General features: G+C 39.3%; 2 protein-coding genes across 9 annotated transcripts; one reads left to right on the top strand and one right to left on the bottom strand.

Annotated features, from left to right (window-relative positions):
- The first annotated feature begins 21,600 nt into the window (after positions 1 to 21,600).
- Positions 21,601 to 51,423, top strand: Echdc1 (ethylmalonyl-CoA decarboxylase 1). 6 transcript variants are annotated; one of them, XM_028868324.2, is made up of 6 exons: positions 21,601 to 21,679; positions 26,316 to 26,531; positions 28,768 to 28,910; positions 34,799 to 34,851; positions 36,832 to 36,912; positions 50,441 to 51,423. In XM_028868324.2, exons 2-6 carry the CDS (start codon positions 26,318 to 26,320, stop codon positions 50,847 to 50,849), a joined length of 900 nt encoding a protein of 299 aa, XP_028724157.1. In that variant the 5' UTR covers positions 21,601 to 21,679; positions 26,316 to 26,317; the 3' UTR covers positions 50,850 to 51,423. The 6 variants fall into 6 exon arrangements, with proteins under 6 accessions (XP_028724157.1, XP_028724160.1, XP_028724155.1 ...); XM_028868327.2 differs by lacking the exon at positions 21,601 to 21,679 and adding an exon at positions 21,728 to 21,748; XM_028868322.2 differs by lacking the exon at positions 21,601 to 21,679 and adding an exon at positions 21,902 to 22,096.
- A 708-nt stretch (positions 51,424 to 52,131) lies between these two features.
- On the bottom strand, positions 52,132 to 70,859 carry Rnf146 (ring finger protein 146). 3 transcript variants are annotated; one of them, XM_028868320.2, is made up of 4 exons: positions 70,753 to 70,841; positions 69,037 to 69,198; positions 60,514 to 60,623; positions 52,132 to 54,053 (listed from the first exon to the last, which is right to left on the bottom strand). In XM_028868320.2, coding segments are annotated over exons 3-4 (1,077 nt in total). In that variant the 5' UTR covers positions 60,516 to 60,623; positions 69,037 to 69,198; positions 70,753 to 70,841; the 3' UTR covers positions 52,132 to 52,978. The 3 variants fall into 3 exon arrangements, with proteins under 3 accessions (XP_028724153.1, XP_028724152.1, XP_028724154.1); XM_028868319.2 differs by lacking the exon at positions 69,037 to 69,198 and having other exon boundaries at positions 70,753 to 70,859; XM_028868321.2 differs by lacking the exons at positions 69,037 to 69,198; positions 70,753 to 70,841 and adding an exon at positions 70,004 to 70,091.
- Between the last annotated feature and the right edge of the window lie 1,230 nt (positions 70,860 to 72,089).

The following is a 72,089-nucleotide window of genomic DNA, read 5'->3' as shown; positions in this document are numbered from 1 at the left end:
TAATTTCAAAAGGTTTGAGGAGTGTTAGATGTTTTGGATGTGGAAATCAAGGACATTTGAAAAGGGACTGTAGACAGGTCATTCATAGAAACAATGTTTCTTCAAGGAACAATGGCAACAGAATGCCCCTTCCTTCTGGAGTATGCAGAAGGTGTGGTAAGGGAAAACACTGGACCAACGAATGTAGATCAACAAAGGACAGACAGGGTAATCCTTTGCCTCAGTCTTCGGGAAACTCCCAGAGGGGCCTCATGAAGGCCCCGGTTGCAAATCCAGTTCAAACCTTTCCTGCAGTCATAGAGGAAATCCCTGCTCTGGAGAGCGATTAAATAACCAAATGCCTATTGGAATAAATCATGCTGGTCAGGTTGATGAAACAGAGATAATAGAAAATTCAAGAGAAAACATAAAGAAAATTTTTTGGCAAACTTCTATTAATGAAAAAAAGACTAAAATTAACGAAAAAAATAAATGGTGTTTTGTTGTCTGGTCTGGTAGACACAGGTGCAGACGTTACCATAATTGCACCAGAATTTTGGCATCCAACTTGGCCTCTTCAGGAGGTAAACGTTCAACTGTTAGGAATTGGGACATTATCTCAGGTGAAACAGAGTGCAAGATGGCTCGAATGTATAGGTCCATAAGGACAGAGAGGAAAATTAAAACCATATGTGGCTAACATAACTATGAACCTGTGGGGTCCAGACTTGTTGCAACAATGGAATACTCAGATTAACATCCCTCCAATCTCAGAAACAAATCATAAACTAACACATGTTACTGAGAGAAATATTAGAAGATATTGTTCTAATGAGTGGTCAGCAGCCATCCATATTATACAAGAACAGGGCACAATAACTGATGATCTTCCAAAGACACCAACAGCTCTACCTTTAAAATGGTTAACAGACAAGCCTGTATGGGTCCAACAATGGCCTTTAACAACAGAGAAACTCCAGGCTTTAGAAGAGCTGGTAGAAGAACAGTTAAATGCTCAGCATATTGAAGAATCAACCAGCCCTTGGAATTCTCCTGTATTTGTTATTAAAAAGAAATCTGGTAAATGGAGAATGGTAACAGACCTTAGAGCAGTTAACAAAGTAATTCAGCCAATGGGCTCTCTACAATCTGGGATGCCTTTGCCTACTCTATTACCCAAAGGATGGCCTCTCATAGTTATTGATTTAAAAGACTGTTTCTTTTCAATACCCTTACAAGAAAAAGACAGAGAAAGATTTGCTTTTACAGTGCCTACTTATAATAATTCTCAACAGGTTAAAAGATTTCAATGGAGGGTCCTCCTCAGGGAATGTTGAATAGCCCAACTCTGTGCCAATATTTTGTACAACAGCCATTGGAAGTGATACGTAAAAAATTTCCTAAATCTATAATTTATCATTATATGGACGATATTTTACTAGCTGACTCAAATGCAGATACTTTAGAAATAATGTTTGAAGAAGTAAAGAAAATTTTACCTTGCTGGGGATTACAAATTGCTCCTGAAAAGATACAAAGAGGAGATTCTATTAATTATTTAGGATATAAAATAAAGCTACAAAAAATTAGACCCCAAAAGGTGCAAATTCGGAGAGATAGACTACAGACTCTTAATGACTTTCAAAGATTATTTGGAGATATTTCTCATCTACGAACTATTGTTGGGGTAAAAAATGATGAACTGACTAATTTGTTCAAAACCTTAGAAGATGACAAGGACTTAAATAGTCCAAGAGAATTATCACCTGAAGCTGAGAAAGAATTGGCCTTGGTAGAAAAGAAAGTGCATGAAGGACACGTGGATCTTATTGATCCAAAGCTGGATTGCATTTTGGTTATTTTACCTTCTAGGCGTTCTCCTACTGGAATAATAATGCAAAGGGAATATATTATATTGGAATGGATATTTTTACCAAATAAACCAAATAAAAAATTAAAAACTTATGTGGAAAAAATCTCTGACTTGATTTACAAAGGAAAATTGAGACTTCGTCAATTAGCAGGAATAGACCCAGCAGAAATTGTCGTACCATTAACTAAGGAGGACATTGAAAAATTATGGACAGAAAGTGAACCTTAGCAAAGAGCTTGCAGTAATTTTTTGGGAGAAATTAACAGCAAATATCCCAAAAGCAATATAGTTGATCTTATAAAGAGAGCTGATTGGATCTTGCCTCGAATTGTATGGCAAAAACCCATATCTGGAGTTCGTACATTTTATACAGATGCCAACAAAGAAGGAAAGGCAGGTTACAAATCAGAAAATTTAAGTAAAGTGGTTCAAAGTCCGTATAATTCAGTTCAAAAATCAGAATTGTATGCTATTCTGTTGGTATTAATGGATTTTTCAGAACCTCTCAACATAGTAACTGACTCTCAGTATGCTGAAAGAGTGGTGTTACATATTGAGACTGCAGAATTTATCCCTGATGCTTCAGAATTAACTTCACTATTTATTCAATTACAAGATACAATCAGGAAAAGGAATCATCCTTTATATATAACTCACATTCGATCCCATACTGGTCTGCCAGGCCCTCTAGCACAAGGCAATGATGAGATTGATAAATTATTGATAGGAAATGTGCTGGAGGCCTCAGAATTTCATAAAAAACATCACGTTAATAGTAAAGGTTTGAAAAAGGATTTTTCCATAAGCTGGCAACAAGCCAAAGAAATAGTAAAGAAATGTCCTACTTGTTCCTTCTACAACCAAACGCCATTACCAGCAGGATGTAACCCAAAGGGTACTCAGAGAAATGAAATCTGGCAGATGGACGTGTTTCACTTTGCAGAATTTGGAAAATTGAAATATGTACACCACACTATCGATACTTATTCAGGATTTCAATGGGCAACTCCTTTGAGTTCTGAAAAAGCTGATTCTGTAATCACTCATTTGCTAGAAGTTATGGCCATCATGGGTATACCTGCACAAATCAAAACTGACAATGCTCCATCATATGTCTCTGTTAAAATGAAACAGTTTTTTGCTTATTACAATATAAAGCATATTACAGGCATACCACATAATCCTACAGGTCAAGCAGTTATAGAAAGATCAAACAGAACTCTAAAGGATATGCTAAATAAACAGAAATGGGTAACAAAACCCCCCAGAAATAGACTGCATAATGCTCTTCTAAGTTTGAATTTTACTGAATGCCAATGAGAAAGGAACAACAGCTGCAGAGAGACATTGGATAATAGAAAAAACTACAGAATTAAATCAGCCTATATACTTTAAGGATGTGCTGACCTCAGAATGGAAACCAGGGTATGTATTACATTGGGGACGAGGTTTTGCTTTTGTTTCTACAGGAGAAGATAAGCTGTGGGTACCATCAAAATTGATAAAGGTTCGATTTGAACAAGAGAGACCTCTTAATTGAGGAGGTGATAGTTCATCAACCAGCATGAACATCCAATTTAAACTAACTTGTACCAGTAACACATGCCTTTTCATTTAATCAGATAATAACTTGCCAAAAATGAACATCCCCAAAATTAGTCTTGGGGAAAGGTTTTTGTTTTTGTCTTTTAGGAGAATGAAGGTTAAGGAATCTGAAGAACACTGGACAAATGAGACAACTGAAGAAAAGGGACAAATCATCTATCCCAAGAAACAGAATGAAACGGTGTATGGGTATATATTATCTAAAAAACTTTATGTCTTCCTAAATGTTTGTTTCTGCTTTTCTCTAAAGATTTAACACTATTGGTTTTCTAATAGTCCCAGTTCAATTAAAATTTAAAGCTGACTTTGGAGTTGGAGAATGGCTCTCTCCTTCTTTAAAATCAAGCATGTTGTTAAAAGGAAAATGCAAACTCCATGTATCATGCCAGAATAAAAGTGCTATCTTGTGCTATGGTACAGGACAAAAGCAAAATTAATTAAGGGACTATTCTATTACTAATCTCAACTCTTTGATTCTATTCTGATTATTTAAACTTTTCTCAAAGTATAAATTTTATATCAAAATTTACAAGATTAATATATATATATACATATATACATTTTAAACTTTGTTAAGATATGAATGGTCATATAGAGTACTAACTAATTCTAGAAAAAAGGCTAGCTGCATATATATGTTTTTGTGTCCGAGTCTCTTATCAGTTTTCTGCAGGAAATCATGGCCAGGCCTAACATCAACTGAAGTCTCCAGAAAGAAGATGGGGCCCCACAACAACAACAATTCCACGTGGACAATAATAATATCATTAAGCTGACAAACATCATCCACAGATCAGCTTTGAACTACAAGGTGCTCAGAGCAATTTTGAGATGACTAGCTGAGATGATCCAGTCTCAAAGACTACTTGAATAAGGACTTGAGATAAACCCTGAACTTTGGCATTATACACAGACTGGATAATGAAGGATATAGTTACATCTCCTAGAATTTGACAATTAACCTAAAATTTTTCTTTCAGGATAAAGAAAACTTCGCCCATACCCAGCAGGAAGCAATTTTAAGAATACGACGTCCACATTCCCAAAGAGGTGGTGTGGGGCGGGTGGTTTTTTGGTCTTTTTAATGGGTTTTGGGTCTGGGATATTTTTCAGTATTTAGGGAGGTTGGTTACAAGTTATTGTCAAGGGTTAAGAAAAAGGCTAAGCAAAGGAGATTAGATTTAAGGTTCTTGTTAAAAAAAAGAAAAGAAAAGAAAAAAAAGATAGAAAGAAAGAAAGAAAAGAAAAAGACAATTACTAATACTTTACATTGGATTGAATTGTTTTATATTGTATACAAATTTGAAACTGATATTGTTAGAAAATGCTATATGTATATTTCTAATTGTATTTATACCATTCATTTGACAATGTAATGCAAATTTCTGATCCTTGAATGTTATTATTACCAACTATTAGGATATAAAGAAATGAAAGTTAGTAGTTAGACATTACAATAGAACTTGTAGTCATTTTAGATATGTTTTAAAAATTGAGCAGAGATGTTTTAGACAGGTCATCTTCAAACCCTTCAGAGATCTACAGAATATGGCATTTAAAATGTTTTAATAACTTAGAAAATTTTTCTTTTTTGAGACATGTCGGCTCCTGGCAGTACTAATCTACTTCAGAGAAAATATGGGCATTGAAGAAACTGCATATGGAGTCAACTTTCATTGTGGCAAAAGTTAGCCACTGGACAACAAAGTATCCTCGTATCAACAGGACAAAATGGACAGACAGATCACGAAACAAAGGACTACTGATTCTTGCCAAAACAAGTGTGGCTATGGCTTTATCAAAAGGCATCTTCTGAGGCCAGTACAATCTGGCCCCATCCCTGAAGTGACCTTCGCAATCCGGAAAAGGTACAGTGCCCTTTTCTTTGAAGGTAGCTTAACAGGCAGAGGGCCGATGGCTTCTGTTGTGCAATGGAACAGCAGCTGAAAGCTCACACCTCTCGATAGTAGACTGGCATTTAATAGAGGGATGTGGAGAAGAAGGGGATGCTGAGATGAAGCCACATATACACAGCCAAGAAAAATGGACAGCTGAATTTAAAAACTGTCAACAATTTACAGAATTTAAAATCCTGAATCATGACAGGACACTAGTGGAATTCAGGTGTTTCTGGTACGTGGACTGCTCTCACCCAATGTGAGGTTGAACTGTTGACCTTGTGTACATCCTACTTCACAAATGAGTCTGTCAGATACACTAAGCCTATAGGCTGAAGATGATGCCCCAACACTGCGGAGAAACCTCAGGTGACTGCCCAGGCAGCTGGCTGTTTCTGTCAACTCACAAATTTTTTGGAAGTTGCTTGCATGCATTTCCTGTTTTTATTTTTGTTAGCTAATATTATTCCCTTCTTGGGTCTCTGAGGGAGTTGAAGATTAGTTAGTTATGGTTGAAGATTAGTTAGTTATAGTTGAAAATTAATTAGGATAGAAAGTACATTAGATACATCTTGGAATTACCAAAATAGGATAGATAATGGAATTATTTTCTCTGATTTGTCAAATACCTGTTTAGGTATTTATTACTTGTATATATTGTATATAGTTATTGTACTTTTGTATATAGTTTTTCTTTTGTTAGTTATAACCTTTTGCTTTTTTTCTTTTTATTAAAATAGAAAAGGGGAAATGTGGTGGTAATCTAATTGTACTGAAATGTGATTTTGATTGTATGTTAATAAATAAAGTTGTCCGGGGGTCAGAGCTATTAGAGCCATAGACAGAGTGTGGCGGTGGTGGCACATGCCTTTAATCCCATAGATCTCTATGTGTTCAGGGATACAGCCAGCATTGGAGACATATGCCTTTAAGACCTAGGGGGCTGTACATTCAGACAGTGATGAGGCAGTCATGTGTTTGGGTTTACAACCAATGAGAAGGCAGAATGACTGGAAAATCGACTTACAGACGGGAAGTAGCTCTCTTTCGGGAAGCTGGGACACTGCAGGCGGAAGGGTGAGATTTTAGCTCTGAGCTCTGACCTCTCGGCTTTCTCTTTTACATTGTTTCTGTGTTTCTTATTTAATAAGACGGTGTGTGTGTGTATGTGTTACTTCTATAGTCTGCCTATAATCTTCAAAAAAAATCCCCTGGTTTTATGTAGTATAGTCAGAGTTTATTCTCAAAGAACTGCTCTGGAAAGGAATGCATGTTCTTAAACTTGAGGTTATCTTAAAAGTGTTACATTCCTAGGTGGTTACATAGCGGGGATGGTACGCTCCTGGTGGCTAGCAGAACCACTGATTGTGTACTGATCTATCAGAATATTTGTTTTACTCTTGGATCTCTCCCTACATTATAGGCTTCATGAAGAAGAAAAAAAAAAGGCAACATTTGCCATGCAGCACAAAGCCTGGAACTTAGGAAGTTTATCAGTTGTGATGGTTACTCTCAACTGTCTAATTGATGGGATGTAGAACTGTCTGTGGGAGGTGCCTCTAGGCATCTCTTTGAGGTTATGGCCATTAATGGAAGTGGAACAGCCACGCACCGCAGGTTGCAATGAACATGCACTGGGTTGGGATTGTAGGCTATGCATAGAAAGGAGAGTGAGCTGCGCAGCAAACGTTTATTGTTCTCCACTTCCTGATGACAGGTGCAACTTGACCTAAATTCCTGTCGCCAGGACTTCCTTAGGAGAAAAATGAACTTGAGCCCAAATAAAACCTTTTATTTTATTATTTCGTTGTTTTTTGTTTTGTTTTGTTTTATTATTTTGTTGTTGTTATTTTGTTTTTCAAAACAGAGTTTCTCCAGGTTGCCCTAGCTATCCTGGAACTCACTCTGTAGACCGGGCTGGTCTTGAACTGAGGGATCTGCCTGGTTTTGCCTCCAGAGTACTGGGATTAAAGGCGTGCACCACCACAGTTGGTAACCCTTTTGTTCTTCAAATTGCTTTTGCCAAAGAATTTTATTACAGGCACAGGAAAAGTAACTAGGACACTGTAAGGGAGGGCACAGTGAAACAAACCATGGACTGCTCCATAGTTTGAAAGCAAAAGTTTACTATAAATATGAAAGTGCCATGAGGCTCTCTCTAGGGTGGACTTTCAGGTAGTCAGGGACAGTGGTGGTGACCCAAGATAGGATTATCTAACAATAATCTTTAAGTAGGGTAACCTCAGCTGAAGGAGCTAAGTTTTTAAGCTTTGATTTGGGCATTCTGTTGAGGGAAAAGACAAGACTATAACCATATACACTGATAGTCAATATGCTTTCACCATGGCCCATGTCCAAGGGGGCTCTATATAGGGACAGAGTATTGCTAACTCAAGCAGGAAAAGAGATTTAAAAAAAAATAGAGAGGAAATCTTAGCCTTACTGAAAGCTATCTGGTTACTCAAGAGGGTGCCAACTGTCCAACACAAAATGCAGCAAGAGGGGGGATTCCTCAGAAGCCAGAGCCAACAGAGTGGCTGACTTTACTGCCCAGGAAGTGGTCCCAGAACCAGGGGAGCCTCTTCAAGTCTCAGTAGCTCCACTGGGCCCCTGCTTAATGGCCTACCTTGAATACAGGCCGGGTGAGATTGACTGGCCAGAGTGAAAACTGGTCACAGGGGACAAACAGGGCTATGGATGTTCCCAGATGGCAGACCAGCAAGTCTGAGAAGGTGACTGGTTTTGGATCCCCGACAAGCCACCCACCCAGGGGGCCACAAAAACTGCTGAATTTCTCAGACCTAGGTATTTTCTTTCAAATTTAGAAAGCCTGATTAAAGACACCACTTTTAGATGTGCTGCCTGTGCTCAGGTAAACAATAAAGATGTGCTCAGGTAAACAATAAGGAAGATCCCATAAGGGATTTTTCTTCACAGCTTTCTTTATAAGAGTTAGAATTAGCTCTCCAGTAAAGGTAGAGATAAATTACATCATATCTACACTACAAAATATCATGGATTCAATAACTGGGTCACCAAGACTTTCATGATTTACATATTTATGATTATTTATAGATCAATCCAGGCAACAAATATGAAGACTACATAGATAAAGAAATGAGGATAAAATAAGAAAACATGCATAGGCCTACAGTGTGTCTGTAAGGGAGGTGTGGTATGTATGTGTATGTTGTGTGTGTATATATGTGTGTGGGCATGGTATGTGTATGTGAATGTATATGTGTGTGTGTAGTACGTGTGTGATATGTGTGTGTGTATATATGTGTGTGTGTGGTATGTGTGCGTATCTGTGTGTGTGTGTGTGTGGTGTATGTGTTTGTGTGTATGTGTGGTGTAGTACATGTGTGATATGTGTGTGTATATATGTGTGTGAGGTATGTGTGCGTATATATGTGTGTGTGGTATGTGTGCGTATTTGTGTATGTGTGTGTGTGTGTGGTGTATGTATGTGTGTGATGTGTGTGTATGTGTGTGGTGTGTGTGTGTGTGTGTGTGTGTGTGTATGTGTGTGTGTGTGTGTGTGTGTGGTACATGTGTAAGAAACCAGGTGTTCCTGCAGTGTGCCCTCAGAGACTCAGCAGCTATGTAAACAAAAGTTACCAACCCTTTAAAAGGTCCCTGCTATCACTGATCACTCTCTTGCTTTCTTGTTTTTTTCTTTTTGGTTTTTTGAGACAGGGTTTCTCTGTGTACCTTTGCGCCTTTCCTGGAACTCATTTGGTAGCCCAGGCTGGCCTCGAACTCACAGAGATCCTCCTGCTTCTGCCTCCTGAGTGCTGGGATTAAAGGTGTGTGCCACCACCGGCGCGCTCTCTTGGTTTTTTTTTTTTTTTCTATCTTCTGGTCTATCTGTCTGACTCTCTCTCTCTTTCTCTATCTATCTATCTATCTATCTATCTATCTATCTATCTATCTATCTATCTATCTAACTATCTATCTATATCTCTATCTCTCATGTCCTCACTCCTCCTCCCCAATAATCCTCTTATGAGAGATCTGCTGTGTGGTGTGATCTCTTCGAGGCATACCTTGGCCCCAACCTGCCACTGCTAAAGCCTAACAATGCATGTGTGTGTAACATGTGTTTTGGTTGAATAGCATGTGTCGGAAGAACTCCAGTTTATGAAAAGTAGGAAGGAGATGAGGGAAGGAGAGAGGGAAAGATGAGGGGGAGGGACAGAGAGAGGAAAGAAGGAGGAAGAGAGAACAAACCAGGGGCAAGATTCCCTCAAAGACCTGTGACTTTCTTCCTCCTATGTCCTATCTCTACAAGTTCCAAAATTATCCTCAAATAGTGTCAGCAGCTGAAGAGCAAACCAATCTGGAAGGGGCATCTCACATTCAAATCACAGTAGTTTCAGCCGAGCATATGCCTGTAATCTCAGAACTTGGAAGGTAGAGGTGTTCAGGGGTTCAAAACCAGATTGGCTGTCTTGTGAGTTTGAGGCCAGCTAAGGCTGTATGCGACCTTATGTCAAGAAAACAAAACCAAGGGCTGTAGTTTTAAAGATGTCAGCCATAAGAGCATCTGGAAATTACAAAACATCAAGAATTAAACCTAATAAAACGAATGCATGGTGCTAGTTCAGAAAATAAAAATGTTAAAATATATTAAAGGAATCATCAAATACATGAGATGACAGTCATATATAACGATGCCTATTAAAATACCTTCACACACGTACATGTATTTACAATTTGAATTTTTTCAGAATCCTAGTTAAGCTCATTATGAACCTGAAAAACTGGTTTGTAAATGCTTAGGTAGTCAAGAAAAGCCAAGAAGAATTTGAATAAGATAGGAGAGGTTGCCTAATTATGTAGCAATGCTTATTGCAAACCAGTCATAGCTGAAATATTGTATTGTATTAGAGCAAATAAAAACCACAGCAACCCAGTAGCAAGCCTATAAATAATTACATAAATGCAACTTCATATATAATTAGTGACCTAGGCAAACAGTATAAAAAAGATGATCATTTCAATAACAGGTGCTAATTATTTATATGTATAAAAAGTATCCATATGTCATAGCATACTCGAAAGTCATCATTTTAGATTGAACTCATAAATATAATAAATTGCAAAATTCAGAAAATGATGAGATGCTGCTTTGTTACTTTGAGCAATAAAGAATGCATAAGCTTTTTGTTTGTTTTTTTTCTTATTTTTGAGATTAATATAATTATATCCTTTCTTCCTTTCCTTCCCTCCCTCCAGACCCTCCCATAAATTACTCCTTGTACTCTTTCAAATTCGTGGCTTCTTTTCTTATTAATGGTTGTTAAATGCATGTACATATATTCATATATATTCCTAAATATAACTTGCTCAGTCTGTATAATGGTTACTTGTGTGTATGTTTTCAGGGCTGTCCAATGGTTGTGCTCTTCTTTGGGGGAGACTGTATTTTCCACTCTCAGTATTTCTTAGTTGCCCTAGTTCTTTGTGTAGTTGAGGTCTCACAGGCTTTCTCCCATCCACTTAGGCATGTTTATTGTTGAAGACTCTATGCACTTTAGACACAGGGCTCAGGGGCCCTCTAGTTGGAACAGACCTGAATGCCTCCTCCCTGAGGACCAGCTTTAATGGTGCCAGAAGGCATCACATAAGCTTACAAAGGATGGAAGCAACTAATAGTCCTACCCAGATATTCTGCCTATGAACTATAACAATGGCCAGCATGGTACAAAAACCTTAACGGTGCAGTAGTGTGCACATACCTTGGTGGTAACCAACAGCTCTCTACTGAGATTTAAGACCTGCTCAACAAGGGGAACCTGTGCCTGGTACAGGAAACCTTGTGGATTAATGAAGTCATGGATTTTGGAGGAGAATCTACAGTCACCACTTTACTAAACCAACATAATCATAACTATATTCTAAGCATTTGTCCTTATACCCACAGATAAATGTAATCCTCACCCCTCATCAAGGAAATGTCTCTTTCCAATAGACAGGGACCATTACAGCAAATCACAACCAATCAAAGTACAAGAGTTGTGGAGCGCAGTCTCAATGGATACATGTATAATACATTTCCTGCAGCTAAGGCACAGGGATCACTGCAGAAAAGGGAGAAGAAAGAGTGTAAGAGCCAGAGGATCAGGGAGTTTGCTGTGAGATTATGTCTCCCTGAAATGTCAGAAGCTACACCCATAAAGTCTCACCAACATGACTGTCTAAACATGAGCTGCACAAGAATGCGTAAGGTTTTAGCCTATTTCAGGGGCTTACAAGATGGGTCAGTAGTTAAGAACACCTGCCACTCTTGCCAAGGACAAGTTTTGGTTTCTAGCCCTCACGTTGCAGCTCACGACTACATGTCATTTCTGTTCCAGGAGATCTGACACCCTCTCCTGACTTCCGCAGACACTATGTACTCTTGTGCATAGATACATGGAGGCAGAGGACTCATACCCAAAGGGTTTAACCTATTTAAGCAGTTGAAAATAAACCACATGCCAGGAGAAGACATTTGGAGTAGGTATGAAGAGTTCAGCTTCTGGTGTCTAACAGATTTAGTGTCAAATATTAATATTAGTACAGAATTTGTTTTCTCATCATAGGGATTTAAAGATATTCATGATTCTGTGAATCACCGGATAATAATTTATTTCTATTTCCAATTAAGAAACACACAAGTTGTAGACTATTTGTGTTTAAAATACACACTATGTGTTGGAGGCTTGAGGATCAGAGCCTTACTTCCTGGGTTCCCAATACCTGAGTGCTGGGTACTGTTGCTCTATCTCCAGGCTTGGGACTTCCAGCTCCTCTGAATTTCCTTGAACTCTGCACATATACTGTTTGTATAGCAGCTCCAAGACTTGCTGCACAGTCAAGACTACATGAAAGGCATGTGCATCATTAAAATAAAGCCAAATGTCTCCCCTCCGTATTTGCTTGCAAGCCAGCCAAAGATGCCAAAGTGAACTCAAGCCATGCCAGCTACCTTCTCCAGAAGCAGATCAAGTCACAGGTTTCATGAAATGGAAATTAACATTTGCTATAGTCAGGAGTACATTAAAAAAATACTGTCTAAGTAATTTCAGATAAAAGTTTGAAAAGTCTCCCCTGGCCTGACTAAAACGCTTGCTCACTCTATCCCTTTTATTGTGTACCTTCAGGCACTGCTATATAAACCTGCCAGCATTATTAATGCATCTCAGGATGATTCCATGGTGTTACTAAATATGGAAAAGCCGAGGAGCAGGGCCTTAAAAGAAGAAAAGAGTATTGCTGTTGAGGGAGGAACAGTACTGCCCCCTTCCCTTCTTTGTACTTTGGACCTTCACATAGGAGCCTGCAAAGGGAAAATTAAAAACAGCTAGCTCAGTTGAATAACACACACACACACACACACACACACACACACACACACACACACACACTGGAGAAAAATGCACTTTACTTAAATCTTATGATATATTCTTTTCTCTAGAAAGAATGCACAGATTTCGTGTTGATGGTAGTGTAAAATTTTCAGTGTGTAATTGTATTACTTTGTCATAAGTTGGTTCCTACCGATAGTTTAGGATTTGGCTTCTTTCCTCACATCATTTTCTTCCTGGTCTGTGTGATGGTTAACATGTCTTAAGTCTTAAGTGTAAATTACTGTGCTTAAGAGATCAACAATATGATAGATGGAACAAAAAATGCCTCTAATCTGCAAGGGCTACTTGCCCAAGGACAGATAACTTCCTGGAATGCTGAGGACTGCTGTTCATGTAAAATAACATGCATGTGTGTTTATGCTTCTATAAACAAGCTTGGTTGCCCTGAGTGTGTGTGTGCTTGATTACATGTAGGCAGGGAGTATATAGCCTTTAGAGTTTTGCCCTTTTTCTCTTCATGGAACTGGGAGACAGAAAATGAGGGAAAGTAAACTTTAAGATCTCTTTGGAAGAAATAAGAAACAATTTAAAATGTTGAAACTGAACTAACTGAATGAAGGCAGAAAGTATGTAGCCTTGTAAATTGTTTGCCTTTATAAGCTCAATACTAATGTAATTCTGAGCTATAATCTGAGCATGAGTCTTAGTATGCACCTAGTCAGTATCTACAGTCCTGGCCAATGTTTTAAAAAGCCTCTTATTTATTAAAATTTATTCATTGTCATGCTGGTGAATCTCTAAGCGACCCCAGACCCATGACAGTCTGAAAGCCATAAACAAGCTGGAAATTGTAAATGTAGGTAGACTCAGAGGTTTTCTATATGTCAGGGTTACCCACAATAACACCTTACTATACAGACCAAAGTGCTATTCCTGCTTGATCTTCAATGCTAATGTCAGAAATTTCTTTTCATTTTGTTATCAGCTAGTGTCAGAAATTTCTTTTCATTTTGTTATCGGCTAATGTCAGAAATTTCTTTTCATTTTGCCACATGTCTTATCAGCATTTTATAAGCTCCTTATCTTCAAAACCTTTGGTTTCTATTTCATCTCAACCTGACTGCTCTATGCTACTCAATTTAAGCAATGACTTCCAAGTCTCTATCAGCACCTAATTTCATTCTTCCTGCTCCTTTTATCCCTTTAGGTCACTTCTCAACCCTTATGTGCACTTGGGCTTCCTTAATCTAACCACCAGTGTAACACATTAGCCCTTCCTTAACTTAGTTTACTCTTCAGCCTAGCCCTGGGTACACCTGCTTCCATTGGTGCCAAGCTCACAGTCTTTGTTTTTCCTCAAAATGCCCAGTGTTTACTGTATGGAGCAAGATAGTCCTGATTAGATCATGCAAGATTCTTGTAATTTTTGCTTCAATTTCAACGTTTTGTTTCTTGTTTTTTCCAAAGAGATCTCGAAGTTTACTTTTCCCTTGTCTTCGTATTTTCTAGTTCCATGGTAGCCTGTTTTAGGTTAAGGAGAAACTGTTTCTTCATTCAACTTCTATGGTCCAAAGTTTATCATCAGAACACTTTCCTGAAGCATGTGGGTCTATTCCTTCTTCTTTTTTTTTTTTTTATTTAAGAAATTTTTTATTCATTTTACATATGAATTACAGATCCCCTTCTTCTCTCCTCCAGTCTTTTCCCAACCCATCCCCCATTTCCTCCTACAAAATGGTAATGCCTCCCATGGGGAGTCAGTTCCCATGGGGAATCTGTTCAAGGTGTCCCTCCATAGGTAGTGGGCTCCAAAAAGCCAGCTCATGCACCAGGGATGGGATCCTGATCCTACTGCCAGGAGGGCCCCTTAAGCAGATCAAGTTACATAACTGTCTTGATTATGCAGTGGGCCTAGTCCAGTTCTGTGGAGGCTCCTCAGGTGTTGGTCTAAATTTCATGAGTTCCCACTAGTTTGGTTTGGTTGTCTCTGTAGGTTTCCCCATCATGATCTTGATGTCCCTTGCTCATATAATCCTTCTCTCTCTTTGACTGGACTCCTGGTTTGGCTGTGGATCTCTTGAATGTGGCATTCAATTGTTCCAGCATTATTTATTGAAAACACTGCTATTGTAAACGGTCCCATTAAAACTGGATGTGGCAGCATACCCCTGTTATCCCAGCACACAAGAATCAGAGGCAGCCATTTTCATGGCTGTCTTAGTCAGGGTTTACTACTGCTGTGAAGAAACACCAGGGCCACAGCAGTTCTTATAAAGAAAACATTTAATTGAGGGTGGCTCGCTTACAATTTCAGAAGTTCAGTCCATTATGATGATGAAGGGGAGCATGGCAGTGTGGTGCTGGAGCCCAGGGTGCTACATCTTGCAGCCAACAGGAAATTGACTGTCTCACTGAGGGAAGCTTTTGAAAAAGAGACCTCGAAGCCCACCCCTCACAGTGACACAGTGACACAGTGACACACTTCCTCCAATAAGGCCTCCTAATAGTGTCATTCCCTTTGGGGGCCATTTTCTTTCAGACAACCACAATGGCCAGCCTAAATTACATAACAAAATCCAGTATTAAGATCATACATTAAAATTATAGTAATTTTTCCTTAGGTATTGATCCTGCATTAGACATTCAGACTGATTCTATATCTTAGCTATTTTAAAATTAGTGTTTCAGTGAAATAAACAGACACCTTTCAACATACTCATTTCCTTTTGTATATCTACAAGAGATTTTGTTTAAACCCAGAAGTATAAGTCATGTGTAGTATGGTAGATTATTTTTAATATCTTAGTGTACTTTTATGCCATTTTCCAAACAGCCATACTAATTTAATTCTCACAAACATTCCTCAGGGGCTTTTTTTCACTTTCTCATCAATACCTGTTGTCTTTGTCTTTTGGTAATAGCAATTTGAACAATGTGAAGTGATAGCTTAGTAGTGTTTTAGTTAGCCTTCTCCTGGGAATTAGTGGAGCTGACTTTTTTTTTTATCTACCTTTTGGCTATTTGTATTTGTTCATTTTGCTTGTGGGCTTTGTTGTTTTCTTTCTTTTCTTTTGAGGTAGTCTCATGGTGTAGTACATGCTGGCCTGAAACTTGATTGGTGACCATTTTGCCTTCACATCCTGAGTACTAGGGTTAGTCATTGACCCTGTGCCGAACTATATACATTTTTGAAAATGTATATTCAAACATAATCTGTTTATTTCTTGAAAAATAAGTACAGTTGTTTCTAGTGCTATTAAGTTGAGTTCCATATGGATTTTGGGTATTTGAGTATTGTTCACAAATATCTTCTCTCATTTCTTCCATTAATTCATTGTTATAAACTTTTCAGTTCCATGTAATTCTATCTGTCTACGTTTCTTCTTGAGTTGCCAATACTTCGGGGATCAAAATAAAAATTATTAGATTAATGTCAAGAACCTGTTTGTGTTCTTATTTTCTAGTAGTCTTAGTATTTTGTGCCTTATATTTTTACCCATATTGAATGAATTTGCATTGTTGGTCTAAGAAGATTCTAATTTCTTTTCTTTTTCATGCTGGGAAAATCTGATGCTTAGGAACTATGTCAAGTTTTCCAAGCTTTCTTTCTATTTGGTCAACAATATCCAGCCTCCTCTTCTCCTGTGGGGACTGATCTCTGATCTCCCAAGATTCTTTTTCTGGAATTGGTGCTAGGGTTGACAGTCAAGTCAGGCACTTTACTAGTATTTTTGAATATGCCTAATAAGAGCCATCTGAATCTTCTGAGTTTATTCATAGGACATCTGGAAAGACTCTTAGGTCAAGGTTGGATTACATGTTTACAATGGACTGTTGGTAGGTTTGTTGAACTCTCCTGAAGTTACTCCAAGGCCTCCTGAAAAAAAAAAAATCTCTCTCAAAGATCCTGAAAATCCCAAGCTTGCCTGTGATTCCAGAAGTTGGGTAGTGGAAGTAGCAGTATCAGGAATTTCAGGCCAGCCTTAGCTTCAGGGTGGATTCTTGATAGTCTGGACTACATGCCACACTGTTGCAAAAGACCAAAAAGTTAAGAAAAAATAGTAACAAAATAAATACCCAAGCTCCCACAAATGATGGTGTGTTGCACGAATTGTTAGAAGGTCTTAATAAAAACAAACCTGAAGCCAGGTATTGGGGTGAACGCTGGAAGATCAGAGAAGCAGAACAAGCCACAGCTTCCTCACTTTGCCAACTCCTCAGCTGATCTCATTTCCTCAGACTGGAAGCCTCTGAGTCCTCATTCAAATGGATCTCAGCTGAACTGTGCTGCTAAAAGCCTAAAAGCTTAACCAAGCTCTAGTTCCTGGTCCTCACACCTTAAATACCTTTCTGCTTTCTGCCATCACTTCCTGGGATTAAAGGCATGTGTCACCCACCATGCCTGGCTGTTTCCAGTGTGGCTTTGAACTCACAGAGATCTGGATTGATCTCTGCCTCCAGAAGGCTAGGATTAAGGGTGTGTGTGCCACCATTTTCTGGCCTCTATGTCTATCTAGCGGCTGTTCTGTTCTCTGACCCCAGATAAGCTTATTAGGGTGCACAATATTTTGGGGAACACAGTATCACCACAATGGCGAAATTAACCACCTAGTGAACATTTTTATGCACAATATTTGAGTGAACTTCCATTTCCGTTTGATGTACAAACTCCCTACAATGTCATTAAAATTTAACAATTACCTGCTTTTGCCACATTGCTGGCCCAAGCAACTTGGCCAGTTTAGACTCACCAGCGGTAGAGCTTCTGGGCTCCTTACTAACCCTGGCCATTGCACATTTTAAAACAAAGTCTTCCTTGTCTCCCTAGTAGCCATTGTCCCGGAGAGGGCTCCCAAGTTCACATAACAATGTCTCCCTAGTAGCCATCGTCCCGGAGAGGGCTCCCAAGTTCACATAACAATGTCTCCCTAGTGGCCATTGTACCGGAGAGGGCTCCCAAGTTCACATAACAATGTCAAGATGTCTGAGAAGCCCACTTCTTCTGTTTCCAGTTACGTCAATATCCCCCCCACTCAAGACGAAGCACGAGAGAGTATAATTTCAGTTTCTCTTCTTAGCCTTTCAGCTGACACAGAGCCCAGCAAAGCCTTCATTATTGTCATAGCAGTTCTGGTGTTTCAGCCCATAATTGCTTGGCTCCATGTTTCTGGGCCTGTAGTAGGGCAAAACATCATGGTGGAAGAGCCTGGTGAAGCAGCCTGAGCACCCAATGGCAGAAAGGTGGCAAAGAGACCAATACAGATTTTTACATAGGTGTGTAGATTGCTATGGGTAGAGTATATCAAACTACATTAAAAATACACAAGCATATGGCTACTGAGGCATTAGGAATGCCACCACTCATTCTTAACCCTCCTTCTAATGCCCCTTTTGGTTGCATGTCCTTTTATCTCCTAGCAAATAAGAAAGAAAATGTGGTGTTTTTACTCTTCTGTGGTGTGTGTGGACTATTTTACTTTGTATGATGATCTCTAGTTCTGTTTTTTATTCAGATGACATAATTGCATTATTCATTAGAGCTAAACAAAACTTCATTATGTATTTATACATTTTTTTTTATCTGCTGAAAAACATTTTGGTGAATTCTATAATTTAGCTATTGTGACTAGCACCACATTATTATTTTAAATAGAAAAAAAATTAAAGCAGCAGAGAATCATAAGCTTTTTATAATAGTTAAAGAGACTACCAAAGGCCCTTTATTTCTCTAGAAAGGGATGGTAAAAATGAAAGATAAGTTAAGGGTTTAGGAGAGGCACAAAAAGGCAGAAAAGTGTAAACAGACATTCCTGTCCTGACTGCCAAATAACTGACTTAGAGGCTGAATAGACCTGTTCCCTGTCCCAGCAGTTGCTTCCAAGTTATTACACAGAGACTTCATACTATTTATAAATACTTGGCCAATAGCTCAAGCTTGTTACTAGCTAACTCTTACATTTAAATTAACTCATTTTTATTAATCCATGTATTGCCACATGGCTCATGGTTTTACCTGTCCTCTAGTATGTCTTGCCTCCTGGGAGGCTGGCTGGCATCTCTCCTGACTCCACCCTCCTTCTTCCCATCATTCTCAGTTTGGCTTTATACCTAACTTCCTGCCCAGCTATGGGACTGTCAGCTTTTTATTAACCAATGAGAGTAATATATATTCATAGTGTAGAAAAGGAATGTTCCACAGCAGTAAATCTCATAATAATAAATTTTGTGCCTCATGATTCAGGGCTATTTTGAGTCATTTTCTTAAAAAGACTAGATATTGAAAAACTCTGAGTATATGGTTGGGAGTGTACTTACATGATACAGTACTTGTCTAGCATGTGTGAAACCCCAGGATGAAATCCAAATTCTTAAAAAAAAAAAATAAAATAAAAACTTCTGACTACAAAAGAGTGTGTAGGTGAGAGGGGGAGAAAAAAAGTTTAACAGTGGATCAAGAGTTATAATGAGATCTGTATTTATGAACACTAAAACAACTTATTTGCCAATTGAATCAAGTGTTAACATGTGAACAGCTACTGACTTGATAATAAAATAGCTCATTAACAATGAAAGTGTGCTTTTAAATTCTTTTTATGCATGTGTGTATGCATGTTCAAGTATGCAAATGCTGTGTTCAAGCCCTCAAGCGTCATCCTCAGGAACACCATTCACTTTCTTTGAAACAGTCTCTCAGTGGCCTAGAGTTCATGTTAAGCTAGACTGGCCAGCAAATCTCTGTTTTTCCAGTGATAAGATTACAAGCACACAACACCATGCCCAGTGTTTTTATGTGAGTCCTGGGGATCAAACCCAGGCCATCATGGTTGTGAGGTAAGCACTTTGACTAAATGAACTCTCCCCCAGGCCCTAGCATTTGTTTGTTTAGCAAAAAGTTACTAGAAGCTGTCTTCACTCTAAGATATATACCTACAGTGATACGCCATACATAGTGATAAGTAGGCTACCCTTTGAGGGGGGAAGCAAAGAAGAAGAGTAGTAGCAAGCTTCCTGGCTTTCTACAAGGTTATAGAGAGTACAAACTAGGTATTCAGGCTCAACCTTCTCATTTCTCACCTTCCTGTTTTCTCAAGGCACTTACAACCTCATTTTACATGGTTTGGTCTCAAAGTTTATTCCAATTTATTCAAAATAATGATTAAGTCATACATATGGATACAGAGGGGACTGTATGTGAAATATAAGCAATGACTTCATTACTTTAGTTCACTAACACCAAGTGTTCAGTTTTTTTCTCTACCCGAATTCCTAAGACGCATTTAAACTCTACTTTTTATCTCCCTTTTACCCACTCCATCTCAAGTTGCTAGTAAATTTTTTGAGAACTGGCAACTCATGAAACACTTGGAAAATTGACAAAGGATGGGATAGTATCATATCCAAATGACACAGGTTTCTACTTAATAAAGATAGTATCAGAGGGTTACACACAAAAAAATAACAAAGACTATCAATCTTGGAAGGGACACAGTGACCACAACGAGTCAAGGTGCAAAGTGACAAATGAGTTCTGTCAAGTCCCTATTGTCAAGAGGTTTTTCTGTTCAACAGTAGAACAGTTTACCACATGAGGAATTGGAGACTAGGCTGGCCAAAAGAAAAAGTGAAACTAAAGGACAGTCAATTGTTTAAATACTCCTAATGTAAAATCATTCCTAGAACACAAGTAACTACATACAGGAGAAAAACATACAGTCAGTCTATCTAAGAACCATTTGATCTGTTTCCCTCATCTGCTCTCTTTACTTTGTTAGGCCACTGTCTTAATTTTAGGCGTGTTGCTCCCATTATATGTCATGTTACGAAAATACAGAGGAAATGATAAATCAGATCCAAATCTCAATGGCCAGAATTTGAAGCAGCCCAGGCTGGCCCTCAACTCTACATAGCTGGAGGTGCCCTTGAACTCTTGATCCTCCTGCATCCACTTCCCCAAATACTGAGATTACAGGTGTGCAACATTAAGCTTGGGTTACACTTCCCTATCTTAACAGAGTTACTAGAAACAACAACAACAAAACCAACTTTACAGTTGTAAATCACCCCCCCACACACACACACACACATACAATTCTAGACACTTTCATGGACCCGAGAAGCACACCTTAGAAGGAAGGCAGAGCCTTTTGTCTCCTCAGCTCCTGTATTAGGTCTCGTGGGAAACACAAACTCACAAATGCTGCTGGACGAACCCCCTCTACACTTAGCAACAGGCTGAACTTGCCAGTTCTCTGACTATTGAGCTGCGACAGCCCTCTTAACACATCCCAATTGCATCTGCTCAACAAGGAACAGACATCCCCATTACCGTTCGAAGTCACTGATGAAAAAGTTTCAACCGCTTTCATCTGTCTCTGATATCCCCTACCCAAGACTTGATCTGAGTTCTTTCTCTGCGATAAAACGACAAATAATAAAATGTGGAGTTCAAGGGCCCCTCCTTTTGGCTGTCTTCCAAAGTACTTCCTTACAGTCGGTGCCATAAAACCAGAAGTCTGTACAGATGTTTTGAGCTTGGTGGCTTTAAAGAGCACATGCCGTAGCCATGCCACAAGCATGTGCTGAATATTTAATTTTTGACAGATGACATAAAATCCTGCCCACAGTAACTCTTCAACCTCAAATGGCTCGGTGTCCTCTACCTTTCTCTCCCCCTTGTCTTGTTTCCAGGTTAGCAGCCAAGCAGGGCAGGAAGGGTTTAGGGAGTCTCCTTTCCCTAGCCTGAACCCTACACCCACCACCTGTCACCCGCAGAAGCAGCCCAGCCCCTCCCTCCGGCTCGCCACACTTTGGGGAGAAAGTCCCTGAAAGGGAGAGTCTGCGGACAAGGGGGGTGGGACTTCCGGGGCGGTGGGCGTTCCTTCGGAGCGCCCGGCGAGAGGAAACAAGCCGGTGTGGGAGCGGAAGCGGGTCGCGCGCAGCGGGAAGCGGGCCGCGCGCCGCGGAGGGTGAGGTCCCCCGGAGCGGAAGAGAGTCTTAAGAAAGCGGAAGGGGAAGTCAGCGCCGGGGGGAGGACGGTAGGGATGTCTGCGTGAGAGAGCGGCGGCCGGCATGCGCCCGGTCCGTCCCGGGAGAACCCCCGGAACCCGGTGTGGCGTGATGGGGGAGGAGCGCCTTTGCCGGTGAACCCCGCGCGCGGCCAGGCTCCGCGCAGGCGCACTGCCCTCTGCCGGCTCTTGCAGGCAGTGCAGGCGTCCGCGCCCGTGGGTCTCCTGGGGTGCTGCAAGGTCCCGGGGCCGATGCCTGACCTGCTGCAGGGGAGCGTGGGAAAACCGCGACGTTAGCGATTTCAGAGGACCGGGGAGATAGGAGTTCGGCTCTCTGCGTGGATTTCTGAGTGCTTTGGAGACCCCGTGAGAACTTAGGTGATGGCCCGTTGGATCTCTGTAATGCCTACATAGGAACTCGATTTGTCTTGCTTACGTTAAGCATTTCCTCCGTATTTGTTTCGTGAAGCCAGCCTTTTAACAACAAAAGAAAAGCCACCCAACTTTGGCGGGTGTAACTACAGGCATCAACCCCCTCCCCACTTTTGTCCAAAGTCCCGAGGAGTTAGACTTTCTGAAGGACGTCAAAGTCAGACTTCTCATTTTCCCTACTTTCACGTCCGATTCTATAACGTGCGACCGTCTCTTGCTCTGGGTGATACAGGTTTAGAGATACGAGCAAGACTAATGGAAGACAGTAAGGAGAAATAGCATTCTTCCTTGGGGGCAGGGACAGGTAGAATTGTGAAATCTCAGGAGTGGAGGAAGAAGGAACATGGTAACAAACGGGTTTGTTTTGTTTTTGGACACCTTATTGGACTATGACTAGACAGCTGATTAGCACATGATTAGCTGGTGTGCACAGAGCAATGACCATCATTGCAGAAAGGCAAACTTGCTTGTGGAGAGACGAAGTTGCAGCAGGGTGAGTTAGAATAACGAAGCGGATAGATGGTGAGTTAGCTCTGTGGTCAGGTCCTTAAGCCTACGAATTTGTTTTAAGAAAATTATTGGAAATTACTGTTTGCCAGGAACTATTCTCAGCACGACAGATGCCCTCTTGGCAACTAAGTTTAGTAGCACAGTTTGTCAAAAGAAGTAGTTATGGTAGTGTTTGATGCGGTCACAGATGTTGGTGGTGGAGATGGGATTTTATGCAGACTGGGGAGTTAGAGAGGATGACTTGGAATTACTGCCTGAAATGCAAAAGACTGTAACATCACACGTGCTGAAATTTGAGACGACAGAAAACGAGATTTGAGGACATGAAAGTTACTTTCTTGTGTTGTGTGTGTTTAGGGAGAGACATGGGTGGCATGTAGTGGAACCTGAGAGAATTAAGGAGTATAAAATTGAAAACCAGAGAAACAGGTTATGTATTTCAGTCTAAAATGCTTCATTGTTCACTTACTTCCTTACTATGAAATTATGTTAATTTTCTAGCACAATTCAATGTTTCCAGCATGGTGTTAAATAGAAAAGGACTTTTAATGGAGGAACTAGTATATAAGAATTAGAGAGGAGAACCTTTGGTCCCAGATGGCCAGAGGGGTATTCTTTTCAGCTTTCCAGTGGTTTGATGGTTAGCTTTCTCAGCTGGAACAATCTGTTCCCTGGTAGGATGACAGCAAGGTACCCCACATGACACAGTTTGGATAGTTCTTTTGCACTGAAGAAAGTTTTATAAAATTGTTAACTGCCCCAGAACCTTTTCATTGCTTTGTGTGCCCAGGAGTAAAGCAAATAGAGGTTGTTTATATGTGTCTAGTCCGTGGCAGCCCCTGAATTTCAAATTCTTTACTTGTATTTTCAGATACTACACTAATTCACTAATGTCTGATATCTTATCGTCTTAGCACTACAGCCATTGTGCGTCCTTAAAAATGATTTAGTTTTAATAATGTGTATGGGGGAGTGGCCAGGTTATGTGCACATGAGTGCGAGGTGAGAAGAGGACTGTGTCCTGGAGCAGGAGTTACCAGTTGGGAACCAAACTCAGGTTCTCTGGAAGAAGGGTAAACAATTTTAACCATTGAGCCATCTCTCCAGCCCAGACCATTGTGTATTTTAGCTTGTAAATTTAGAATTGGGGTGAAAGTATGCACAACATACTATTATCAAATTGTTAGAACTGAAATCCCAAAGTTTGGGTCAGTGAGTCTAGCGGGCTTAAGCTGTGCTTTGAATTACTCGGGTACAGACAAGGAATCTCAAAGGAATACAGAAAACAAGGGTCAGTATTAGGAAAGGCACAGAATAAAGGAAGAAGAGAAAAATATGGAATTAGTAGAATGGGTACATGTCTTAATAGAAGCCTTTTCTTGGGAAAATGTCCATTTACAAATTGAGGTTTTCTAACAAAGCAATGCAATGCATTTGAAGGTAAAGAGGCATGATCTGATAGCAATAATACTAATCATGCTAGAGTTGCCAGATGTTGGAGAATGAGACAATATATTTAAAGTAGGCAGACCCCTTACCAAACAGACAAACAAAAAATTCTGATTCTACTAACCTATAATAACAATTAAAATGCCAATGGTTTTTAATCCTCTACTCTATGCTTTATATATTAATTTCATGTTCTTTTCCTAAACAAAGCATTATGAAAATGCAGACAAAATAGTATTCTTTAAGTAGCCATCTAAATCCTAATCAGGCTTTCTTAGCATTTTCATTTGGAGTTATGACTAGTGTGGGGAAGATCAGAACTTTTGCTCCAAATTAGTTTCTTATCTCTTCACACTGGATCACACTCAGGAGCAAACCAAAACTTCACAGAGCACACACAGCCCATTTAAAAATGATAAACTCATTAGGTTTCCTTCTGACTGTGTAGGCTACCCAACTTCTGAATTGAGTTTGTATATGATCTTGAGAGCTTATCTTTTGTTTTTTCTATAGCAGAAGCAGATCCAGCAGAACCGTGATAACCTGCTCTGTGTGGCCTTCTTACTGTGAGAGAGTAAAGGTAGCTCCAGGTGTCTTCCCCAAATATGAAGGATATTGTGGGGAAGAAGACTGGCCAGTGGAGAGGAAATGAGAGAAAATCCAAGTCAAAATAGCAGTACCAACAGAGGCAGGCACACTTGGTTGTCTCCTACAGAGAGACAGTCAGTCTTTCTGTGATAATGGAAATGAGTAGGCTCACATAGGTCTTGCCTCTGTTCCCTCAATTAAGTTTGCTAATCATTTTTTGCCGTTTACTGGTAAATCACCTCTAAATCTAAAAGAGAATATTAGTCCTAACCCATAACATCCGTTTGCCTTGTGAGAGGAAATGAAAATTACTGATATGTGTAACATGTTAATATGGGATAATAATAATCACATTCAGGGAAAACTTAGGGATTCTGTTTTTGAAGTACCAGGTCAAAAAAAAAAAAAAAAAAAAAAAAAAGAAAGAAAGAAAAAGAAAAAATTATTTAAGGGAGGAAATAATATAGCATGTTACGTTTGTGAGACTGGTTATTTGGGTCCATGTATGTATGTATGTATGTATGTGTTGTGTGAGGGGTGGTCATGAGAGAAGAGATAAAAGTTTTAAGTAAAGGATCAAATCACAGAAAGCTTTGGATACAATTCTTTTATTAGTAAAGTGGCATTAAAAAAAATCTCAATTTCAGAATATCCCAATTGAATTATAGGGACATCCAGTAAATGAGTCCTGAATCAGAGCTAGGAATGTGAGATTTGTTACCTTACAGACTTTAGGAAAGCTGTGGGCAGTAGAATGAAAGATCTGTAACAGTCAATAAAAAAAATGCACACACAGGAAGTGCTGTAATACACTGTTCCTGGGGGAGATATAAAGCAAGTATCTGTTCCGTCCAAACTGAGAACCAATGACAGACCAACATCACAGTCCACACAATTCCACCTTGGTGAACTAGTGCCTTTATTCGTTTACTTCTAGGAAGAAGTAGGTACATCACTGAAAGCCCACCCCAAAGTGGGCAAACCCTGGAACCTGCTGTGGATATCTGTATGCTGTGAATGTGTTGCTCTGATTGGTTAATAAATAAAGTGATTGGCCAGTAGCCAGGTAGGAAGTATAGGTAGGACAAAGAGAGAGGAGAATTCTGGGAAATGGAAGGCTGAGTCAGGAGATGCTGCCAGCCGCAGTCACCATGAGAAGTAAGATGTAAAGTACCAGTAAGCCACAAGCCACATGGCAACTTATAGATGAAAAGAAATGGGTTATTTTAAGATATAAGAACTAGGTAGCAAGAAGCCTGAGCCATTAGGCCAAACAGTTTAAATAATATAAGTGTCTGTGTGTTTATTTGGGTCTGAGTGGCTGTGGGCCCAGGCGGGACTGGAGATAACTTCTACTACAGGAACCTTGAAGGAAAATGAGTTGTAGGCTACCCAGGTCTACTTAACCAGATTGTGTCTTAATCTTTTTCTTTTTCTTTCTTTCTTTCTTCTTTTTTATTTTTGGTTTTTTTTTTTTTTTTATTTTTTATGGAGCTTATCTTCATTGGAGAGGTTTTCACAATTCAAGAGAAAGGCTTATTATATCCAGACATAACAGTAGAAAAATAAAAATTAGTCTCTTTTTATTGGGGCAACTGCATACTTTTTTCTTTTCTAGAAATGGCAAAAAGCCTTTTGACTACATCTCTGTCTGCAAGGACGAAACTGTTACAAACGGGTGTGTCACTTTATAATACATCTCATGGCTTCCATGAGGAGGAAGTGAAAAAGATACTGGAGCAGTTTCCTGGTGGATCCATTGACCTTCAGAAGAAACAGAATGGCATTGGCATTCTCACTCTGAACAACCCCAATAAAATGAATGCCTTTTCAGGTATGAGAGGTCTGCCTTCTCTAGATGAAGAATGACATTAAGTCATAGCCTGCCATCAGAGTTTTTCTTGCCTTGTCCTGGTGGAAGAATTCTTGAGAGTCTTGGTATTCCTTATAGAATATATGTACACAGAAACAATTTCCTATAAAGTGAACCAGAAATATTTTTGTGATTGTGCATATGTTGATTTTTTAAAATCACGAGTATAAATCTTGATAAAAATGAGATTCATGTGTAGTGTTAAATATTCTAAGCGGTCACTATTTAAAAATCAAAATCAAATAGAGCTGCCTTCCCATTCCTGATGCCATGCCTTCCTCATCATGGAATGCACCCTTGTTCTGATGTCATACCTTCCTTGCCATGAGGACATGTACTCTTTTAAAGTGTGAGCTAGAATAAAGCCTTTCTTTAATTTGTTTCTTGTCGGGACTTTTGACATTGCAGTGAGAAAAGTAACTTTCACAGATTGCATACGGTCACTCTGGATTTCTGTAAAGTACTTTTTAATGTCATAAATGAAGAAAAATTTCCCCAACAAGAAATCCTTGTGGCATTAGATTTATTTTGTTGTATGTTATTTGGCTAGTTGAGAAACTAAGTTTTGATTAGGCAGTCTAACATTTTGATTCTCTGTATATCAAACATAAATGTTTCAAAATATTTTCACTAAAAATAACTCCTATAAGAAGTTACATGTGAGATTTTTTTTCTTTTTATTTTTACAGTATGTTTTGGAAATTTGTTATTACATTTAGTGTATATCTCAGTTGACTACCCACATTTCAAGTGTTCAAAATTTGTATGTAATTAATGGCAATAGCTCCATATATTCAATTATGTAGAAGAATATTAGTTTGATGCAGAACATGCAAAACAAATAAAAGCAGAATGTTTTAAGTCTTGGTGTTTTGTTAACTTAGATGGGGAGATGAGTGAACTCCCTGCCATGCCTTTTCTTAAAAGTAGTCAAGCAGATACTCTGCGGCCCGTTAGGGTGTAAGTCTCCTCCAACTCTTCAGGTTTAGTGCACTATTATTGTTTTGGTACTTAAATGCCGTGCATGATTGAAGATGTATATTTGTCTGCTTTGATTTATTTTTACATTAAGTGTGTGGATTTTGGTTTCTCCCAAACTATAAATAATTGTCATGTAATAATATTTTTCAGGCACTCAGGATATTCTTGAGAAGTTTCCATTTTCAGTAGATCATACTTAGAAAGGATGCTTTCATTAGTTATGTGTGAGTTTATAACATTGATCTAACATTTGCTGTAGAACATCATCACCACTGGTTACTTTAAAAATGGCAGAGTAGTGACTATTCACCTTGTGGGATTTTTTTTTGTTTTTCCCAAAAATAAGTCTGTATATTTTAATGGGATCTGGGTAGTAAGGCTTGGAAACAGTAGATTCTCTGGAAGTTACAACCTTCAGTTATGATCTTTACTTTGGCTTCTAATTCCTTTTACCTAGGAAAGTAAAATTAAGCATATTGAGGACATGACCTTGGAAGATAACCAAAGATGTGTATAGATACAGATTATTCATTAGAACTTCACATAACATTCTCTGCTGTTTTCGATTTTAAATTTATTGTTAAAGGATGCTTGCATAGGATTTTGTAATCATATCACCATAACTGTCTAATATATAAATCATTGATTTGACTGCTGGTAGAACTGTGAAGCACTTTCATAGTGTGCCCTCAGGCTTGCCAGTTTGTCAACCATGTCATTAATTTACTACGTATTTATTAGCCTTTTCCAGACCGAACTAAAATCTTGTTAGTCCTGCTGGGGAGAGAGTTAGACTCTCACTTTGCCCTATATTTTTTATAGACTGTATGTCATAAAATGTCTGTCATCTTATGCTCATAAAACTTGTTGAACTGCTATGTTTACCATAAGGAGTAATTTTTCCTTATCACTGTATCCAATATTGTATATCCCAACTTTTCTATGTCTAGGACCTGTATGGTACATTCTTATTTTTCTTTCCAAATATATTTGTCCAGTTTCTTAAGATACATGGACTAATGAATTTAAAATTTTAAGGCAGGGGCTGTTATATATACCTTACTTGTGTATTGCATTGTATAGCACAGTAGGCATCTGGTAGCTATACAGTCGATATTTGTAAAGTGTATGTCTTAGTGGTCTTGCTCGGCACTTTGCTATTTCTGTTTTTATCAGCCTATTACATGTGTTCATGTTTTACTCTCTCATCTGGTAGGTGCCATGATGTTACAACTTTTGGAAAGGGTAATTGAATTGGAAAATTGGACAGAAGGGAAAGGCCTCATTGTCCATGGGGCAAAAAATACTTTTTGCTCAGGATCTGATCTGAATGCTGTGAAAGCACTCTCCACTCCAGAGGCAAGTATGTGGGCTGTGCACCGAGGTTGCTCCCGTCAGACACGGCTGAGAAAGTCGTGTTTTAACCTGGGTGGTGGTTGCTATAATTCGTACTCCTTAATAGCCCTCAAACAGTGGTTTTTGTTTTATTTTTTATGAGAAACTATGAAGATTTATAAGGGGAATAATACAGGAAAACAAATAAATGTTAAGGTCTTACCTACAGGATATCTATAAGACATTTTGGTTGACATGCTGGAATGACTCATCCTTGTGGTCCAAGAGGAGCACTCTTGGTTGTGCTGGTGTTTTTGGAGAATGAGTGTCTCTTGTCTTCAGTATTGATCCTGCTGCTCTTCTTCCCCTCCAGTAATGCCCCTAGGTCTCTTTCTTTTCTAATTTGATTGACTATTTTTAAAGAAAAAAATTTAAATTTTAGAATAATTTTAAGATTGTGAAAAAGTTGGAAGACTAGTATGGAGTCCTCCATATGTGTACCCTATGCCCTTTGTTTTAGCATATTTTATCTAAAGAGTCATCAAAAACGTATACACCAATGAATGAACCAACGTATGAATCTCTGCTCTGTGATCTCATATGTGGGATCTCAAATAGTGAGATTGAAGCATGGAGGAAAATAGTGGTTAACAGGTAGTGAGGAGGGAATATGGAAAATAGAGTTTCCATTACCCAGGTAAATTAGTGCTAGAAATTGGTTCTCTAGCATAGTGTCTATAATGAGAGCAATACTATAGTATATCCATAAATTTTTCTAAGATGGTGGATCTTATGTTGAATGTTTTACACACACACTCCACACTGATGATAAAGGGGATGGGCGAAAAATACTAGAAATGATGGGTGTATCTGCAGCGTGAATGGGTGCTGATAGTTGAATCAAGTTGTGCACATTAGATATGTACTTGCTTTTACAGGTCAGAGCAGTGTAAAAGAGAAGACAGAAAAGGAATTCCATAAATTATTGGTATTGGAGGTTCTATTGTGTCCTTTTCTGCTTTGGAGTCCTATTTAGGAGTCATCATGATTCCTTAGATCTCCCATCTGTGAAAGTTCCTCAAATTTTGTGTGTGCGTGTGCATGTGCATGTGTGTGTGTACAGTCTTACTCTAGCTCAGACTTTCTTAGAGCTCATTATGTACATTTTGTATTCTTGACTGGATTCAGAGTCCCTGAAATCCTCCCGCCCCAGCCTTCTGAGAGCTAGGCTGATAGTCATGAGCCAGTACACCAACTTCTTTGTGGGTAATATTCAGAGTGACAACAGCATTTGTGAAGTATAGGGTATATTTATCACATGATTATTTTAAAATTGACAAGTAGAAATGGTGTATATAAAATTCCTGAGCCATTTTTTTCAGATAGTCTGTATTCTGCACCTGAGAAGTAATTATATTTGTGTAAACATGAAATTTATAATCTTGAAGCCTAGCAACCTCAGGTGCTTCATAGGAGTTGGAGTTGGATGTATGAATACATCTAACACTTGCAGCTGAGACAATGAGACCTATTGTGATCTCACATTGTGAATGTGTTTTCTCTCAGTAAAGCTCTTCTATGTCCAGCATGCTGAGTGTTTGTGTTACAGATGTGTCAGCAGCATCTGTATATTTGGTGAATTTGCTTTCTGGGAATGATGAAGTAACTGAAATATATGACAATTTAGTAAGTGGATTACATTGTCCTCTAAATATAATAAAATGCTTTAGTATGATTATTAAATGACTTGTCTTTAAAGGCTAGTTATGTTGGTGTTTTGCCACTGTAATTTTTCAATTGAAAAGTCTGAAGAAAATTTCCAAATATCCACAGAAACAGACAAATCCAGTGAAATCTTCACATACCCATGACAGTGCCAACATTGGCAATATTGTGTTCCTAAGCTGTTTCCCTACGTTTTCCTTTCATGTGTGACTGATCCCTTAAGAAGCTGATTTCTTTTGGGGTCTTTGGTTTCCTGATGAGGAAAGGAACTCCACTTGTCCCTGTTACACAGTTGGTTCTTAATCGAAGATGTGGAAGCCAGAAGATGGATGAATGTAACACAGGATTAGCCCTGAAGAGTTAGGTAAAGGAGGATAGCAAAAGGTAGAAAGAAGGGTGGAAATATTACCCAATTACAAGAGCGAGGTTTTATGCCATGAATGTTCTGGAGACCTTAAGAAGTCTCCTTTTAGAGGTAAGAAGGAATCAAAGTCCACAGTGGTAAACTTGAGTGTACAGGGAAATACAGAATCGCTTACTTTACAGCAGTGGCTGTAAAGAGTCAAGGAAAGGTTTGGTGCTTAGAAAGCTTCAGCGTCTTAACCTGGCTTGAAGATACTGTCCTCCTTCATCCCTGACCTCTTTTGTTACTCTACTGGCAATGTATTGCTTGAGTCTTTGTTGCTTAAATGTCTACAGTGACACCCCCACCCATTTTCTGTCTAACTGTGTAGGGCTTGTTGCTACTCTTGTACAATTTCATTTTAGCCCTAGTAATATATAGAAAAATTACTTATTTTCCAAAAATCTTTCAGTGTATTTGGAAGAAGTTCATCAATCCATAAAGCTAGTTCTTATGGTCATAGAGTAAGATACTTTGCAGATGGGAGTTTTTGTAACTTAAGATGGTTACGAGTGCGTAGTGCAATGCTCGTGGTTTCTTTGTGCACATTGAGTTCAGCACATGCTTTGTCACGGTTGTTATTGGGAAGAGCTAAAAAGGTGAACTTGCATCCCAGGGTACAGACAAAGGAAACATCTGTGGCGGCTCTCCACACCTTTGTCCAGTACTTCCCAGCTGTCTATACCCAAACATTGGCAAGTTGGTCTTTTCCATGACTATTTTCTCCTGGTAGTGTTTTGTTTTTTGCTCTCCCTCCCACCTCTCCTTCCTTTCTTCCTTTTTAAATTTTGTTTTATGTGTTTGGGGGTTTTATCTGCATGTATGCTTATGCATCACCTGCCTGTCCAGGGAGGACAGAACAGGGTATTTGATCTTCTGAAATGGGAGTTACGGATGTGGTGAGCTACAGTGTGGGTGCTGGAAATTGAACCCTGGTCCCTAGAGGAATAGCCCGTGCTCTTAACTGCTGAGTCAAGTCTCTAGCCCCTTGACTTCTCTTGCTCATTTAACTCAGGGAAATAAATGAGTGTTTGACTGTGTAGCTTTGGGTGATGATTTAATAATAATTCTTCTTCTTTTCCCTCCTCCTGTTCTATCTACTTCCTCATTTTTTGTATAGACCAGGCTAGCCTGAAACTCAGAGATTCTCCTGCCTCTGCCTCCCACGTGTTGAGATTAAGGTGCGTGCTCCCATGCTTGGTCAAATTAAACCTTATCCTTGGGTCTTTGGGACCAGTTTTAATTTCTGCTTTATGATGTATTATGGTCAGAATACACTCATTCCATTACAGAATTGCCATTAGTATTGGTAGTATGCTATCAGCCTCAAGGAAGGTATCACACAGCCTAGCACTTTCTGCCACTACCACATCTTTGCACCATAGTGCAAATGAATTGCTTCTTCATTGGTGGTCTGCTCAGTTAGTTCAAGCATTAAAAAAACCACAACAGTATACAGTACCTTAAGGGTTGTTCTTCCAAGATGGTTGAGGACTTCATTGTTACATTCCTTAGCCCCCATCCTGTAGAGGCAATATGTCAAATAATGAATTCAAACACACAGTTTACAAAACAGTTTATAAGTACTGTAGTAAAGGTACAGGAATTAAAAAAAAAAAGTACTGTGAAACACAAAAGAGGAAACTGTTGTGGCATTTGGAAAGTTGTGATGAAATCACATTATTTGACCCAGGGATTTCTTGAAATAGAACAAGAACAAGCTGCTACAACTATGGATTGATGGGCTGTTGTGAACAAAATACAGAACGTGTGTGTGTGTGTGTGTGTGTGTGTGTGTGTGTGTGTGTGTTTGTTTGTGTGTTATATGTGTGTGTTATACGTGTGTGTTATATGTTATATATAATATATAATACTAGGTATATGATATTTAGAGGATTGCCAGATATTTTGGTATATTGTGGCTGAAGTTAAGATTCTTAGTTGAAGGGTATGGAGTTAATAATGTCAGTAATGTACTTTAGGATTATGTGGGATTTGGTTTTTCCAAGATCTTGGACTTTATTCTGCTGCTGATAGGAAATCGCTATCCTACAGGAAGAGTTACCAAGCAGCAGGATGGAAAGTATATCTAAGAAAAAGAAATTAAATACAGAAATTCTGATTAGGAAGTAAAGCTGTTTTTTGTTTTTTAACTAATCAACCCATGAACTGATAAACAGGTCTAGATTAGCTCAGTTGGAATAAAACCAGAAAAAAGAAAGTAAACATTGGGAATATTAAAGAGGAGGAACTAAGAAGACACACTTAAGTCTTGATAATGAGGATTTTGTAAACTAGACAAATTAGTGGCAACAGCAACATTCCGAGCCTGCTGATCATTACTAACTTTTCTAGTAACTAAGTAGCCTGTACAGAACGTACAGATTTCTACCTGTCCTGCCATCCTGTAAATCAGCCCGAATTCCTGTTTGTGTTCCTGATTCCTCTGGGTGAGAACACTGAGCTCACAGTCATGATTTGCTCCCATGCCCGCTCTTCCTAAGTGGTGGTACTTGAACTCACACTGCCTGTTTCCTCCTGGGAGTTACGCCGTGCTGAGTTTGAGGGCCTACTGCAGTGCCAGAGAAGTACAGGAAGTGGAAATATCTAGTAGGTTCTAACGCTTCACCTAAAACCAACAGTGGGCGTGGCGTAAGCTTTCAAAGAAAAGAATTCAAATAAAGAAGAGAGAGAGAGAAAGCTATGGTGGGTGCGGGGGGGGGGGGGGGGAGTACTTGCCTTTAGGGGATGGGCTGAGTGGGAAGAATCAAGGGGAAAACTGGAGAAGAGCAGTCAGAGCAACAGACAAACAATCAGGAGTGAAAACTTGTAGAAAGAGAGGACCTGAGTGAGAAAGTGGTGTCAAGTTGAAGAGCAGATGATACAGAATAAGGAAAAGTCATTTAATTTGACAAATAGGGTATTAAAATGTTTGGGGACAAGGCTGAAAGTCAGATTACACTAGATTGAAGAAGATATGGCTTTTATGAGAAAATAGTTTGTAAAGAAAAAAAAATCTAGGAATCACAGCCTGGGAGTGCAAAACCCCAGCGCTCATCATAACTCCTTTCTTTTACACATGGCTTCCTGGAGGTAGCAGGCGGGAGAGTCACACTCAAGTTTCCCCCGGGTTGCTGTGAGTGGCACTTGACTCTGTTCTAGGAAGCTGTAATGGTCAGCCTTGGTTGTCAACTTGATGGGATTGAAGAGTTACTGTGGAAATAAACCTGGCGGCATTCTTGTGGAGGGCTTTTCCAGATTAGGTTAATTGAGATGGGAAGAACACCCTAAATGTGGGTGACACTATTCCATAGGCTGGGGTCCTGGTCTGAATGAAAAGCAAGGAAGCTAAGCAACGCATTCACCCCTGCCTGCTGCCTGAGGACGAAGTCCTCCCAGCGGCCCCGTGGTTCTAACACATTCACCCCTGCCTGCTGCCTGAGGACGCTGTCCTCCCAGCGGCCCCGTGGTCCTCCTGCCGTGCCTGCCCCGCCATGATGCACTAGATCTCAAACTAGGATGCCGAGTGGGCCCTGCCTTCCTCCGACCCCTGTTTTAGAACTTTTGCCACATCAGTGAGAACAGCAGTTCAGACCACCGTCTGACTTACCTTGTGTAGTGCTGAGCTCCAGCTCTGGGAGAGCGACACACACAGTATCACTTTGCATTCAGCCTCACAGAGTGTGAAATGAAAACTTGGATTTTCAAACAATTTGGCTTTGTTTCTTTTCAAACTCTGAATTTTAGAAGAACTCATTTTTGTGTTTTTTTGTTTAATTTAAAGAATGGAGTGGCCTTATCTATGTTCATGCAGAACACCTTAACAAGATTTATGAGGTAATGTATCTCTCTCTTTTAAAAAATAGGATTTTTAAAATACCAGAATTAATAATTTATTATTTCATTATTTGTACATTTAAAAAAGTTAGCCAAGCTTCAAACTGTGTCTGCTGTAATGATGGACTATTTCTTTATGCCATAGAGAACAGTCATTAGAGTGAATTGTTAGTGAGGTATGAACAGTGTTGTAAATCAGGAGAAAGAGGAAAGTAATTTAAGAAACAGTGCCCACATAACCACAAGGAACAGCTGTAGGGACAGTCAGATACTGACACCAGACAGAGAAAGGATGTTGATGAGGAAGTGACATGCAGAGATTCCTCCAGGATGGAGAGTGGTAGAAATGGAGCGAGGTGGACTGCATCCAGATGAGAGAAAACTGGATTGGCGAATACTTTTACAGCTTTCTGACAAAAATGGGAGTACTTTGTATCTAGATAAAGGAAAAGGGAAGAAAAAAAAATCTGCATTTCAGATTGTAGATTTTGACATGCTTTGAATCTCTGATTTTTTTTAAATATAAGCAGTTTAAAATTATGAAAACTAAGAAAATCATATTTAAGCATGCTTATTAATTAGACATTTCTGTATTTTTGGTACTCATCTGAAAGTCTAGAAAAAATAATAGAGATATAACATTACTGTTTTCCATTGCCTTAACTGTTTCACCACATTGTTCTTGACTTTTTTTTTTGTTTAAAACTTTTATTTTAGATTATTTTACTTTATATGTCTGAATGTTTTGCCTGGGTGTCTGTATTGTGCACCACATGTGTGTCTAGTGCCTTGCGAGATCAGAGGAAGGCATCCGATCCCCTGAACTGGAGTTATGGATGATTATGAGCTGCTCTATGGGTGCTGGGAATTGAACCTGGGTCCTCTGCAAAAACAACAAGCACTCTAACCCACTGAGCCATTGGCCCCTTTTCTAGATTGTTTAATTGTAATTGTTATTTAAATTAAAATTAAAGGCAGGGTATTATGTAGCCCAGTTTGGCCACACACACACAAACTTACTATTAGTCCAGGCCAGCCTTCAACTCCTGATTCCCCTGCTTCCTTCCATCTTCTGAAGCCTGGATTACAGGTGTCTAACACCACATCTGGCTGAAAAGTTCTTCTCATTTAAGTGATCCTTTCTATTTGGAAGTAGGGCTTATTAGGAAATATTTAGTCACATTAGACCAATATCTTTATATTTTGGTTAGAACCTATAAAAAATGAATACTTTGAAAACATTTTAGATCTATCTGATAGAATTCTCACTGTTGTGACATGATTTATTTTTATTTAATGTTTTTTTTTTTAAGATAAGGTCTCACTATATATCCCTGGCTGTGCAGGAAGTAGACCAGGCTGGCCTTTGTACTCTTAGAGATCCACTTGTCTCTGCCTCTCAAGTGCTGGACTGAAGGTGTTTACCAATGTCCCCCCCCCCCACATTCTTTATAAGCAGAAACAGTAAGATTTATTTTAAACACTAAATAATGCTTATATATAGGAGCAGTCTATGGCCATTTAAGTAGTAATGTAAGTCTTTTGGTGGGAATCTTAAATACTTGATTTTATAGCTCCGTGTTTCAGACCAGGTTATCTCTTCAGATATGGCCATAATCCCCGTACCCTGACTGTAGTGCAGATAGTTTCACCATGACTGTGCTGTATTGATAGCGTGGAGAGTCCCTGTGCTAAAGGTGTATCATAGGGTCCGTGTTTAGAAGACACTTACAGTATGGACCACCACTGAAGCAGGCAGTGGCTCAGGTAGGTGGTTTGCTAACCCTTGGTAGCACAAGTGTGAGCTGCCGTGTGCTCGGCCGCATGCCACTTAACTTCTGATGGTGCACAGGTTCAAGGATTCACTACCCTTGATGGTTCTTGTTATTAACACTGCGAAATGTTGAAGACCATAACATGATGTATAGAAATGAACCCTAAGGTTAGATTTATTCACATCCATTTTCCTTTAATATACAGACTACCGTTAATAAGCGTTGCTCTGGTTCAAGGCTGGGCAATGGGTGGAGGAGCAGAATTTACTACAGCATGTGATTTCAGGTAAGAAACATTGTTGCAGGCTGGTGTATATGTGCCATGTATATACAGTACCTGCAGAGGCCAGCAGGGGCTATTGGATCCCCTGGAAGTGGAGTTGTAAGCCACCATGTGAGTGTTGAGGACCAAACCTGGATCCTCTGCAAGAACAGTCAGTACTCTTAACTGCTGGGCCATTTCTCCAGGTTTAATGTTTTATTTGAACAGCAACAATATATAAATGAAGAGGTAAATAAATAAAGCAAGCTCGCTTCCTGTGGGGGAGGTTGTTGCAGGCATAAACACAGTTAGCACATGCTTGAATATAGTTTTGCCTTAATTTCAATATTTCATATATTCTTAAACAAGATAATCAGTTAATGAGTATTTTCTGTCGTCATTAAAGTAGATAATTTTTAGTTTAGTACAGTTACTGTTCAATTATGCATTTTTAAGAAGCAACAAAACAGAGTGACTTAATAAATCAAATTCATATTAGAAAGTCAAGGAAATATATGAAAGTCTAAAATCCAAGGGAATTATTCAGAAGGAGTTAACAACTGAAGAACAGAAGAAAATGGACACGAAGACTCCCTTGTGCCTGTCTTCAAGAAAGAGATTTCCTGAAACCCGTTTCTTTCTGAGATCCATGTCTCCACCATCTGTGATCCACAGCAGCTTTATAAATGAGAGAACAAAGTTGCAGGAAATTCTAGGAGCTGGTAGTTCTTCCCCCTTACAACAATTTCCAGCTTTTGGTAGATATGTGATTACAGAGGCCATAAAAATCTGCTGCTTTGCACAGGCTTGAGGCTACATTCTTAGTACTGTCCCAAGGACACTCTGAGAAAACCTCTGTATTCTGTTGTAAGCTTCTTCTGAGATCCATAAACCTGGAGTAAGACAGTATCACATTGAGCTCTTGTGCATTGACAGCTTTGAGAAGTCCCTGGAGCGTTGACTATGCCTTAGCAAAGAACTGTGTTTGCAAGAAAGTTAGATGCTTTATTTTTAAAAATATACTTGATCCTTTTAAGTGTTCAGAAAATGGTGTGTGTATTGTAACTGGAGCTCCAGTGAGGGCGCTGGTACCACGACTATTGATCTTCACTCTGTGTTCCACTTACTCTGTCTGACTTGAGGAAGCAACTGTTTCAACTTTTATGTCTCCCTTAAATATTTAGATACATCTCAATGAGGTTGCGAATATATAGATTATAGCATAATGTTCACCCTTAATGTACACAAATTATTATTTTGAGCCTTAAAATTATGTAAGATTACCACTGGTTGTTTTTTTTTTTTAACAGAAATGTCAATAATATAATGATCTGTCATACTTGAAAACTATTTTCTTTGTTTGGCACACTTTCTGCTGTAGGGCTAATCTTGATTTCATTTTACATTTTTTAAAGTACTTCATAGCAATATGGTTTACATATTGAATAACACTTATTAAATGATTTCATATAATATTAAACATAAGACAATTTTAGCTTTTAAAACCCTGCCCACATAATGTATATTTTTAAAAATCGCTTTTTAAAAAGGATTTTTTTTCTTTTGTATGAATGTTTTTCTTACTTGTATGATTACCTGTTCCCACAGAGGTCAAAAGAGGGCATCAGATCCCTTGGAACTGGAGTTAAGACAGTTCAGGGCTGTGATGGGCTGCTGGGAATAGAACTTGTGTTCTCATTAAGTGCTCCTAACTGCTGAGCCATTCTCCAGCTCCTGAAAATCATTTTCTCTAATTGTGTTCATTCCTTCTTTTCTACTCATGATGTACACTTCATCCTTCAAAATCTTGGCATGTACATTAAGAGAAAAGTTTCAGTTAAATTTTGGCCCAATTTCTGAAGCTAAGGACATGGCCCTTCTGCTCTGATAAATAGCATTCTGAATATTTCAGTGTTATATTGATCAGAGTTATAAAGGTTTTTGAAATATCTTATATTCAGATATAAATTATGTGTAGCCAGAAGCACCCATTTTAATTGTGCAGTATAAAGGAATTTTGATGATGCACATACCCATGTAACCACCACAATTAAGATGTGAAACATTTTTCTTTTCCTTATACACTTGTGAATAATGCTACAATAGGCAGGAGTATGCAGGTGTCTCTGCTGTACGTTGACTTCTATCCCAGAGGTGTATCCACAGGAATGATGCATACAACTGGATCATGTGGTAGATCTCTTTTTAGGTTCTGGAAGAATCTTTGTGGATTTCCATAGTGGCTGTACTGGTTGCTATCTCACCAATTGTGTAGACTTTTTTCTTTTTTCTGCATCCTCATCGGCATTTGTCCCTCTTCTGTGACTTGAGAGCTGTTCTGACTAGGGTGAGATGGAGTCTCCATGTAGTTTGGATTTGCATTTTTCTAGCAGGTAAAGAAAGTTGAATATATTCTTTCATGTGCTTTTTGGCCATTTATAGTTATTTTGAAAATTGTTGTTTTGTTCATTGAGTGGTTGAATTATTTATTTGAGGAAGTATAATTTTGAGTTCTGTGTATGTTTTGGATTGTCAGTCTCCTGTCAGATGGATGAATAGCTGGAGGAGATTTTACTCTGTTCTGTGGGCTGTTTTTTTCATCCTGACAGCTTCATCCTTTGCATTACTGAGCTTTTTTATTTAATGCAGTCCTGCCCATCAGGTTTTGCTATTTCCCAGACCACTGATGTTCTCTGCAGAAGAGCATTCATTGGCTGTCCCTGTATCTTGAAGTGTTTTTCCTTAGGAGTTTCAGTCTCAGGTCTTAAATTAAGGTCTTTGATTCATCTTCAATTAATTTTTGAGCAAAGTAAGAGATGGCATCTACTTTTCCTCCTCTACGTGGGAGAAGGGTTGCCAGGGGTGAAATGCAGACTTTGTCCTATTTCCGTTTGAGTTGTCTCATTTTCAGCATGCTTCCTAGCTGGAGCATCTTAGCTGGAGCATCCTCTCCGCTGATTGCCAGCACCGGCTTTCCTCATTTCCTCTGTCCTCTTGTCTTCTTCACTTTTCGAATTCAGAGTCCCAAATGTGAAACCTCTGATTCACCGTCATCCCATGTCTTGCTTGCTTCTTAGTAGCATCACAACACTGAGTCTTGTTGTTATTTGAGATAGGATCTTCTGTGTAGGCAAGTGCATCTGAACTGGGATTCCTTCCACCTTATCCTCCCAAGTGTTGGGATTACAGGATTGTATCTCTCCTCACTTGGTTTTCAATGAGCAGAAATTGGTAGTTTTTAAAGTATTTTTAGATTTTCATTTTGAAATATTTACAACTGTCTGAAAACTTTTACTCAGTCTCCTAGGATGCTAGTAACAGATAGCCAGGGTATAATTACAGATCAAGAAATTCAGAGATGCAATACTTCTAACTAATCTGTGGATGTTATTCAGTTTTTTTCTGTTATTTACCATTTTAATATCCCTTTTTCTGGTCTAGGATCCACTCAAGAATCTATTTTGTCTGATATAGTCACCCCTGCCCTTTTCTGCTATCTTTTCTGTCCTTTTATGTATACCTGCTGTATTACTGAACACAGGTTATTGTACGTCACATGAATTAGGATCCTACTTCTCTTTTGGTGGTCTGAGGTACTGAATTCGTGGACACATTGGGCAATGCACCTACCATTGAGCTACATCCCTTGCCTTTCTTACCAAGTCACCTAGGGAAGTGTTGAAGTTGTTGTTCTTACTTCTGCCTCAGTTTCTTAAATTGGGATTACTGATCTGCACACCAGGCTAGACTAGGGGCATACTCTTTTTATTCTGCCTTTAAATTAGTGGATTTGTACTACTTTATACTCATTGTTACTGACATACTGATTTCTCAGTCTGTCATGTTTAATAAAAAAAGTTATTTTTATTTGCATTAGTGTTTTGCCTACATGTATATATGTGTACCTTATGTTCTCAAGAGGGCAAAAGAGGGTATTGGATCCCCTGGAACTAGAGTTATTGACAATTGTAAGCCACCATGTCAGTGTTGGGAACTGAGCCTGGATCCTTTCCAAAAGCGGAAGCTGCTCTTAACCCACTGAACTATCTATCTCTCCTGCCCCTGCAGTCTACCACCTTAATATTTTTTCTAATGACTGGATTCTGCGTGTTCTTTCTTACTCTTTTCTTGCCTCATTGTAGATAGTGTAATTACAATTTTTTTATAAAAGATTTATTTACTTATTATGTACACAGAAGAGGGCGCCAGATCTCATTACAGATGGTTGTGAGCCACCATGTGGTTGCTGGGAATTGAACTCAGGACCTCTGGAAGAGCAGTCAGTGCTCTTAACCTCTGAGCCATCTCTCCAGCCCGTGTAATTACATTTTACTTCTATTGACTACACACACACACACACACACACACACACACACACACACACACACACACACAGTGAGAGGGAGAGAGGAGATAAAGACAGAGACAAGAGAAAGAAACTGGTTTCCTTTAGTTTTGAATTAACAGTATGCATCTTAAAGTGGTCATAGCCCTCCATCAAATAATGAACTATTTCATGTAAGATGTTAGGATATTACATTATACATCATCTTTTTCTTGTATCCTGTTCTTTGGGTCTATTAATGTTTATTTTACTTCTATGCATGGTAATGGCATGATTACTATGCTTTTTTTATTTGCTTTAGTCAATTATTATTTAAATAAATACATATAGTAAAAGTAAATTGCCATGCTAATTATATTTTCATCAGAAATATTTGGGTACATTATGCTGGGTTTTATTGATTACCAACTTGACAGAATCTAGAATCATTTCAGAGACAAACCACTAGGCATATGCATGAGCAATTACCAAAATTAGGATAATTGAGGTTGGAAGATCCACCCTAACTGTGGGCAGCCCGGGTTCATGGGCTGGGGTCTGGACTGTATTAAAAAAGGAATGCATGTGGAGCACCAGGACAGAGCTTTCTCTAAGTGTGCATGCAGTGTGCAGAACTGCCCTCCCACTCCTGATGGTGAACCTCCCTCCTTCCTTTAGGATAGACCGCACCCTCCCATTCCCAGTACCTTACCTTCCTCACCATGATGGGGTGCACCCTCCCGTTCCTGATGTCAGACCTTCCTTGTCATGATTGAGTGTGTCCTTATAAACTGAGCCAGAATAAAGCCTACCTTCCTTAATTTGTTTCTTGTCAGGGATTTTGACATCTCAATGAAAAAAGTAACTATCACAGATTGCATACAGTCACTCTATGGATTTCTGTAAAGTATTTTTAAATGTCATAAATGAAGAGGAAAATTCCCCTAACAAGGAATTTTTATGACATTAAAATTGTTTATTTTGTTCTGTGTTATTTGGCCAGTTTAGAAAGTAAGTTTTAATAAAACAGTCTATGATTTTCGTTCAATTGATATCAAACAAATCTTCTGTTTCATGATTGTTACAAAATCAGAACCTAGGAGATCATGACTCAGTCAAAAGTAGGCACCTGGCAACACCTTTGGAGTCCCCTACTACCCCTCTTCATCACAGCCTCTCACTTCCATGCAGGGTTAACTTAATACAGGGAATATTATCATAATGTCTTTCATGACTTCTAGTCTTACAAACTAAATGTTCTGTAATAAATATGTTTTCCCATTTTAACTTCTTATAAATGACATAGATTAATAGAAATGTGAGAGAAGAGTCAGCAAACTCATAAGAAAATTTTTTGTTTTTCATTTGATAATTAAGGGCTTGTTTCAGTTAACAGTTTTCTTTATTGCTCAGAAACTTTAAAATTGTTTTGATGTAGGAAACAATTTACCAAGATCTCAACGTCTTTGAAAACCAGTATAAGTGAGTGGCTCCATGGATACAGTTGGGAAAAAAACCAGTTCTATCATAGCACCCTCTGCTGGCAGGAGTTCAGACTGCATTAGGTTGCTGCTTTGTTTTGTTCTTTGAGGAAGCTGGCACACTGGCTTTATGGGGGGTGTGAGACTAAACAGGAAATGCTTTATGTATAAAGTGATAAATGCTGGTTTATTTTACCCAGACACAAGTATAGAGTATATAATTCAAATATGTAAGTATATAAATATAAAATATATTTAAAGAGTTCTAAGCTGTGTGCTAACAGGTACTGATATACTTAATTTATTCCATAAGAATACAAGTTAAGAATTTATAGATGTTCACTGGAGAAAATAAAAATCCTTTAATGTTATATCTGGTGTTCTTCTTCAACCATTTGCTAGACTTTTATATCATCTCTCATATTAATTTTCTTCTACATAATTTGGAAATTAGGATTAGAATGAGAGGGAAAATATCAGATAAAACCACCAAAAACTACTTAATCTTTGAGATACTGTGTCATTTTTTTTAGATTTAATGCATATTAGAAACTTACTGAATATTTGTTAGGCTATTTATGATCATAACTTTCTTATCTCAGATGTACACAATAGTGTACCCGAAGCACTTTTAGAACAGCTTCCCAGTAGAAGCATGGTTGTTTTTATGGAAGTCATCCCATCATTAATTGAACATTTTTAACACCCCTAGATGCCAGGTATAGCCATCTATAAAACACGTATGTCTTGGGTTTCTAGAAATTTTTTCTAGTAGTATGTATTTGTTGTTAAAGAATTTACTCATAGCCAATTATAGTATCCCTCCTCCCAAATCAAAATTTTGCATTTTTTGTTATCATATTAAGTTACTTCAATCTGCCAAAGTACTTTTCCCTTAGAGAGAGAGGAGTACTTGGATGAAAATGTCAGTTGCATGAATTCCAAGGGAATTAATTAATTGCCAGGGAAGTTATGTAAGTTAAAAGGGACAAAAAAAATGCATTCTTTAAATAGGAACTTACCTTTTTAGTACAAAGCTATGAAAGCTTTTGGTCATCCACAATCAGAAATATTAAACATAAAGGCCCAGAAGCAAGGACTTTTTCAGTTTTAGATTGTATGCTCTTCTGAATGGCCTGATGAAGTCTCATGTCATTGCTCAGAGGTGAACTATCCCTTTGTCTAGTAAAATGCTGGTGCCTGCCTGTTTTCATTAGTAGCTGTCTAGGTTATCAGAGCGTTTGTCAGTGTATCACAGGACTTGTATTCAGGCAATTTTTATTTTACTTAATAATTGCTGTAGAATACAAGCACAATGATATTGGGAATTTGATTAGAGTATACAGTTAAAATTAGTCTATTTTATTAATGGTCTTAATTTTTTTTCTTTCCAAGAAGCTCTTTATTTTTTTTTTAATATTTATTTATTACATATACAGTGTTCTGCATGTATGCCTGCATGACAGAAGAGGGCGCCAGATCTCACTACACCTGATTGTGAGCCACCACGTGGTTGCTGGGAATTGAACTCAGGACCTCTGGAAGAGTAGTCAGTGCTCTTAACCTCTGAGCCATCTCTCCAGCCCGGTCTTAATCTTTTAACTGTATTTCACTAAATCAAACTTTCTAGTTAGTAAATTTGGGGAAAATATATGTTTAGGGAAAATATATATAGTATTTGGTGCTAGGTGTCTTATCTTCTATAGAGAAAGGGGAGATAATAGAAACAATTTTTGTTTAAGCGAAAAAAGAAATTGATTCTTCACCATAGAAGTTTGAAAAGCACCATCCTGGATTGCTGTGCCCTTTTAAAGTCCACATTCCAAGAGCAGCTGTAGTATTAAAAGTGAGGAGTACTAGAGAGGATTCCCTACTGAATGACCTTTATAACTAGCTCTGGTTACAAGGAAGAACGAACTCAATATAAGTCATGCTGGTTGATGTTTTCTTTAGTGCCTTACCAGGTATCTCTGTGATAAGGGTTTTAATTGGGTGTCTGCAAACAGCAAAAACTTTCATAGCTTTGTACTAAAAAGGTAAGTTCCCATTTAAAGTATGTATTTTGGCCCATTTTCACTTACTTAACTTCCCTGGTAATTGCCTGGAATTCATGCAACTGACATTTTTATCCAAGCAGCTCTTCTATCCAGGGGAAAAGTACTTATGCAGATTGAATAACTTAATATGAACAATAGCTCTTCTCGCCATCTCGCAGTCACCAGCTGTTAATAGATTTAGTGTATGCATATGTCAGAAACATTCTCTTCAGCCAAAATTTTCTTCTAATTCTTTCCAAGAGAAAATGGTATATATATACACACACACAGATCTCTGAGTTCTCTGAGTTCAAGGCCAGCTGGGTCTACAGAGAGAGTTCCAGGACAGCCAGAGTTACACAGAGAAACACTGACTTGAAAAACCAAAAAATGATAATGATGGTGGTGGTGGTGGTGGTGGTAGTGGTGATGATTATGATGATGATGATAAAGGCAAAAAGACTGGGGCCTAGGAAAATAATCCAGTTGGTAAACTGCTTGCTGTATGAGCATTAGGACCCAAGGTCAATCTCTCGCATCTACATAAACAGGCCTAGTAGTGCATATTTGTACCATTGCTGGGGATGTGGACACAATCTCTGGCTGCCCCTAGGGCTCACTGGCCAGCCAGTCTAGCCTAATGAGTGAGGTCCAGGTTCTCATGACAAATTGTCTCAAAATGGTTCCTTAGGAATGACACTTGAAGTTGATCTCTGGCATACACATGTGCGTGCGCGTGCGCGCGCGCGCGCGCGCGCACACACACACACACACACACACACACACACACACGACTTTTTGTGAATTAAAAATGGGCATTGCTCAATGCTCAGAGTTTAGCCACCTAAGGCATCTACTTTTGACAATCAAAAACATGTAAGCATTTTAATTATATATAAACTTATGGAAAGGTGGTAAGAATGATACAAGGAATTTCCCATACCATTCATAAAAATCCACTTTTTTTTTAAACATTGCTACTTTGATTGGTCTTTCGGCATTGTGTGTGTTTGTGTGTTTATTTCCCTTCTAGACTAAAGGTAAAATAGTCAAAATGTTCAAAAGTTACTTAGAATAGTTCCTTTTTTTCCTCTTTGGTGTGATTTTACTTGGAAAGCATAAATACATTCAGTGTTTATATGAATTTTTTCTTACCATCCTTACTGAATTTTATGTTTTGTTTTGGGAGGTGTATGTGTGTGTGCATGTGTGTGTGTGTGTGCATGCTTGTCCACGTGCACACATGTGAGAGACAGAGGTCGGTGTTGAATCTTCCTTTAATCCTCTCTGCTGTGGGATGGTCTGCATGTCAAATTACTCTGATTGGTCAGTAAATAAAACACTGATTGGCCAGTGGCTAGGCAGGAAGTATAGGCGGGACTAACAGAGAGGAGAAAAGAAAGAACAGGAAGGCGGAAAGAGTCACTGCCAGCCGCCACCATGACAAGCAACATGTGAAGACGCCAGTAAGCCAAGAGCCATGTGGCAAGGTATAGATTTATGGAAATGGATTAATTTAAGCTATGAGAACAGTTAGCAAGAAGCCTGCCATGGCCATACAGTTTGTAAGCAATATAAGTCTCTGTGTTTACTTAGTTGGATCTGAGTGGCTGTGGGACTGGTGGGTGACAGAGATTTATCCTGACTGGGGACCAGGCAAGAAAACTCTAGCTACACCTCTCCATCTGAGTTTTAGAGATAGGGCCCCTTCTACCACTGTGGCTGGCCAGCAAGCCCCTGGGATCAACCTGTCTTTATCCTTCAGCCTTGGGGCTATAGACAGATGCTGCTCTGCCCAGCTTTTTATGTGGGCTTTGGGGAGCCAAACTGAGGTCCTCATGTGTGTTCAGCAAGCACTTTATATACTAAGCTGTCTCCTGAATATGCAGACTGTAATAATGAATAATTCAATATACTTTTTAGTATTTTTAATACTATCTCATAAGAATACATTCCAGAATGTAGTAAGATTGCATCAAAAGTTAAATGAATAGTAGCAAGTTAGCATTAGTTCTTAACAAATTTTCCTTCAAGAAAAAGTAATAGTCATGCATTGTCTGTCCTGTTTCACTTAACTTTTATAATACCACTGCTTTAAATTTTTAAATATTTATGTTGTTAACCTGTATTTCCTGGTTTTATAATTTATAATTTATGAACCTTAAAGACATATATGTCTGTTCTTTTTCTTTCATAATCAGTTTGAATCTCCTACTTCAGCCCTGTGTGTAGTAGAACAGAGCATTAGTTTTCATTATTTGGAAAGACAAAAACATGCATCTGTCTTCTTGTCTCCATTCATGTAAGCACCACTGAAGGACAGACAGCACACTACCATTTACTGCTGTGGTTCCTAACTTTCCTAATGTGCAACCCTTGAATACACCCTCAACCATAAAATTATTTTGTTGTTACTCCGTAACTGTCAATTTGCTAGTTATGAATCATATTGTAAATATCTGTGTTTCCTGATGGTCTTAGTGACTCCTGTGGAAGGGCTGCTTGACCTCCAAAGGGGTCCCGACCCACAGGGTTGAGAATGACTGATTTCCTGGGTTTCACTGTGTAAATATAGTTGCTTTAATTTTGAATGAATTAAGGATTATGTAATATTAGACAAGGAAACAATTTAGAATTCTAGCAGACACAGTACTGACCTGCTTAGCGACTCTACTAAATCATAGTAAAAGCTAATACACAAAGCTGCTTATGTGTGACTATAAAACACAAACTTTACTATTTCTAAATAAAAATACAATGTAATACAGTATCAGAGGTTTTTAAATAAAATATATAGTTCCTCTAATATTATTTATAAAGTACATGTTCTATGTATTTGTCATAGAAGAACACATTTGGTTCTTTAGCATGAGTACTATTGAATAGCTACTGTTTTATAGACAAGCAAACTCAGGGCCTTGGCTAAGTAACTTCTTAGGGTCTAAATATGATATTCCTCTTCCCTGTCTGTGTGTCCTGTTTGTTGGCTGCACTGTATGGGGTGCAGTGTGCAGTCAGAGAGGCCATGTTAGGACTTCCAGCCACACAGTCTGACTGCGGCCCCATGTACTGCACAGGAAAGCTCTGCGGTCTTCCGGTTCAATACATACTCGTTTTTATTTCATGTCACTATAAGTACACCTTTCTTCATCATTGAGCACTTCCAAACTCCAGCTTTCCTGTATACATTTTATAAAAAAAAAAAAAAAAAACTTCCTGTTTAATAAAGTTTTAAGTTCATTTAACAATGTTCTTGGCCATGTTTACTAACCCTGAAACTTAGGGTTCCCTCATCAGAAAGCAATATTAGGGCAGAGTACCCTTTCCTGTAGTCAGCATTTGATCTGGCATCCCTGTTCATTAGTAACAGTCAGGCCACAGAGACAGCTCAGCAGGTAAAAGGGCCTGAATTCAATCCCTGAGTCTCACATGGCAGAAAGGGAGAACCACCACCCACAAACTAGAGACCTGTGCATGTGTGCTGTGGTGTGTGTGCATATACACACACAAATAGTCTTCGCCCAGTTGTGGGTAGTTTTTCCCTGTGGTTGTTCCATCCGAATAGTAAGAAACATACCAACATCTGATGAATTTCATCTCTTCTTTGCCATTATGTCAGATGCACTTAGACTCTTATATCAAAGTAGGAGAGTTTAATAGCTTTATAAATCAAACATTATGACTTTATAATTATAAGGGATAAGTCTTCTATATAGGTTCATAGATTCTCCCTAGCATTCCAGGTGATACTAGATAACTCATATGAACTCTACAATTACTGTATAATCCCATTTTGTATGTTCCCATTTTCAAATATATCTTATTGATGGGATCATTTCCTCTTAAATTATATTTTCCAACACTGGAAATTTTATACTTTAACTCTATGAGGCTAATGACAGATCTTGTGAAAGGTTTCCTGCTGCGAGCTAGTTATGTCTCTCCCTGGTGAGATGCCCTGTTTTCTTCTCACCAGTGGGTTTTAAAAATTATGTTTAATGCATACTAAAAGGTATGTCAATACAAGCATACTACTAGCTATGTAATTTATAAAGTGTATGTCAGATTAAAATGCATGCTCTTACAGAGATGACTTGAGGATTTGTTAGTTATAAAATAGGATTCAAGAGGGCAGACTTGGGACAGTAAGATAGCTGGGTGGGTGAAGGCACTTCCCACCAAATCTGGCAACGCAGCCAGGTCCCATCCCCAAGACTCACATGGTGAAAAGGAGAGAACCAGCTGACCTCCATACATATGCCATGGAATATGTGCCCACACATCTCCATGAAAAATGAATGTGATAAAACTTTTTAAACAAACCTACATAATTGACCTTGAAAATAAAGAGACAACACATAAGCGTGGTTGCCTAGGTTATAACAACATATGGATGGCCACTGTAATCACTCGTGTAATGTCATCTGCATTGTACCGACACCCAGGGTCTCACTGTTTTTATTCAGTTCTAAATGAATTTATTCCTGACGTCAACACTCTCTCAGCTGTGCTAATAGCTAAACCAGCACATGCCAATTCCAGAATTGGTTTAAAGATTGGCATACTAGGTGGTTCTAGACTGGGCTCAAGAGTAACAATCATTTCTATTTCCACAACTATTAGATACTATATTTTGCAAATTTAATTTCTTCCCAAATTTTGGCAGATTTCTGTTGTGGAGTTAGATTAAGATTCTTTTGACAGTTAGACTTGCTCTGCCTCATACCCATTTAAAAGCCGTTGGTTGAAGCCATTTCCATAGTATTTGACTGCTGAAGTAATTGTTCATCATTGTGACATATTCTTGGTGGAAACTCATCTCTGAGGAGAAAGTTTTCCAGTGGATTAGTAGCTTCTGCAGAAATTCTCCAGTGCAGTGTTTGCTGATGAAAGGTCAGGCTGCAGTCAGAGCCTTGGTGCTAAGAGAATGAAGTCCTCCACAGTTGAATGTACAGTGTGTGGAAAGGCAACACTTCAGCTTTTCTTTCTTATAGTAAATAGTTTGGAAAACGATTATTCCTAAGAAAAACACTAAATTGCACTTTGACACTTAGTTAGGTCAAATTAGGTTTTAATATAAGTCTTCTGTTGATGCATGCCAACAAAAACTGTCCACAGGCAACACTTCCTGAACACTGCACAACTTTATAGTGTGCTCAGAGTATACAAGTGACTAGCAGATGTGAAGCTTTTTTCTACACTCATCAATTAGTATGTTAACTTCGTATATTATCTTTATGAATTACCCTGATCATAAAAACACTAGTTGGGGGATATAACTCCTTGTACAGGAGTTTAACTGTTCTTAGTCCAACCCAAGCCATGGCCACCTGCCTTGCTGCTGCTCCTGCTCCTGCTCTGGTCCAGCTGTGATTCCGGCCTTGACACTGAGGCCAACTATCTGGGATCAAGTCCTGGTGCTTCCATTGCATGCTTATTCAACCAGAAGATGAGAGTATTTATCTCAGTTACTCTCCGAATCTGTTAACATAAAGTTCCTCAAATGTGAAGCCTGAGTTCTTATTTTCAAAGTTTGGAAAAGCTGAAACAATGTTTTTAAAAGCAAATGTTGAATACTGCGTGGTGACATTTTCCAACATTGTTTTTATATCTGCCTAAAAAGATCAATTTCTTATTGGAGGAGGAGCACTCACTACTTTATGGTTATAGTATATGCATGTAGTTACAGTGTTTCCTCTTTGTTTTCACAGGTTAATGACTGTGGAGAGTGTGATCAGGTTTGTCCACAAGGAGATGGGGATAGTGCCAAGCTGGGGTGGTGCCAGCCGGCTGGTTGAAATCATCGGCAGCAGACAAGCTCTCAAAGTGTTAAGTGGGACCTTCAAACTGGATTCCAAGAAAGCTTTAAATATAGGCTTGGCTGATGAGATCTTACAGTCTTCTGATGAATCTAAGGCTCTGGAAGAGGCCCAGGAGTGGCTAGAGCAGTTTGTCAGTGGGCCTTCAGCAGTCATTAGAGGTTTAAAGACATCTGTTTGTTCAGGCCGAGAGCTGTATTTAGAAGAAGCATTACAGAATGAAAGAGATGTTTTAGGCACACTGTGGGGTGGGCCTGCAAACCTAGAGGCTATTGCTAAGAGAGGGAAACATACTAAATAGTTTCTAAAATGTGGGTGTACTACAGTTGACGCTGCCCTGAGATGGATGGAAGTGATGATATGAAAAAGGAGCAGCAGAATTCATTTGAAGTTAACGTGCTTATTTGGTTTGGGTGATATTTTCCATAACTCAATGTGTTGGTTTTTCTTTCTTTTTTAACATTTGCTTAAAGTCACTTCTGCAAATTTCTACATTCCTATAGTAATTATCCTAGAGCCAAAGGTCAATTTTCAAACAGGAACCCTATCCCTGGGCTTATCTTTTGTAATATACTTACAATTTAAATTTTAAGGCTGGGTCTTAAACTTATTTATGTAGCCAAGGGTAGTCTTGAATTTCTAAATGCTGGTATATACTATTGTGTCTGGCCATTTTGTTCTTTCTTAAGTTGATGTAATTTACAAAAATAAAATTAAAAACAAAATAAAAAGATCTCAGTAAATGTGTCATATTAAGCAGAAAGCAGAGAGGATTAGAGGCATGCAAGAAATATTAGTCACTTGTTCTGCTCTGTACACTTAAAATATTGATGGAAATGGTCCTTCAATAAAGAAAAAAGTGCCTCTTTGCTGAATTTGGGGCATCAGTTGGTCTTTTTAACCCTATTTCAAATGACCCATTAAACAGTAAAAGCCACTACACAGAGCACTGACTGTCCGTACAAAATAGCTCTGCATTGTTCCCTGGAATTCTCAAGCCAGTGGTAAAATAGTACTATTGATGAGGTTTTACAATTGAAATTATTAAAGAATCGGGAAGCATCCTTAAACAGTAATTTTCATTTTTACCAGATTTTTGAATAATACTTAACTTTAATTCTTGTGTGGCTGTCTTTTAATACTAAATTTAATAAAAACATGTAATTGAAACATTATGTTCAACCCAGAATTCACTTCTTTAAAATGTATGTCTAAGAATTAAGTTCTGACCTGTCTCAAGAAGAGGTAAAAGATATTTAAAGTAGTGGCTTTTTATTGTTTGTTTTGGCACTCAGTTAACTTGATAATCCTAATAAAGAGAATTCAGAAGTATGTACCCACACGATCCCACTTTGTAAAGGAAAGACAGACATGATTTTTCCAAAGATAATTCTCAATTTTGTGTTTACCAATACTTCCTACCTTGCCAAGCCATAGAAAGTGGACTTATTTGATCTATAACATCATGCTTCTAAGTGTTCTGTGGATCCCAAGACAGTAATAACACTGATAGAGACTGGTAAAGGAAATGTAAAATTAATAGTATCAGCTGCTTGAGAAATTTAAATCTCACGGCTTTTGGGTCTTTTTCCACATCTTTTTATTCCAAACACAATGTCATAGATAGCTTCTCTGTACACATTCTCCTATGAAGAAATCAGACTTCTGGGTAGGGACAAATTGAGCGAATACAATCAATTCAAACCCCACCTTTTAAAAAGCTCTTTAGCCACAAATACCAAAGTACCGCCATCCCTTTTTCAGACTCAAACAAGAAACATTATTTTTGATAAACTCTAGTATTTATTAAATTATAAAGTTTTTTTTTTTTTAATCAAAAAGAAAAATGCAGACTAAGAGAAACCTCAAAGTACAAGGACAAGACAGCAAATCCTATGGAAAGGAACGGCATGAAGTGTGTTACAGATCCGGAAACAACTTATTAGCTGCTGCTTTACATTTCTATCTCAGTAAGACCAACTATAAAGTAGTCGTTAGTCATCTATTTTCCACATTAAGCTTCCTGCTCATAATGACATCAAATATCTCACAGGTGCCAAGTTTTAGTAATGATTTTATACCAATCCATGCAGAAAAATAAGGTAGTGCAAGAGTCAGCTGAGGACCATTAATGCACAGGTACACACTGGCCAAAAGAACTAAAGACATAAAAAATACACTATAAAGTAAACAGATGTCAAGAAAACTGTGTTATTACTGAACAGCTCTCAAATATCAACACCCCAATTCCTCACATTAAATAAATTTCAACAGAGACAATGTTAGACATTTTTATTTCAGGTCTGTCTTTCCCATATTCCTTCCCACCCCAACTCCCACAATGCACTACTAAGAATGAGTATAATGTTATGTGGGCAGAAATTTACAGATATCCATTTCACCCTTGAGTGTGGCACTGAAGACGTCTGTTTAAACCTCTGTCACTGTGCACTGTCCATCAGGCCTTCTCGATCTGACATTGACACTCATGGTTCCACCCCCTGCTACTGATCGGTCAGTCCCCGGTCGGTCTGATCGTTCAGCTACTGTCTGGTTTGCATTTGAAACCAAAAGTCTCTGCTGGTTCAAGGAGTGCGGTGCAACCACCACAGGGACATCCTCACTATCACTACTGGCATCCGATTCAGTTTCTTCAACGGAAGTGTCTGGTACTCTGCCAGAAGATGGTGATTCACGATCTTCCTCTCCTTCACCTCTATGACTCCGTTCAGCTATGTTGTCTCCACTGAGTTGTAAATGAGCAAAAGAGTCTTCCAGAGAAGTGCCTGCATCCGGGGATGGTGTTACGGGGCTGGTTAACTGACCATCAACTGATGTTATTGGTCTTGAGGAAGACGGCACTGGGAGCTGAACAGAAGCTCCAGTCTGTGCTGATACACTGTCCGCACCATCAGCAGAGCTTTCTCTTGCTAGACTCACAGTATTAGTGTCACAGTCCAGCCTAAGTCCAGCTACTCCCTTCTTTGGTATATCTACTATATCTCGCTTAATCTTCCTGCGACGTCCATGTTCATTTCTCCTATACTGAACCATGTTTTCAAGATCGGCAACATACAGAAACCCAGCAATTAACATTTCCGTGTTCTTTTTACCTTTGGAAAAAGCGTCTTCCAGCTCCCGGCTAGTGCGCTCATCATACTGCCACCAGCCGTTTCTTCCTTCGTAATACCATGCATATTCACCATTTCCTCTACTTGCAGCCTTAAGTTCTTCTGGTGACAACAAGGTCGGCTTGTCCAGAAAATCCTCAGGAATCTCTTGTCGACAAAGAGCACATCGCTTCCCAAGCCATGAAGCGCCCTTTACACACAGATAACAGAAAACATGCTTACAGGGCAGACTGACGGGATGGACACACGTTTGCAGGCAGATGGCACACTCGGGAACTGTGAGAGAAGGTGCAGCGCTAGAACAGGACTCGCTCGCCTTCTTATTTGTAGGAAGCATATTTATCGAGTGATCAATTTCACCACAGCCAGCCATCCTAGGAAAATGAGAAGAAAAAAGGGAAATCAGGTTTAAACTCCTCTAAGATTTTAAGCCACTAGTTCAGAAACTACCCAAGAAGCATCTATTCTATGCAAACCACATGCTATACAAGGAAGGTATAAAAGAGACCAGCAAAATCAAAGCCAGCATGGCTCCATAATGTCCTATCTCAAACACAAGATGGGAGAGAAGGAGAAAGAAAACAGAAAAAAAAAAAACACAATATATGTAACAATCCCTTTTCATTTGTAGCTGTCACTCATCAGTTTTTACTAGCAGGAACCAATAAAAAGTAATTATTAAGAAAAAAAGCAAAAATGGAGCAAGGCACATGAGTATATTTTAAATACTGTCTCTACCCAGTCACAGAATTTGTAAGACATAACTAGATGCAAACATTTAAAAACATGAAATCTACTCCAAATTGACTTTAGAATCAGTGTGAAAAGAGGCAGAAAAACAGCTAGATCCTTCAAATTATAACCCTAGATGAGAGCAATTTACAGCCTTTGTTTTAATTAGCAATTAGGTTACAGTCCTAGATGTTTATACAAGTCAGAAATTTAGCTCCTAAACTGCCCTTATGCCTCATATTAATATCTTTCCTGTCTGCCAAATCCATGTACCACCACCCATTCTACCTTTCCAAGTCGTCAAACATCGATTATTAGACCGCTGCATTTGCCTTTTAATTCAGCCACACTTTCATCTCTAAGGGTGCCTTAAATGGTCTGGCTCATTTAAATGCCTTAAATGGCCTCACACCATCTTCATGTCCTATGGAAATTCCCTCTAATCAGGCATCTAGCCATCCCGTGTACTACCTCCAGTGTGATTTATGTATTTCCATATAGGACCTTGCAAATGTTGGTGAAAAGAAAACACACTTTTAAAAGCAAAACCATGAATGTATCATATTGTAAAATAAATATTTAAGTTTCATTTTATTTTAATTAGGCTCAAATAGCTGGTTCAAAACTTTTTCAACACAAGACACTTACACGTATGTACCTTCGTCAGTATGAAAAAGTTCTGTTAGTGTACTTATATTCAGTGCTGAGAAAGCCCAACAAAGCAATGAATAACATGAAGCAAGACACAGTGACACCAGTATTAATATTCCAAGTCTCAGTTCCCTTTATTAATACATGGTTTTAGTCACCCAGGAAAACTGGGAGCTTAAATTTCACTACTTGAAAATTACAAGGTTCAGGTAAAAATTGCTAATAATAATAAATGTTTCTAAAGTTCTATGAAAGTTCCATATAATTATGAAAGAAAATGAGGAGGGGGAGGAAAAGAAAAGGTTTGCCAACTTGGATGTAATGAACTTAATACACGTAAAAGCTTTGGAATTTTGAAAAGTGATTGTATTTTTGTAGATGTATGTGCATACATGTGTTTGGGGGTGCCTGCAGAGGTCAGAAGAGGGCTCCTGATCACCTGGAGCTGGAGTTGCAGGTGGCTGTGAACTGTCAAATGGGATGTGACTCCTGGGAACTGAACTCTGTCCCTCTAGAAGGGCAGCAAGCACTCCTAACTGCTGATCCCTCTCCAGTCTGGACACTTGGAACTTTTGCCTTATTAAGAAAAGCATCTACTAAACACCTACCAGTCCATTAACAGTGTTGTAATCTAATGACAAATAGGATGTGTAGTCTGTTAAATAAGGAAATGTATACGCAAACAGAAAAAATTACAATATGAAGTAGTGAAAATGTGTTAAGATACTAAAGCAATAAGCGAAGAGGAATGGACGTAAGAAGTTTGAGATGGGCAGGTGGGGGGCTGGATGGTGGGGATTTCAGACAGGGACATAGACAAGGTTCTGAATCAAGTAAGCAATGAGTAACAGGAGTGGAGCTAAGGTCACCTAGAAAACAAATCCTAAAAGCCCTATTTTACTGAGCTAAATAAACAGGACTTAGCTGTTATTCCAGGGATTTCCAGACAGGAAACCCCAGATAAAAAGGAAAAGAACAGAGCTGACTAGAGGGGACAAAGACTGGAGAGCACAGGTGAGAGCCCCACGGTCCCGAGGTTAGAAATCATCAATCAGCTGCTGCTGAAATGAGGGGCAGCCTCTCTCAGTTCATTCTGCCATGCTGAACAGACCACTTCAAGCTGAACTCTATAAGGACTTGGGCTTTTTGTCCAAGATACTCCACGCTTGATGCAGCGGCTGCACAAAGGATAGCTAATAAAAGTAGTTTACACGTTAAAACTGAGGAAGAGTGTCCTACACAAAGGATAGCTAATAAAAGTAGTTTACACGTTAAAACTGAGGAAGAGTGTCCCTTGGCTTTCCTCAGAGCCCACTCAATCTTGTGTCCTAGAAGTCGGCCTTTTCCTAGAACACGTTTCTCCAAAGACACATGTTCAAAATACTAATCTGTAAAGGAGACTGCAACACTGTACCTATGGGAAATCATCATAGAATAATGTATTCGTTATTTTTCAACCCTTAATGACATTACCAACTAAGGCCCTCGACCAGAAACTTTCTATTATAGGAATCAGAAAAGTGTAACTTCTTTCTAACTCATTCCCATAAATCAAGCAAATGCAACTTAATGTGCTTCTCGCTACAAGAGCTTCAAGGCGTTTCTGTTGTGCTTTTAGAACAAGAACATTTACAAGTTTAATTTACATGTTTGTTAATTAACCCGTCACCAGTGCCATCTATCCCTTCCTTGCCCGACCCAAATGAACTGACTGTGTACACCTTTTGTTAAGGTCTCAGAAACCTTTATTCCTTGGAATTTAAATCAAAGAAATCAATTCTAATGAAAATTTTCCCCTCATGTGTATGTGTGGTGTGTATGATATGCATGTGGGTGAGGTGCATGTGGGTCCATGCATTTGTCCTATGTGCATGGAAACCCAAGGTTGACTTCTGAAGTTTTTCTCAATTGCACCCCATCTTTTTGATATTGAGGCAGTATCTCTCAATAGAACCACGGCTCACCACAATGGCTAGTCTGGCTAGCCAGCTTGCTCTGAGGATGCTGTATCTGCCTTCTAAGTGCTGAAACTGCAAGCTGTCTTGCCCACCTTGCGATTATGTGGGTGCCAGGGATCTGAACTATAGTCCCTACATTTGTACAGCAAACACTTTATGAGCTGAGCACAACAGACACCAGGGAGCAAAAAGGAGGAAATGGTCACCTGCAGGGAGGGGGCACATGAGTTCAGACATTCACTGTCAATGCTAATGGCTCTTAAACAGATTTTGGGTCACAATCTTCTTAAGAATGTGATGAACTCTTATTTAAAAAGGTTAAGGATCTTTATAAAACTGGTCCATATATATAATCATCCAGTTATGAGTCATCAACATATACATGGTTCTTAAAGTCATGAAAATGGGTAAATGACCAAATTAAATTTGTAGCAAGAGCAGGAAAATCAGGCAACATCCTTGGGTTACCCAACACTTACAAATCATAAGCAGCCTGCATGAGATTATAGAGTGCTCAGAGGAAGACAGGAAACTGACAACACCCCCCCCACCCACCCAGGAGGGAGCAGGAGGGAGATGTCTACCGAAGCTCGTTCGAGCAGACACTGCAGCTCCACGCACTGCCTTGCTGCTCTGACTGCCAGAGACCACCAAGCTTGCTCCCAGTAACGCAGTAGCCAGAACATCTTTATTTCCCATTGCCCCAAAGAGGGTTATAAAACTTCTTCAACCCTCTCAGTTATGAAACACTTTGACTCCTGTTATCACTGACCACTTACACAAGCCAAAGAATCATCAGCAAAGCACAGCTGTACTTGTACTCTGCTTTACTGCCATTCCTCCTGGTTCAGGATGGGTTTCTGCCACCTGTTTCCAAAACTAGTCCTTAGTTTCTGTAATCAGAAAATTGCTCTAACTCCTCTAGAACTCTGACCAGCATCTCAAATTAATTTAATTAACTTAATTTAATTAACTTGAACCCATTTCTCTTCTCAATCCCTTTGTTTTTCATTTGAACTTTAGCACATTCTCAATTCATCTCTTTCATTCTGTTCCCTTTTCTCTAGGACCTCTTCAATGTCAGTACTTTGTACACATTAAATGCTTAATTGGTATTCTGAGTGTCTCACATGTTTGAGTCTATGTGACTCCTCACACCTCATATCTGGAAATACTCCACTTCAAGCCTGTATTTCTGATTCTGTATTCCAAAATTCCACCTCAACACTCTAGACATCTGAAATAAAGACAACTGAAAACAAATTTAACTGGACCTTTATCTTTGCTCTCCACCTTGGATAAATCACCATTCTTAGTGCTCACCTAACCCCTGGCCATAACTCCTTTAGTGCGCCTCTTCATTCCAAAACCTGAACTTAATTCCAGACCCTTAGATACCTCTTGCACAAAATACTAACTCTTTGTTAGTATTTTCAGTATTGGTATTCTTAGTATATTTAATATTAGTTAGTAATACCTACTAACTAATAAGAAGCTCCTAGGAGACTCCAGTCTTCTCTCTCCCTGGCTTCTCCTCCTCCCAGTCATGTGTATTAGTCACGTCTCAATCTTTAATAGTTTCCTACTGTATACATAATCCAATAAAAGTTCCTAAGCATAGAATTTCAAGATCATTGATACAGATTTTTGTAGCATGGATTCTAATTGGTCTTATAATAAAAACCCAGAGTTTTTTATCCAGAGGTGTAAATGCTGAAAGATCAGAGAAGCAGAGCAAGCCACAGCCACCTCGTCTTACCTTGACAACTCCTCAGGCTGAAAAAAACTCTAGTTCCTGTCTCCTTCTGCCTTATATTTCTCTCTCTGCCCAGCCACATCACTTCCTGTCTCCACCTCCCTAGTGCTGGGATTAAAAGTGTGAGATTCCAAGTGCTGAGATCAAAGGTGTGTACCACCACTGCCTGGCTCTGTTTATCTTTTAAATTGGATCAATCTTGTGTAGCCCAGGGTGGCCTTGAACTCACAGAGATCCATCTGCCTCTGCCTCCCAACTGCAAGGATTAAAGGTGTGAGATCCCAAGTGCTGGGATTAAAAGTATGCCATTACTGCCTGGTCTCTATGGTTCTAATGTCTTAGCTCTGCATTCTGATCTTCAGGCAAGCTTTAATAGATCACAAACAAAATATTACCACATGCCCTAAAATAGTTAAAATCTTAGCCATACTATTTTTATGTTAACATTTCCTAAAACTTGCTTAAAGATAGGAATTAGCTAGTGTGTACTTTCCTAGAAATCTGAACCTAGGGGTCTGGATTTGGGCTCAATAGTCTGTGTTCTTAAATAAGTGGCCTCAAGGGATTATTTTCAGAGAAACTTGGTAAACACTGTCCTAAGGGAATGACTTAATTTCTCTAATTCTGCTTCTTCAACAGTAAGTAAGGCTATTCATATTTAATGGTTAAATTCAACAACTCAAGGAAAATACTCACCAGGCACCTAATATACTGACTACTAAATAAATATTCACTCTTTTAATTCTGATGGCTTTCTTCCATGCTATTCTTGCATATACTATCAGTTCCTAATGATCTAAAATACCTTGATGTTAGGCAGCTGAATCCCTTTCTTATTCTCTTCACTCTCCATCCTTTACATGACATTGCGTGCGTGCATATGTGTGTGCGTGTGCGTGTGCGTGTGCGTGTGTGTTGGGGAACAGGCAGATACAAAATATACAAGATTCACTGGCTCCAATTTTAAAGAAAGTAACTTATGGCATCATTTTTCTCTTATCCAATTCTCAAGACTGACTAGAATGATACAGTCATACTTTTAATGGCAGCGTGAACATACTGATTAAGGAGGTAACAAACTAGTTTCTGTGTCAAAACTTGGAGACTATGAAATAGTATCTGCAAGAGTCCTTCTGGTCCAGGAATTTGAGTACTGTAATGATCAAGACTAAAAGTCAACAAGGTTTTCATTTTCCATGATCTAGAACTATGGTGTTGATTGTTGGAAATGTTTCATCAAAATATAATAAAATTTACTATGAGTAGGTTCAAGATTGTCAAACACCTGAAGGCATGTTACACAAAGGCTAAATGACAGGAAAACACAACTAATGAGACTACAAAGTAGAGTGAATTGATATGAATAAAAAATGTACTAATTTTCAAATCATATGAAAAACCCTTAAATTTCACAAAACAAAAGTTTAGCAATTAGTTCTAAAATTCAGAAATCTTTCTTAAGTAAATTACTGTGCAAAGTGAAAGTGGGATACATAGGCCTCCAGCTTTTCAGCCTTCACTTATCATAGTTTCCCTATGTGAACACAGTTAGAAATTTTGACAATAATCACTTAGTGTGAATAGGGCTGCTAACTCTATAAGGCACTGGTAAGTCAATACAAAATTTCATTTTGCATAACTAAAACTAAACACAAGTATGGTTCTCTGCATTTATCCTCCTCGCCCAATTTGAGGTGTGGGAAAGCCATGGCACTATAGATGCTATGCTGTACTTACATTTCTATCACAGATCCCACATGCACCTGTCACAAAAATAAAACATCTTCTTTACTAGTTGTCAGCCAACTTAGAGGGTTTTCTCTTCCACTGCTGGTTCATTCTCTGTACTGCAAAAGAAAAACAGTATCAATAGCAACCACTCTACAAATTAAGATCAGTAGAATTAGTCTAGTATGATCCCTTAACAAAATATAGTGGCAAGTTTTATTTTAAAATTAAAATAAAAATAAAGACAAGGGGGCTGGAGAGATGGCTCAGAGGTTAAAGAGCACTGACTGTTCTTCCCGAGGTCCAGAGTTCAATTCCCAGCAACCACATGGTGGCTCACAACCATCTATAATGAGATCTGATGCCCCCTTCTGGCCTGCAGGCATACATGCAGGCAGAACACTGTATACATAGTAAATAAATCAATCTTAAAAAATAAAGACAAGGAACAAGGACGCTCTCTTTTACCACTGCTGTTAACATCATGGAAGCTCTAGCAGAGAAGTTAGACTGAAGACGCAATGAAGGCATACAAATTAACAGAGAATAAATTTTTAAAATGTACATCTGAGAGGAGAAAAACACCATTTTCTCTATATGGCATTCTAAGTTGAATAACCAAGTCCTGCAAAGTTGTAGATTGTAAGTTACACACACACACACACACACACACACACACACACACACACACACACACCAATCAAAAATAAAACAAAACTCCAGTATTGTGTTCCTATATAATAGCAATTGACAAAATGGAAATCAAAGAAAAATATCCATTTATAACAATATCTAAAGCAATATATTAGTTTTGGATTCATATACCAAAGTTTATAATAGAATTATAAGTCAAAGGTGGACACAAAGTATCTCTGCAGATAAAAGAAACATGACATTTAACAGTGTACTATTCAGAACAAAATAAGAATGTAGTTCATCCAATATGGATGCACCCTGAAAACAAAGTAAGCTAGACACAAAGGAAGACTGTATATAGTCCTAAATGAATGGGGAATTATTCATAGAGATAACTTAAGTGTTACCAAGACCAGGAGGACGACAGCATAGGGAGCCAATAACTCAAAAGTACGTATTTTCTCTCTGGAATATGAAATATTTCTAGAAATACATAGTAAGGATGGCTATACAACATTGCAAATAAAATTAGCTATATTGAGTCGTACATTTAAAAGTGGTTAAAGAGTAGTGTGTCATAATTCTTACATTCTACTACAATAAATATTTTAAGTAAAATAAACCAGTTCTGTACGAACAAGTCAAAAATGGCAACAGGCTATCCTTAATACAGAATGAGTCAGCATCACTGCCTTCCGACACAAGTGGTATTAGCACATTAACTAAAGGGTAGGTTCTGCTATTTACATGCACCAGCACACCCAATTTGACAGTCTTTATCAGATATGTATCATAGAGATTCAGCTGTATATTAAAGCTGAACTTTGACCAGCCAAGGGTCTGTCAAAAGGCAAGGCCATTTATTTTGAATATTTGGTGTTACCCAGCCTTTAATATTCCAGCTGTCTTCCGCTATGAAATCCTTGCATGCCCAGACCAATTGGTAAACATTTCAGCTCCCCAGACCTGCTGAACCTACTAAGTTACTAGCTGCCCTGCTGAGCTTAGGAGACAAGCTGGCGGGAGATGCCTAGCTTTGTTTCCTGTGCTAATGACCATCCCTGGCTGTGAGGAGCCCTAGAGGTTCTCCAGAGAATTCTGACTGAGAACAAAAGAGGTTTTTACATATCAAGGTGAGAGATAAAACAACATTCCTGAGGAGGCAGGGACCACGTGCCCAGGGAAAGAAAGGACAGGCATTTTCTGTAGACAAAGACAGAACAGCTTGGCGGAGAGAAGAGAGGATGGCAGAGGTTCCATAGAGGGTAAGCAGATCTCCAGTAGAGTTTTCTGAGTGCCAGGAGTTAGAGAGCAGCAGAAATGGAGAAAGAGGATACAGAGGACGAAGATGAGGTTGGAAGCATAGGAGTTAGTCATTAGCAGCAGGACTGAGCTAGGGAACTGGACGGAACTGTAGTTATGGAGACAGGATTTCATCCCAGAGAAATAAGGTAGACGGATACAGAGCTTGGTATGTCTAGAGTTGTTCCTGCCTTGAATGCCTGGTGGAGCTATAGCTGAATTGACAGAATTTTGTCTTAGAGGAATAAAGTTAACAGACATAAGAACATAGTGTATGTAGATTTTTTCCCCCCTGATATCACACGCCAGGCATATAGCAAAGCCCCCTTGGACCCTGGGGAATCGATACTTTATGCCAACTTCCTCTCAAGCTACCTCTTGTCCAGGGAATCCACAAACACCATCAGCCTCTAGTTCTTCTCATATAGTATTCCTTCCTGTGCTTCTAAATGCTTACTTCAAGGGCACATCATCCCATGTAAAGCTTACTTCAAATCATGCACATGATCATTGAAGAAATGAGCAAATGCACAGTAAAGTAAACCTAGTAGAAGAGAGACCTGGATCCTGTCTTTCTGCTCCATAAGCCCCTCACGGTTGCAACGATCTCGATAACCTATCTAAAACTTCAATGGCTAAAGATAAATGGAGCACGTGTAGAAGCCAGCTTTCCCCACCAAATGTTTAAGAGAACAAATAATCGGTTTCAAAGCCAAAGAATGTCACGAGTAACTGGCTAACCAGGGTTTCTAGGAAATGTGCTTCCCTTTGCTCTGGCTTTAGATAAGATAACATGGATACACTATTCCACTCTTCCTACCAGGTTTTTCACTGCCTTCATGGTGCCAAAATGTTCAGCGGGATCACAGGATTCTCACTGCACTTCCAGACACTGTCTCTGTCTCACAATGCCATCTGCCCCCATCTGCAAGTCAGAGGTAAACATCCTGTTGTTCCAGCACCACTGGTGCTAAGACGTCACCACACAGGATCCTCTTCATGTTGTCTCCTGACAGTACCACAGACCTACTTTCAGTGTCCCCAAGAATGAACAGCCCAGCTTCCCAGAAGTCCTTAAGTTTTGCTCCAATATACATTCTTTAGAAACAAGTACCTAGCTTCTTAGAAATATGCATTTTGGGAAACCCTGCACTGTAGATGCTAGGCTAGAAATGCTGATAAGGTGAGTCTAAAAGGTATTTAACTGTCCTTTATTTTCAACTTTTGAACTTTACTTCCTCTTGTCAATAAAGTATCATTTGGCCTTGTCACCTAAAATCAGAAGACATAATCCCATTTTCAGACCCCAAGGGCTGGTCCTCCTAGCTCACTTCTCATTCCCATACCTGCTGTTAGTTATGGAGACTTCTGGCCACCTCCTCATCTTCTTTCCTTTATACAGTTCCTGATGTCATTTCCTTTCCTGCTCAATCTAGAATCATCTGGAAGTTCTTCTTTAACAGAACCCTTGTTTGACAACCTCATATTTTTATCTCCTCTGCGGTCTACATAAACACCTATCTCTGATGAATCTTGCAATGTGCCATTTTTCATGCCTCAGCCACTTAAGGATCACAGAATAAAAGAGAAAACAGTTTTATTACCTTCTCTGGCCCTACATCCTATCACACCAAAGTCTTTCAATTTTTATCCTGAACATTCTAGGAGTCTACTTCTATGTAGTATTATGTAACCAGCCTTAAATTCATTCACAGTGCTTCTGCATGATACATCTGTAAAAATGGACCATGATCCTCCTATACTAGAAGGCCAAGTTTAGTTTTCCAGTCTATACAATAAAGGCAGAGTCCTTTAGGAAAGCAAAAGCTTTAGGTCTCTGAGCCCTAAATACATAACTGCTTCATATTTACCCATGACAACCAGCCTTCCAGATTAATACTGTAGGTACACCAAATGAGCGCTCCCAAGAGCCCTTGATAATTCTCCTGCCTTTAGGAGTCTTCCTCTTCAACAGCTTATAAAATGCCTAACAAAGTTCACTGCACTGCACAAGAATGATCACACAAACCACTTCCCTCTCCTGCATTTTATATTTTTCTACTATTGAACTAATCATAAATATTGGCATTATTAATTTATGCACTGACTTTCTGCTGAATCATTTAGACAGGACAAATTTTATATCTTTAAGTGGTAAGTTATCAATCAATTTGTGTTGATTTCAACTGGAATTTGTTTAAAAACCACAATACTTAAGTCATCTGTTCACATAAAATATCTGCATTTCATCTGAGAAGAAGGCACTCTTTTGGAAATTACCAAATACAAAAAGATAAGAAATCCTTAGAATTTACAGTGTAACTTAGCCCTACAGCTACAGCTCTAGAATCTGCCATTTTTTTATCATTTGGTAAGCACATAATTCACCTGGCTAATGACTACGAAAGGATTCTAGGATTTTACCCAGAAAGTAGGTAAATCCTAGGAATACAGACAGACAGCAACAAAAAGGCTTTTCTTGACAAAGGTACAGAATAAAGGTAAGGATGACCAGAGGGGACAGGAAACTCTGTATGTCTTTTGTCTCCTGAAAAAGAGTGTTTGGTTTGGAAAATAAAGGATACAGACATTCTATGCCTCACTCATCATGTTTTTGGACCATGACTCAGAAGTCAATTTATACTTCACCCACATTCTGAGGAGTGTGTGTGTATGTGTGTGTTGGATATCTGCTGTTTGTATGTTCTTCTTGTCTGTCTTACAAGTTGTTTAAAATAGAACCAATCATCTGAGTCATCTTAATCATGTATTCCAAGCACATATATGGTTGAATGGTACAATTCTCACCTGTAAAATGTGGTGGTTTTTGTTTTTGTTTTTTAAGACAAGGTTTCTCTGTATAACAGGCCTAGCTGTCCTGGAACTCACTCTGTAGATAGACCAGGCTGGCCTCAAACTCACAGAGATCCACCTGCCTCTGCCTCCTGAGTGCTGGGATTAAAAGTGTGTGCCACCACTGCCTGGCTGGTGTTAAATTTCTTATAAAAATCTTGACAGGTCATTGTTTCAAAATAGAAAAAGTGCCTCTTTCCTCCTAATGAAATACACAGAAAAAAAAATGTCCCCATTTCTAATGCTTTACTCCTTCCATGCATTTACTTACATATTCTGTCTCTTTAATAACTCACCGTTCCTGCCTATTCACTTCCCTGTCTATTCCAGTCCTGTCCATAAATATTTTATCTCTACAACTGGTTTGTACTTTAAAGTAAACAGAAGCAAATACATTTCAAATAACTCATACAAATCTTTAAGAATTCCTGCGTTTGGACACCTAGTAGGTTGTAGTCTTTAAAAGAACGAGCCACTCAGTAATCCCATCAGGAGCACCTACTACAGACAAAGCCACTTTCTCGTCCCACTCCTACCCCTCCTTTATTAAAACACACTCACCGTTCCCACACCTATCTCCTGTACTTGGGATCTGCAATGAAAAAAGTCTTCCTAAGAGACTGAAATGAACATTCCAGTATGATTCCCCACCAACTAATGTGTGGGCTTTTCGAAACACAGTCAAAATACATTTACTTTGCCTGATGTTCCTTTACACTCTTTTTCATTTTTATTCTGGCCTAAAGAATAGAAGATAAGACTCTCAGAAATTCTTTTCTCCAATTTTTAAAATATGGATTTTACTTCTTCCTCCAAGGATCTCTAACAATAAGATAAACTCAAACACTACACTAATTTACCATATTTATTCAGCGCATTCTTAAAATTTTACTTCCAATTATGCCATTAATTTCAAAATCCTTGGCTCCCGTAGACAAACTATGTCAAAGTATCCCATCAACAAACATGGCTCCAGCCAAATGGAAATAACTTTACAAATGTAGACAGGACTTCCATAGCATCTCTGAGGGCATAATACACACACTTTCTAAAACACTGCAGACTATAGTGACTTTTCCAATTTCTTTATCTCACAGATGAGATTTTCAAATTGAGACAAATGGACAGTAAATTTTAGGGGGAGGAAAATGAACTAAGATGCCCACTGAAATCGAGGTCCCACAGGCTGGCACTGGCACTGGCAGAAGGTCCCCTGGAAATGACTATGTGGATCCCAGCCTGGAGTCGGCTCTCCCAGTTACTTATGTGCACACTCAGGTCTGGAAGCACTGGTGGGTCAATTCTGTCAGTGCATCCTCCACACAGCCCTGGCATTGGGACCACACCGTTTACAGAGAAAGGCATCAAGCTCGGAAGGCATAGGGCTTACTTACTCAAAGTCAGAAAGCTGGTGACACTTTGAGACGGGATTCAAATTCAAGCAGACTACACCTTTTTAAAAAATGCTCTCCTAGCATTGGAAAGGCAAAAGCAGGAAGATTGCCAGGAGTTCCAGGCCAGTGTGAGCTACATAATGAGGCTTTATCTCAAAACAAACACTTCTCTCTCTCTCTCTCTCTCTCTCTCTCTCTCTCTCTCTCTCTGGGAAAAAAAGAAAGAAAAATGAAAAAGGCACCACAAAGAAACAAAAAAAACTTTCTCTTAGGAAAATTAACATTATCTAAAAGGAACTTGTAACAAGCCAGTATCTAATTTCAAATTTTCTACTAGTTACAGTAAAGCTGTATTACATTTATTGTTTCTTTAATAAAAAGAAACAGGTTAAATTAATTTTAAAAGTCTATTTTATATAACTCAATGTATCTACATTATTACCATTTTAATACATATTCAATATAAAATCACTAATGGGATACTTTACATTTGTGTGTATATACTCTGAAATTCATATATACTTTATATCCAGCACAACTCAGACCTGCTGAGTTCTAAGTGGCTCATGAGTCTTTCCCACCCTTATCAAATTGGACCTACAATGTCATATGTATTGACACACCTACCTTAAAGGATGAAGCTGACAAAACTGTTAAAATAATCAATGGACAGAAAAACTGAACACGATATGATAGTTCACTCTGCTGAACACAGATTAAAAAACAACAACAACAAAAAACCCTAACTGTGTGTATTCTATTGTGATCAAAGTAGACAGGTTTAGGTGAGGCTGCCAAACTGACCCATCAACTACAATCTTGCAAAGGATCACGTCAAAAGGTAAAAATCAGGGCATGCGTGTAACACTCAGAAGAGGCATACATAATTTTCAAGTTATTTCAAACACGATGTTTTTACAGTCAGAAAGGTGTTTTTATTTTAAATAAAGAGGATTTTTTTTAAAAGGGAAGAGATCATTTCAAACTACGTGCTAGAAATAATTTAACAAACATGTGATTCCAATATACATAATTCCTTCTACAATAATTTTAAAATTATATACCAAACTCAATACAAATTAAGAAAGAAAGTAACAGGAAAACAGAAAAAGAAACAAGGTTATTTGTCCCTTAGCAATTGTGGAGAAAAAGTGACAGACTAAGTTTATATAAAGAGGTTTATAGATTAGTAATGAATTCAGATCTTTATCAATTAACCTAGTTAAATACAAAAAAGTCATACTGTATTACTTAAAAATTATAACCACTAAAGAAATTCAAACTACCATTACTAGAATACACTGTTAATTCCTAATGTAAAGATTTAGGGTTAATAGCAATTCCATTTATCAAGTCAGTTAGTCAGTTAATCTTTTTTTTTGTTTTTTGTTTTGTTTTTCAAGATAGGGTTTGTCTATGTATCTTTGAGACCTGTCCTGGAACTCGCTCTGTAGACCAGGCTGGCCTCAAACTCACAGAGATCTGCCTGGCCCTGCCTCCCACCCAGCCATTTAAACTTTTATATAAATATCAAGTTATATATGCTTGAACAGTTTCTGTTTTTTCTATTTAAAGTTAAGGTTTAATGAGTTTACTCTTTATTCAAAATTCACAAAACAGGATATATTGTATAGAAAAGGCGTCAGTGATAGGACTACTTATATATATGTACTTACATATATGCATCCATTATAAACACAAGAAATGAGAGTAGAGGTCAGGTGGATTTTAACAGACACATCTTAAAATTTCTTAAGATTCCCAAATTCACAGGTATGTAACTGTTAAAATGTATCAATTTTTTGCACTTGATCATCAAATCGGTTTTCAAAAAAACGTCTAAGTCACACTTGGAAAGAAGCATTCTGTCAAAACTCACTTCAGCTAAATTTAACAAGCATCATCCTATAATTCTACTGACTGCCTTCACAGTCTTCCTATTCAAGTGTAAACCTTTAAATTTCTTCTCTGCAAAGTGGGCTCTGCATTTATTTCAATACCTTACGACATATGAATGTCAAAGGCAATGTCGATCTCATCTGAAACACAGATGTTTCACGGTCAGCAACTATTTCTGCATGACCTTAGTCATCCCCACACTTTCGTTGCTTCACCCTCCTCTCTGTAATCCTACAATTTAAAAGTTTTGATGAACAGGTCTTTAGCAACAGGCTTTGTATTAGCTAACCAGAAAGCTACATGACACTGTACCAATAAGCAAAGGAGGCTGCAGACCAGTGTAAACACGGTGTCTATCTCAAAAAGACTGTTTCTAACCCAGCCAGTTCTACAAATTCACTCTGATATCAAGAACCCAACCCGGCAGGAGGATAGAAAAAGACAGTACCTTCCATCTCCAATATGGGCAGAAAAATGGGTGTAAGAACCAGGAGCAACTGGTTAAATCCTTCAAACACATGTATGGCTAACAGAAAATGTGTCTTAAACAGGTGAATATGAAAAATTTCTTCCTACTATTTTCCTCCAAGTCAAGGAATCATCTTGGATCCTTTAAAAACAAAACAAAACAACTCAAAATTGGCACGTTACCATTTGACACATCTAAAATATTTTTTTGTTGTTTTTGTTTTGTTTTGCATTCCTCTTTATCTAATGACCAGCTATTTGGGACGTTTTCCCATGATTGCAACTCTACTAAGTTCTTAACCAACAAAACACAGAAACCTTCAAACGTTTAAGTATAAAGGTTTTCATTCTGCCCACATAACACAAACCCACTTGAGACATAAACCCGAATGTTCCACTCTACCATATCCCTGACCCCAAAACACCCGAAACTCATCTTCAGTGTGGCGGTAGTCACTCTTGAGTTCTCTCTTTAAAAGTGAGATTTACTTGACCTATTTTCATGTATTTCTACAGCACCCAGACGCTTTACTGATAGTTTGTATATGGGTCATTTTCTTCATTTGTTGCCAATATGCCAAATCCTTTAAAAATCTAATACAGATCATTTACAGTGTTCTACGTGTTCAAATTCGATGACGATAGATGGCTTTCAATACCCAAGTTCCAGGGGCACATCCCGTTTGTAAAACAAGACACACACACACACACACACACACACACACACACGGGGGTGAACACACCCTGGCACCTGAAATGTCAATCTAAGAACAAAATCTTTTCTGTCTCCTTTTGACTTTCTTCTTCCCTAAGTTCTCCAGTATTTCGGTGTCGTAAAAGGAAAAGAAAATGTTGAAAACTTAAGAAGTGCGTAGACAGCACCCAGAGAAAAGACAAAATACAGTTGTCAGAATGAATGTGCCAACTTACAGTCCGGAATATCTTACCTAACTAGAGGACGGGTTCCATTTCCCCATCCTCAAAAACAACGTAACACAGCCTCACTCTTTAAAAAAAACCGTTCAGGAAAACAAGACAGCGACAACAATGGGGATCCCGTGCGCTCTCAAGACGGGGTGGAGGGTAAAGAGAGAGAGAACTCCACACCCAGCAACCAGAACAAAGCGACAGCCGGGGCTTCTCAAGGATGCACCCGGGTTGGGAGGCCCCGACGCGTATTCCGACACCTCCCGGTGGTTTCAGGTTTTGGTAGCCATCAAAACAAGAACATTCAGCGGCTTCCGCCAGCGCCAGGAGGAGGGGACGGCTCCGGGCGCTGGGCAAGACCAAGAGGCTCGCAGCAGCTGCAGCAGCAGCAGCAGCAGCAGCAACAACAGCAGCAGCAGCAGCCGCCCGTGGCCCACCGAGGCCCGGGCGAGCCGCCCTCCGCTGTCCGCAGCCCGGCCTGCGCAGTAATGGCCGGGGCCGCGCCCGTCACGGTCCCGGCTGCGCCAGCTCGGCCTCTCTCCCTCCCTCCCTCCCTCCGTCCGCGCGCCCGTCCGGGCCGCGCTGGCCAAGGGCGTCCCTGTCCTACCGGCCCCGACCCGCCGCCGCCGCCCGCCGCCCGCCGCCCTCCGCCGACACCGGGCGCCGCCCCGCGCCAGCCGAGCGCGGTCGCAGCGCCGCCCGCCGAGGAGGCCCCCCGCAGCCCTCGGACACCCGCGCTCCCCGCCGCGCCCGCCCGGTGGGTGCCCACCTCTCTCGGCCACCGCCGCAGCCGCCGCCTCGCAGCCTTTTCTCCTCGGCTTCCGAGCCCCCGCAGCCGACGGGGACGCGCGCACGCGCGCGCGCGGCCGCCACGTGACCGCCCGGCGCGCTGGGGGGCGGGGCCGCGCCGGCGGAAGCCACGCCCCTCGCCGCCGCCGCCGCCGCCGCGAGGGCGAGCTCCGGGGCGCGCGCCCGCGGCCCGCCGTCCCCGCTCTGCTCGCGCACCTCGCTTGCCCTCTGCTGCGGCGGGACGGCTCTCCTTCCCCTCCCTCCCTCCCTCATTCCCTCCCTCTCTCTCTCCCTCCCTCCCTCCCTCTCTTCCTCATTCCCTCCCTCTCTCTCTCCCTCCCTCCCTCCCTCTCTTCCTCCCTCTCTCTCTCCCTCCCTCCCTTCCTCCCTCTTTATGCCGTGTGCATGGCGTACCTTATCACCGCCTGGCTCTGACACGCAGAGGTCCCACCGGAGAGCATTGCGGGAGGAAAGCTAGAGGTTGGGGACCAGGAAGGGGAGCTTTCCCGAAATCTAGCCTTCTGACCCCCAAGAAGCCCTTGGGCCAAGTCCTGAGTTTCGTCTTGAAGTGCCCTTAAGGAGAGTACTGCTTGTTCCTTATCCAGAGGACATCAGCAAGGGTCCCCTGGAACGCTCCGATTTATTCATCTCACAGATAGCTAGGGAATTTAATGGGGGAGGGAGCGTGCAGGGGTCTCAAGAAGTCTTTTGAACCCTACCTAACAGCGTAGGAGGCGAGAAGAAATCAATCATCTTAAGAATCTAGACAAAATTTCGTGGATTAGTTTTATGGCAAGCATATAGTTTTAAACATCGAAATCTAGTCATTTTTTTTTTTAGCCCGAACTTGGTCTTTTAAAGAACCCAGTGAATTTTCTCAAGTTGTAGTTAAACAAGGTGGACTAGCCGGGCCTTTTCATCTTTGAAAGTATTTCCGCATTCTGTAACTGTTGCATTGTGCTTGCAACAATGTTGCATTTTGAGGTTTCATTAACTGTTTCAATTCAGGACAGAAAATGTTTCAGGTGCTTAATGTGATAGCTACAAAGCACAGCCTCTGCTCCAAAGGGAGGAAGAATTTATTCATATGAAGACAACCATGAGTAACTGTGAATCCAGACATAAATCCCCAAGCATGGATTCAGGATACTCGATCTGTTGTTCTAGGACATATTTCATGAACTTTTATAGCCACAAAAAGAGAAGGTTCTTTGTGGTGATATTTTGCTTGTGATCTAACAAGAAAAGCTTGCCTGAAGGTCAGAGTGCAGAGCTAATAATACACTAGTTAGCCACAGAGACCAGGCAGTGGTGGCA

The sequence above is a fragment of the Peromyscus leucopus genome, chromosome 8a (assembly GCF_004664715.2).
Source record: "Peromyscus leucopus breed LL Stock chromosome 8a, UCI_PerLeu_2.1, whole genome shotgun sequence".
NCBI classification, from domain to species: Eukaryota; Metazoa; Chordata; class Mammalia; order Rodentia; family Cricetidae; genus Peromyscus; species Peromyscus leucopus.
This window is presented reverse-complemented; position numbering and strand designations above follow the sequence as displayed.

Bases quoted from the DNA above. Each gene is read 5' to 3' on its own strand.
- Echdc1 (XM_028868324.2), top strand. From the start codon at position 26,318: ATGGCAAAAAGCCTTTTGACTACATCTCTGTCTGCAAGGACGAAACTG. The intron at 34,852-36,831 runs GTAATGTATCTC...TTTAATATACAG, and splicing joins ACCTTAACAAGATTTATGAG to ACTACCGTTAATAAGCGTTG. The intron at 36,913-50,440 runs GTAAGAAACATT...TTGTTTTCACAG, and splicing joins ACTACAGCATGTGATTTCAG to GTTAATGACTGTGGAGAGTG.